The sequence below is a fragment of the Falco biarmicus genome, chromosome 4 (genome assembly GCF_023638135.1).
Source record: "Falco biarmicus isolate bFalBia1 chromosome 4, bFalBia1.pri, whole genome shotgun sequence".
Taxonomy (NCBI): domain Eukaryota; kingdom Metazoa; phylum Chordata; class Aves; order Falconiformes; family Falconidae; genus Falco; species Falco biarmicus.
Window position 1 is genome coordinate 60,645,109 of NC_079291.1, and position 72,089 is coordinate 60,717,197.

At 44.0% G+C, this 72,089-nt stretch overlaps 1 protein-coding gene across 2 annotated transcripts; it reads right to left on the bottom strand.

The window, feature by feature from the left end:
* Positions 1-11,898: 11,898 nt before the first annotated feature.
* MYL3 (myosin light chain 3) lies at positions 11,899-51,148 on the bottom strand. Of its 2 annotated transcripts, XM_056338409.1 has the most exons (8): positions 51,069-51,148; positions 50,534-50,676; positions 29,139-29,166; positions 24,742-24,891; positions 23,436-23,609; positions 21,375-21,452; positions 20,034-20,069; positions 11,899-16,471 (listed from the first exon to the last, which is right to left on the bottom strand). In XM_056338409.1, the coding sequence occupies exons 2-7, from the start codon at positions 50,654-50,656 to the stop codon at positions 20,041-20,043; spliced, it is 582 nt and encodes a 193-aa protein (XP_056194384.1). In that variant the 5' UTR covers positions 50,657-50,676; positions 51,069-51,148; the 3' UTR covers positions 11,899-16,471; positions 20,034-20,040. The 2 variants fall into 2 exon arrangements, with proteins under 2 accessions (XP_056194384.1, XP_056194383.1); XM_056338408.1 differs by lacking the exon at positions 51,069-51,148 and having other exon boundaries at positions 50,534-50,752.
* Between the last annotated feature and the right edge of the window lie 20,941 nt (positions 51,149-72,089).

Sequence of the window (72,089 nt, forward strand, 5' to 3'; positions counted from 1 at the left end):
TCAGTGAAACTGCCCAGGAGGCTCAGGATCATGCTGCTCCATTGTCTTCCCAGGTAAATTGTGTCTGGGATCACCAACAGACATACAAACAAGTTCTCCTCCTTCTCACTCTTAGAGCAACAGATGATATTCTGGGGAGACTGGGACCTTGACAGGCCCAGGGGCTAGAGGGGAGTATCGACATTCCCCAGCCCTTGGGGTGGCATTCGCCTTGCAGATTCAGACATCTGCACTCAGGTATCTCTATGCAATGTGTCCGTATCCATGGGATATCTTATTGTCACAGTTTATGTACATCTGGGACTAATAATTTGCCAAAACATAGACCCCTCGTGCTATTTCAGGCACTCTGAGTTACATGACATTTTCACTTGGCCCTTGCCAATGGTCCTGTGGGAGACAGGACACTTGGTTTAGGGGATCTCAAACAGCAACACGTATCTACGGTGAGGAAGTCAAGCAGGGTCTTGGCTATCTCCTGACTGTGCTGGGAGGTAGGACGCCCAGTGCACAGACGCCCACAGGTAGACACCCAAATGTGGGTCCCTAGATGTGGATCTGGCTCCGAGAGAAGTACCTGCGTTAGGAAGCCAATCCTTCTGAGCCCCCTCTACAATTAATAAAGATACCCTTGAAAGGGCAATTGAGAACAGTGATTTGGATCCTTCCTCTAAATCACTCTTTGAAAGAACCTGTCTCTCTCCATTGATGACAGGGTAACATTGTGGTACCTAGGCTCTGATTTAGAGGTCTGACTTTTTGGGATCACTGCTACAGCAGCGTACATCCCAAGTGATGCACACATGCTTAGGAAAATTTCTACCAGCTTCTTTCCCTGGGGAATGGAAAGTTCTGATGTTATTTTAGTTTCATTCCTACCCACTGCAAGGATGAGGTATAAAACTAAGTACATGTTTGGCTGTAACCTTTGTGCTGTCCAAGACTGATCCAAACCTCATCAATCTTCAAGGCAGATTTGCCCTGACTGGGGTGGCCCTTGAATCAGGCCTACAAGATCAAAGATAAAAGGGAAAAGAGCCAAAGACCGATTTAAAAACATAATCAGCTAGCCATAGCTACATTCTTAATTAAATTGCTACAGGCCAACAGCTGCTCTTTAGGGAGTCTCTAAACTCTAACACATGCCCTTATATTACAGTAGTAAAACCAAGGAATAATTTTGCTCAACAATAGCTTTCCTGTATGCATTGAAATAGCCTAATATACTTTCATGCCTGAATTTAGTGGTTGGAGGGTAAATATATAACGGAGGGTTTGGGGTTTTTTTCCTTTTCTTTTTTTTCCTGGTCCTCCAACCACGATGTCAAAGTAAGGGAAAATATTTTGTAAAAGCCCAAACTAACAAACCACAAGAAATCCACGTGGCATTTCCCCTCATCCTCCCCACTGTCTAACTCCTGCAGCTGTGAAGTCCAAAGTATACCTTTTCTCCACAAATACACCCCTCTGTGGATGTCAGTACTGCTGGCCTTAAACCAAAGCTGATGGCAGAGGCGAAGGCAGCAATGACTTAGTTTAGCAGGAGCTACCTACAAAGAGACTTGGGTGTCCCCCCCATTCAAAGGGTAAGGGACCACAGCAAGGGGAGGTGGAGTGAGGGAAGGCCAAGGGAATGGGTTCAGCATAACCCAGAAGATATCATTCAAGCCTTCTGAAGTGAGGTCCTGCTTCCTAGAAAGCAGCTGGACATTGCCTGCTGATGGCAAGTAAAGAATAAATATTTTTGTTTTCCTTTGCTTTTGCACACAGCCTTTGCTTTTCTTTCTTAAACTGCCTTTATCTTGACCCATGAGTTTTCTGTTGTATTTTCTCCCCTCTGTTTTATTGAGAAGGGGGAGTGAAAGAGCAGCCTGGTGGGCACCTGGCAAAAAGCCATGGTCAATCCAGCACAGCTGCTCAGGGCCTGGCTGCTGTCCAGTCCCCGCAAAGCCCTGTCTTCTCCTTTCATTTGATAGATACATGTCCCACACACTACACTTTTCCCCAGAAAATGCAAGAAAAACTAGGCTTGAGATTTACTTGACCTGACTTTAGATGCCTGAGATATAGATGTCTAGTTTAAAAGTCTTCCTTCACTTACCTTTCTTTGCTACAGGTCCCTACGCTCCAGCCTCCTGAACTGTGTCTGGGTATCTCTTAGGATAAGATGAATCAGGTTTAGGCAGATCACTTTTATATGTCTAAAGTCGCCAATTACAAACCTCACTCATATTAACCCAACCATCTACAGATACTCAGGAACAAGTATTTCAGTGCATTGCCACAACAAATGTTCTAGCCTCCTTTAGAAGTTATGAAAATATCTACAGACAACGCCATCCACAGTCCCACGGCAAACTGAAAAGTCTGCAAACTTGCACTTAAATATGCTCAAAGCCAACTTTAAATGGACTCTCAAGTAAGCAAATTCATGCCAGCCAGCCTCTTTCCCTTACATACTTTCCCACTCAACACCTTCTGTCAAAAGCAGAAATACTCAATGAAGAAAGGAGGTGAGCTCCACTAAGCAGCACACAGTTCATTTGAATTCGCCTGTATGAAAAAGCTGGTTATTTCACCTAGAGTTAAATAATAGAGGATTTGTACATCTCCCAGTCTCTCACATCTCTGAACGGCTTCCTTCCAACTGACAAATTTGCATTTTTGTAGATTGTGCTGAAAATATGTGTGACATGTATGCGTGTATGTGTAAAATAATTTTAGGCTACAGTTAGTATTTAAAAAAAAAAAAAAAGAAAAGAAAAGCAGAGTAAAATAGGAGAGTTATTTCTGAAGAGAAGCCAAAGTCCTGAGAAAGTACTGGCATGCTCAGATGCAGAGGTTTTTCGGAGGTCGGGTGGGTGAGCTCTGGGTGGCCAAAGGATTTGGGAAGGTCTCAGCAGCTAGGAGAGGTTCAGTGGCCAGTGCAGCCATCCTGCCCAACCTAGCCCTTGTGTCCATGGAGCCGAGAGGAGCAGTGACAACATGGTGCAACGGCGGCGGGATGGAGTCCCCTACCCCTGCTGCCTCCATCACCTCAAGCCGTACCAGGGACGTGCCCAGGTGGGCAGCACCACTGAAAATTGAGAGGAAAGCAATCAAAGAGGTCAGCATGAGCTTGCTGTAAATGGCTTCTGGCTGCTACCTGTGGCTTTCTGCGATCTGCACCAGCTGCCAAACCCACTTGGCTTTTTTTGAAGAAAAAATATGCCCACATTAAGCTCTTAAATAGCTGCAGATGGTGAACAGAGCCCTAGTGCGTGCAGTGTCAACACGTACAGCTGAGTTAGTCTCCCTTCTTCCTCCTTACACTCAGCAGAGGGGAATGGGGATTTTAGGGAGTAATTCATCTGACTTACCTTCAACACAGACTTTTGGATGAGAAAAACAAACTGCAGTTTATTAAATGTATTGAACACATCTCTGATGGCAATAAAAAGATGTCAGAGTATCTAGCTTGGGTGGAAATGTTGACTCTTAATCACATAAATCCCATAACAAATACTTCACGGCAGCTATTATATCCTACTGTCCTACATGAGTCTGCCCAAGGACATTCATTCTGTGCTTTGCCATCCTGCAGCAGATCTGAGAAACGAAACATGCAGAGCATTAGAGAACATTGTTCTCAGAAATCGCCACCTTTGTGTGAGGGAAGGTCCCTTCCCGTGCACGTGGCAAGCAGAGCAGAACCTCAGCGAGCTCATGGCATCCCTGTGGTTCGGCCGGTCGTTTGCAAGGTGCTGCTTACAGTTGCTGTCCATAGCTCTCATTGCATAGAGGAAGATAATCAGGAATCATAGAAAAATTATCAACCCCCCTAAATCTACCCATATCCTACAGCAACTCAGAGATGAGCACACCTGAAATGAACGTGGCAAGGAGGACACGAACACAAACTGGCTTTCAACAACACACAGCTGTGCCAGGTTCCGTCAGACTTTCATCAATATATGCCCTTCAAGAAAGCCAGTAAGAAATCACCAGTTTCAATAGTGCCAATTTACACTCGCAGCTAAGTCAATAATTGTGTATATTTGGATTTTTATTTATATCAGTGAGGTGAAACCTTCAGGAGGCTTCATAGGTAGGAAGGGACTCTTATGGCAACTGATTCCTGACCCCACTCCAGATAACTGCTCAATTCATGTTTAATTCAAACAAATCTGTAATACAAATATTCCCTCTGTTCACATGCAGAAGTAAAAAAATATCCCTCTTGACCAAATTCCTGTGTCACATTCAGGATCCCTACAGCCTCAAGAGACTTAAAAAGAAAATGTACCATGAAAAGGAAACAGGGGGAAGCCTGGATACTGGCAATATCAGAAGTCCTTGTGTGTGTGGGAAATAAAAGAAAGACAGGAAAACAGTGGGAAATTGTCTCCTGTGCTGAACCACCATCAGCTGAGTCACAGGAATTTCCACTTGCGTCCCTGTATTTGGATGAGACTTAAGCACAAGCAATAGCCTTGCCTCGGACTGCCTTTAATTTAACTGAGGTTAAACCTCCTGCTTTGCATCCTTCCATGATAAGCTACAGCACGGGCAGGCTCAGTGTCCTGCCCAAGGCAAGAAGCTGTCTGTCCTGCACAGACACCTCGGGTACCTTCTCCCTCCATGCACGAGACTGCCTGGAAGGGAGGATGCCCTAGTGTCGAGTACCATACTGGAGCTCAACCTTCACGAAGGGTTCTGGGGAGATGGTGCCCACCAGCATGTAAATGGCTTCTTTGAAGCCCTTGAGCTCCACCAGCCCAGCCAGCTGCACCTACTGCTTGGAAATGATGGGGATGGAGAGAGGAAGAACCACAAGGATATAAAAGTCCAGCTGTGGGAAAGGTGAGACATGAGCCTGCCATGTGTGTTTTGGGTACCGTGGACATGGCTGGCAAGCCTGTACAGTTATTTGGTAAGCCATGAGTAAAGTCCTGCCTGTAGGAGCTAAAACATACATTTGTGTGTGTGTGCATGTGTTTATGCCACTGTGGGGGCTTTCAGAGGTTTTTGTGGCTAGGGAATATTTCCTGGGTAAAAAGAAGGCCAGGGGGAGACCTGGATTGCAAGAAGTCCCTCCAAGTCTGAAAGATTTGCCTATCCTTGGGGAAGTTTTGTGCTTGCCTGTCTGGCCATATCCCCAGATGCTTTTATTTATTTTTTTTTAAATTTTAATCTTGTTTGTTTGTTTCTTTTTCTCCTGGAGGGGTTTGTGAGAGAGGCCACCCCATAAGGAGGGATGGAGTCAGGGAGAAGACGGGTCTGCCTTTTGTTTATGCAGTGTCCAGGGAGGCCAGGGACAGGCTGAATATCCTGCCCTCTTGCAAAAAAACCCAGCCAAAACGGAGCCAACATATCTTTAATGGTGGCACTGGGAGGCGATGGTGAAGCATTTTTGGGTGTCTTCAGGAGCTGTTGTCTTTGACTATGCTGCCCTGCCTCTGGGTCTTCCTGCCTTTCTGAGGTTTTGTTAGTTTATAGAGTGTCTGTGTCGGACTTGAGGTTCACCCAGGAAATTGGTTCTTGCTGTAGTCAGCAAAAGTGAAGAAGATGGGGAAGACGACGGTCTCAGGCTCCTACCCGACAGCCCACCGCCTCGTGAAGTCTCCAGCGCACTGCTTTCCCAGAGCAGCCTCTGGAACAGCTGTGCTTTTACGGATCACAGGCAAGTTATTTCTCCCACTTTCATTTAAATAATTTTCCAACCCTAAACATGCAGACATCCCGGAGACCCAGCTCCCCTCTTTCCACCGCACACCTCCTCTTTGGCAAGAGGGAAGCCTGGAATTTCCCTTTCATGTTGCCGGCAGCATTTCATCCCTCACTACAGCTCAGCCAACGCAGGACCAGGCCTGTGAAACGGGAAGGGAGATCTGAGATGGGTTGTGTTTTGCTGAACACCCTGGCTGGGCTGAATGTTTCCTATAACCAGTCTGCCACATGGTGTTTCAGACATCACGTCTTGCTCAGGATGTATCCTGAGCATCATGTACCTGCGTTGGCTTTACCATCTCTCACCAACCCTACCCTACAAGCAAAGACTATGCACACAGTGACAGGCTGTATAACCACCTGTATAAATGCAAAGGGAGGCACAGACCACTATATAATGACTATCCAGACTCAGGTCCCTACAGAGAAATACACAGAGACAGACATACCTGTCCCATCCCCTCCCCTCCTAAATAGATTTTGACTTATGGATGGGTACCAGGCACAGGCACAGGCACACTTTGACAGACACACATGCAAAACTGGTTGCAAAGCCATATGTAGTCACACACATGTGAGCATCCAACTGAGATAAATACAAGATGTGCGGGTACTGGTATCCATAATAGATGTTTCTACATAATCTCATTGATAATGACAAAAAGGGGTGCTCTAGAAAAGATAAGGATATGTTCATTGAAGAGAAACGTTTGGTGCTAGTGTCTGAGCTGTGATTAGACAGTGATCCCCCCAAACTGCCCACCAAGGTATTCCATTTCCTTTTCAGCTGCCACAGGATGGCCAGCAGTAAATGCAGCCAGCTAGCCACATCCTCAATAAACCAGTATGAGAAAGGTCTGCCGTGGGGTGACAGGCACCTGATATAGTCTTTCCCTCCCCACAGGGCGATGGCAGGAATGTCATCTCCATTTCTTTGTGACAATACTCCTGGGAGTAAAGCACCCTCTGATTTTGATTCCATTCTTTATCCTGCACCTTTTCCCTGTGGGTTTTATGAGCAGGTGCAGCTCATTAGATCTCTGAGGTGATTTTAGTCAAAGCTGCTCTACACGAAACCATGTAGCTCAAATTAATCTGGCATTTTCCCATAAACTGTGACTGTATTTTCATCCTCAGAGAGCTTCATTTAGCTTTCTAGGTGGTTCTGTATTTGAAGCTCTGTCCAGGAGCAGCATGGAATTGCCAAGGTAGCCTAGGGCACACACTTTGCCACCCACAGATCTGTATGCCATGAAGCAGGTCTAACCTTGAAACTTCTTAAAATAGCATTTTTTACTTCTGCTAGAAATATAAGCCAGTCCCCTATGGCACATATTTTCAGTTGTCTTCTAGGGTTTTACATTTCAAATCTTTGCTTTTATGGCAAACTGGCCATTGGAACAGAATTTGACATCTTGATGTTATTTCTGTATTATTTATTAATGTTTATCTGATTGCATTTTTTGCAGTGCTTGTGTACATAAAACCAGCATCTGGACAGTAGTCAGTATTTCTGAAGTATTTACTTTGGCTTTGAAACAGACTCAAGCTTTGACCTTGGAAAGAATCACTTTAATCCATCACCCCTGTTCTAAATAGCAGCAATGGGAAGCTGGCTCTGATGTGTATGTGTCAGTGCCCTATAGCAGATGCTCCTAGGCTCCCAAACCCATTTCTCACCAGCCCTATATCACTAGCTATAGATTAAGTCTCTTTTAATGGAAACAGTCTGTTTCTTCTGGATGAGGAGAACTTTGTAGTCTCAGGTGTCCTATGATTCCCTGCACAGCCACAGCATCCTTCTGAACTCTGCAACTGTGAGCCCAATTATTCTCCTCCCAGAAAAAAAACCCTCAGCTGATGAAACAGCACCAGGATGTGAGTTCATAACACGTGTGTCGCACTAGTGTCAGTATTTATTAACACTGCTCCTAGCTGATATTACATGCACTTAAGACTGCAGCGCTGCAGAGGTATCATTACATACACATCGCTGCTTGACCTATGGACTCACTGGTCTGTTGACCTCACTTCGCTGACACTGCTTTGAATAAAGTCCTGTTATTTGCATTTATAAGGGGAGCTAAAAGCATCTGGACATGTTGCCAGATGCATCATCCCCTCTGTGCCCACGGCCAAAGATCTTACCGTTTCCTAAATTCAAGCTTGACTCCAGACTCCGTTCCTGTCTGAAACACCGTGTCTCTGCCTCTCTCAGTTAAAGGAGACTTACAGTAGGGGAGCTTGGATCAGGCAGCTTCACTGCTGTGCACAGGCTACACCAAGAAAAAATCAGCAGTCTTGTCTGTGTAATTATCCTCACAGCTTCTGCTGGCAGAGCTGCACCAGACAACACTAGCATATTTTCATGCCACCAAACAACATAGATAAAGGGAGAAACAAGCATAAACACAGTTCACTGCATCAGGTCATAGTCTGAATCAGTTCCCTTTAGCCCAGCGGTCATGCTCCTTCTGCAGGGTAAAATTCTCGATTGTAACACCTGCAACAAGCGTGGAAACCGATCCCACTGCGGGGTATAAGAAGCTCTGGTCCCTAAGGGGCAGCATCCCCTCAGGGATGGCATCAGAGAGCTTTGGAGCAGGGCAGGTGTCCCCTGGGAATGCCTCTGACCTGGGGCATGGGGCATAGGGTTGGAGATGATGCGGTTTCCAGCCTTTTGTGGCAACATTTCTTTGGGTGATGAAACGCTCGCACAGCCAACGTGCCCACGCTTCACTGTGAGCAGGACGCGACAATGTCAGCTGTAATGTGAATGCAGGAAAGGTGCAAAGAAAAGTGTCAGAAAGCAAAACTGCAGCTGGTAACTTTTCCCATTCCCAGAATTCATCCTCATTCTCCAAAACAGAAATGTGAAATTACTCTGCCACTTTTCATTTACAAGTTGGCCCCAGAAAGTCATGGCAATTTAGGCTCTACTTTGAAAAATTTTCCTCAGTCATTTTTCATCCAGTTTCAGTGACACCTTAATATTGCTTAAAATGGTATTTTTTGGTCAGTTCCTCACTTTTCTGTTTCATGGTACCATGAATCACTGAGCAAACATCATAAATATGCATTTTGATGAAAACAATGGTTTTGAAACTAGACTGCAAATGGCCCAGTGAAGCAATTGCCTTTTTGTTCTGTTTTAGTCTAGCATCAAGCACAGCATGATCCCAGTCAATGGCTGTAATCCTTGGCAAGAACAATGATTATTAGGGATTTATAAATTAATAGCAATTATTGATGAGTAGGAGTTACTAATAGTGCCTCTGTTCATTCTGGGCTTTGCGCATCACAATTGTTAATACTGGAATGCATTAATTAAATATTTTGCATCTGCCAGCTGTGTCCCAATGCACACATCAGCCTTCTCTCTCCACTTTCTTTTCCAAAATGTATGAGACTCCATTTGTTGGACAGTAGCAGTAGGTCCCTCCTGGGCTTTTGGGGAATTTTGCATTGCTGAATGAGAGAAAAAAAATCTTCTAAGAGGACTTGGCAGAGGCAGAGATCTCTGCAGTCCACTGCCACGGTGTTTCTGCTACCTCATGGCCTTCCCACTCCAGTCTGCTGCCTTTGGTGTCTGTCAGCGTGTGTGGCCCAAATGACACAACCTAAAGGACATTTTTGGGACCTCCATAGTCCAGCACTCTGATTGCTTCAGCAAGCCAGGGACTTGAAGATACGTTTGCCTGCAGATATTTTATTAATATGGTATCGCTACTGCTGGATGCTTCAGAAATACCCACAGGTGGCAGGTAGAATTCAATCCTTCTGAGTTGCCCCAAGGCTATTCAGTTTATCCCAAGGTCCACTTTTATGAAAATATTTACATCTCTGTTATAAAATTTGCCTCTCAAAACTGGGGACATGTGCAACCCCACAAGGTCCCATCTGTGGCAACCACCTCACCTGGCCTGACCCCACCAGTATCAAACAAGCAGGAACTCTAGCCACAAGACCAAAAAATCAGCAGAGCAACTTGGGAACCTCCAGGAGGTGGCTGGTTTGTTTGTTTGTTTGTTTCCTGTGGGAATATAAGAGATACTATATAACCGGGACCTTGGAGAGATCTTCATAAAATTTACTGAATTTGGGCAGAAGTTTGCTTTGGATTGCTCTGCTATGGAGATGATAAATGAGCTGTACAGGCTAAACCTGGATTTTGGCTTCTAAATGTAGTACTTGGAAGGACCAAACATTTTCCCTTGCCAACTATGGTGGGTGCTCCAACCTACCTGTCTATACTGTAGACTGTATATGTGTCTTGAGTTAGGTGATATCATTTCTGTCTCATTTGCACACTGGTGCTGTAACTGCCTTCATGGGATTTAGCACCCAAAGCTATCAATGTGCTTTGGAAACATACCTGTACGTACTTCCCTGGGACAGGAGAGTGAGCTGACCCACTACTGTTAAAATCAGCAGTGACATTTCAAGCTTGGGTACCCTGTGAGAAGAAATAAATCCCACTAATTAACAGCACAGAATTATGAGATGGGCTGGGGCAATCGAACTGGTAACGATACTATTCTTTGCACACCATAAGCACTTAAAAAACATTTCCCTTCAAGGAATACTTGATTCTCAAAGATAGGCTTTGCATGGACTTACTCTGTGACTCTTTATGGTTTGTTGAAACATCTGGCACGTTTGAATTATCTTTGTTCCCATTATTTACCAATCCTCAGCATGTACAAATAGCAGTGGAATGTGTTATGTTTTCCTGCAGTTGCTTTGCTGCGATAAAGGGCGCTTTTTATTATTTTCCCTTCTTTTTTTAAAGGTTTCTTTGGTGGGTGATACACTAAAATTCAGGCAGTCTGGCAGGAGTAAGACATGACTAAGCATCATCAGACAATGAGCTCCTCGAAATGAAAATGTTCAGCAGAAGCATCACTCTAGGCTTTCAGGTTGCTCAGCTCAGATGAGGTGAAAGCTCCTCACGTAGCACAGCTGTGATGTTTCACCCTCTGGTGGGAGCAGGGTTGGATTGATGATACATCTGCCTAGATCAGGACAGGAGACCCCAAGGCTCTTGTGTTTTCTTCACTCAGAAAAGCACTGCATGACAGACTTACGCCCTTTCTTCTGGCCCTAAAGCACATCTTTTCTACTTTTTCTACAATGGGTATCTTATTTTGCTCCTGCCTGGTGCTCCAGCAATGTCTGATCTGCCACCGTCAAGACCAAATTTGGTCTGTTCTGTGGACAAGTGCATCTTCATGCAGTCAGAAGGTTTGAAATACAGGACAAATGTGGAGACATACATCCCATAAGCAAAAGGTGCCTTCTGGAAAGGCACTTGCCAGACCATTTTCAAGTAGTGTCCCTGTTTTGAAGTAGCTGTGCATGTAAGTGCACCTGGAAGGGGCTCACAAACTTACACACACAAATTCTCATCCAGACCAACTGTGAGCATGCGGCTGCGATCCTGTCATGCTGGCTGGTGCACACGATGCCGTGTGTGCTGAGTTTCTACTCTCATACGTGCTTTACAGAAGCTACAGAAAGATACTACCGATGCTTTACTTCTGGCAAGCCAGCAGGAAAGCAGTGGTAGAGAAGAGTGATGCTCTGTAAGGCCATCTGTAAAGAAGTGAAGTTCTTTAGAAGCTGGTTTGAAGACACACAGTGAGTTTGCACTGGAGAAGGACTTTGTGTTGCACAACCATGGGTTTTGGAGTCGGTTGGGTATTTAAAAAAATAATGTTACTACGCTCCCCAAAGGCTAGGATCATCAACCTAGAAACCTCATTCTAGAAATGTCAAGCCACATCTTTGAGACATTTTGGTTGAGCCTGTGTTATCTGTATGTTTGTGTGCTTACTCCTCTGCACCCATTGATTCTTGCTGGTGGGAACAGAAGCACAGCTCCAAATGCTAGTGCTGTCCTAAATGACACACAGTTGCTTTAATTCATTTTAGGTCTACCTACACACATATGTAGTTTTCTTTCTTCATTTCTCCTTTTATCTTTGGCATACATCATAACTCTCCTGTGGCACTTTTACTACAGGAAAGTGAAAGAATTCACAGACAGCTAGTTCAGAAACACAGGCACTTTTGGATTTATAAATGAAAACATTCATTTTGCTGTTCTACTGGGCTTTTGACTTATTTTGACAACTTTACCAGATAAATGGGAGAAGAAGGATAGATGGACACAGGCTACATAAGAAACTCCAGGAAATCCAAAGAATTTTTATTTTAAATAAAACTGGGGAAAAAATAGCTATGCTGAATCACAAAAGCATTTGGTGGATTCATAGTTCACACTGTCTACGTTGTGCAGCACGGTTACATCTCTGCATAAACACTCATCTCTGTATTTAAGATTAATATCAAATAATCAGATATTAATTCTGCCTGTAAACATGATATCACAGATATTTTCACATCATCAGTCCTCCACAACCACTGCTGCTACAATTAGATATAGACAGCTCTTTTGTCTTGGCAGGGCTTTATCTTGGTGGGGAGGGCAAGGGGTGCAATAGTATGCAGGCAAGGTCTGGGAAGCGACAATGCCTGTCTGTGAGCAAATCTGTCAAGCTAACAAGTTCAGCCAGGTGAATTTCATCCACAAAAACTCAAAACAGGACTTTCAGAAGAGATGCATATTTCTGAGCAACAACTAGAGCACGGGGCAGTGGCCCAGAGCATTGCAAATGACAAGGCACACAGCTGAACTGAGTTCCAATAGCCTGATCCCGAAGTGGTTGTTTGGGGTTGGTTTATTCTCAGTGGAGGGAAGAACAGTGTTTCCAGTGGAGGGAAGAACAGTGTTTCTAAGGGGCAATTGATCTCATGAAAAAAGCAAAAGCTATGAAAAATGAGTCAGCTAACAAAAATTAATCCTGAAGCCACTTCTGGGAAAAACTGCAGATTCTCTAGGGAGTGGCATTATGGAGGATATACATGCTTATAATCAGGTGTAATTTTGACAACAGGCTTGGCTGAAATAAAATTTCAAAAATTTCAAAATTATGTGGGCAGATGCATCTTGCTTTTTCCCTACAAAACCAGTAATTAATTAGTTGAGGTTAAAAAGCACCTTTTAGAGTGATGGATAAGTAAAAAAAATAATTAGCTGGAACATATCGCTATGGGGCTAAGAATTTTTAATTGACCTCCAGATTAAATCTTTGATGTATTTACTTGTTTATTTGCCTGTGGACATTACTGAAAAAATATTACAGTATTCGCTTTCCTTTTTTTTCCGTATCAAAATTAAAATCCACGATTCATCCCATGCTCTAGTGCTGGGTGGGTTTAAGGAGAGGGTAGTGAAACGCCAGCCAATATCCTCGCTCCATCTGAACCCCCTTCTGCCTGACAGCGTGTTGCAATGCAAGTTACTACTGGAATGTACTATGTAATTCTGGCAAGAAGTCAATAGGCTCGAACTCCTCAAATAACCAGAGCATGGTACTAAGGAGTCAGTGGAGCAGGCAGCAGCCCAGACAGCCAGTCCATTAGCAGCTTAACCACAGCAGATGTAAAGTCACCAGCAAAACTCCCTACGGAGTCTCCCAAAGAGCCAGATGCTACTGCTATAAAAAGATCTCCTAGAAACTTGGCTTGCCTCCTGCCCACATCTTTTTTTAACGAAACATTCTCTAGATAGGAGGTTGGTTTTGTGTTGTTTTTTTTTAAAAAATTTAGGGTTAGGGGTAAGGGAGAAGAGGAGGGGAAGGGAAGGGGGAGATGCTGCTTATTTGTTCCGGTTTGCTTTCAAGTGAATCTTGTGCTTAGGAAAACAACATCCACAATAGCACGCCCCGAGACCCGGGAGGCAATAGGCACAATGCCAGCCTGCTCCCACACACGGCTTCTCTTATGCACCTTGGGTTGACCTGTGGATCCTTCCTCAAAGAGCCCTGCCAATGCACTTGGGGTGACACACCGGCTGTTATCTCACTCCGTTCTGCTTCACCGGTGAGCTCAGCTTGCCCCATGCGCTGCACTTCGGCAGTGCTCTTGCCTTGCACTCTCGGCTGCTGCACACCAACTCAGGCGCTTGTTGGTCTTTGCCTCTCCTGTTGCTCCATCAAAGGACTTGCTTGCTTGCTCCCAGCGTTACCAGCCCTTCCAGTTTTCCTGAAATAGCTCAGAGCCTCACATCAGTCCCAGCTGCTGGACTCATGTGGTTGAGGGTGTTTCAAACTGTGATTTTAGTAACAGCAACAACAAAACCAGTAACAAAACCAGTAATGATGTGTAATCCTCACGGTACAGAATGCTGTGTGTGCCAAGGAGATAAGCACTGAAGCCCAGGACGGATGGCGACACCAGCTCTGCTGCACTTAGACAGGTGAACGCCACCCGTATGCCCAGACGAAAGCCTTGCTTGCATCTGTGGATGAGGACAGATGTTGTTTGGGGGATACATGGTGAAATACTCTGCAAGATTTAGATATCATAGCTCCAGGTGACCCCTTACTGGGGGTCTGAGTAGCGGCAGGGTGGTGGCTTTGTGTGCAGCAGCTGAGGAAGTGAGCAGCTGACAGCCCGCTGGAGACAGTAGGATTTCTCCTCTAAAGCTGCACCTGATGTGGTAAATAAAGGTCAGGACAAAAAACCACACTTTGATTTTGATGAAAATTTTGACAGGTTTGGCTCCAGACTAGGACGTGTAGGACTCTGTGTGTCATGGCAATAGCCCAATTTAGAGATGAGCTTTGGTGACAGAGCAACAGGGGATGGAGGACAAAGAGGAGGTGGTCAGATGGTACCTGCTGGCAGAATGTTTCTGTGCTGAGCCCTCATAGTGCTCCTCAGCTGTGTGAGACCTAGAGCTCAAGGGGTCTTTAAACTAGAGATACCCCTGGAAGGGTAAGGTAGAAGAGAGGAGGCATTCCCAATGATTCATTGCATCAGTGGGAAAGGGAGAAAGAGCTGCATTTTCCAACTGCTGTACACCTTAGATTCAAAACAGTATTAAACCCTCATTAGGGTATATCTAATCAATATCTAAATATACAGTGACAAGACAGTGAAGGCAAGATGCTTATGAAATGGTGTTAGCTCCATTTCCTAGGAAATCACAGGAGCCAATGCTGAGGGTGGAAGGGGATGTCCCCAAAAGGAGCCCCGAGGAGGAGATGGACCACAGGTGGTGACTGCCTCTGGAGTCCACCCCCGGCACACTGGAGCAGACCTAGATGGTGATCTCATGGCCTTATCAGTGGCTGTTCAGTGCATGGCTGTGTGCAGGAATGATGCTTCACAGGTGGTTTCTTCAAAACTAGTGACGCATAGTGACAACTTTTTTTGTCACTTACTTCCACCTTTGTGTACAGTTAATCCAGGCTGGGTATAAGACATTCCTGTCATCATGAGCATCTTTCTACTCCTCCCTCTGCACTATCTTGTTGAATTTCCTTTAGGATTTTATTGTTATTGCCATCAGCTTGATAGTGCATTTAGCTCTCTAACTGCTGATTTTCTATTATGGCTATTCAATGGTACATTTTGTTACAGCTCATATATTCATGTAATTTGATAGTTTGTGTTCTCTCGTTCATAGCAATTCTTCTCTGCAGGGATGACCTATTCAGTCATTGCTATGCAGTTTGCATCCTGGTATTCCAATGTTCCACTGATTATCTTTCCTCCACCAAGTTTCCAAGTTGTCTGTTTTAACAATTCCTCTTGCTTAAATGGAGTGTTGCATATTCAGATTTTTTTTGTATTTCCCAACAAAGTGTACCAGCTTGTAGCTTCTCCTTTTTCCAGCCCCAAAGGATATATTGTTGTTTTGGGGGTTTTTTACTTTTAAAATTATTATTCCCCAGAAAATCAGCCAGATTAATCCATCTGCTTTTTCATGCTTCTCAACTTGCATTTGCCTCTACTGAGGTTTTTCCCAACAGCATTTATTTCCCATTTCCCCTTCCCTCACACAGACATAGAAACAATGATGAAACCAGCTGACAAAGAATCCCATGTTTTACTGTGAAAAGCTACAGGACCAAGATTTGTATATTAGAACAATTTCCAGTTTGCATTGGGAAAGACTTTTTACTTGTTTCATAGGTCAGACCGTTGCAATGGGAAGTAATCCTTGTGGAGAAGAGATGCCTTTTAGCAAACATTGTGTATACTTCTGGTTTTGCTTTGTTTTTTCCTTTTACATCTTATGTGTTAACGGTGGTATCTTCCAAAGCTGAGAAACATGTGAACAATGTGTGTTTGTTGCTGATTGCTGGGCATTCTACTTTAACTCTTTTTCTCTAAATACTGAGAGTATTTCTTGTACACATGAGATTTATATGATTGGTTTAGTTTCTTTTCTCCCTTACTCTCCTACAGCTGTTTTTTAACAAATGCAATAAACACAAGAGAAAGGTCCAGTTGTTTTGGAAGGAAGAGGGGAGGGAAACATATGGCTAAATGACAAATAAGTCTTTTGGTTGATTTAGTAATGAAAAAAATTACTCCCCTTTAATCCCCTCTCACCTAACAATTTTGTATTGCTGTTTATATTCTTTATCAGCAAAAAATTACAATGCCCAGGTATTCAAAGTTCTGATTCCAGTTCCTTCAGTTTCCTTGAATCTCCACGGAGGCTACCTTCTTCCCATGAAGAAAAAACACAAAGCAAACAACAAAAAAACCCGTTTATCCAAGTAACTTCAGGGACAGCACATTTTGTAGCTCTGTAATGGGAATCGGGGCTGAAAAATGAGAAGACATTCCATTACATCGAAATCCAAGGCCAGCATCTGGGGTTCTCGGCACCAATCTTGTTCTAAAAATAAAGTTATTTATAAGCATTAGAGGAAGAAAGAAGAAACAAACAATGCTACTGGGAATCGGCTTCAGTCATCCTCACGCATCTGTACTCTGCTCATCTGCAGTGAGCCTGCAGCTGATGTCTCTGCACATCTGTGTAGATGTGGACACCAAAGAGCAATGGCATAACATGACAGAATATGCTCGGTCACTCCCAACCCCACAATCTTACACTCAATGTGTAAATGATGGGCAAAACATGGGAAGCAGTGATATGGAGAGGCAATATAGCCATGTCAGACATTAAGCCAGGGTAAAGACTCAGCTTTCCGGAAAAACAGTCCAGCTCCTAAGCCACTAGACAGTTTCTCCTACTTCTGTTATCCCTCAGTCTTCCATCAGTAATGTCTGAGCACAGGTATTTCTCTTTGCTAACATCTAGATTTCAGGCAGGATCCAGCTCCCAAACCATAAGCATCTGAGGCAATCTGAGAGCGCCAAGGTGCTCAGAACATCCCCATACAGATAGTAAATATGATGCAGTGCTGGCGGGACAATTGTCCTCAGCATTGGCAGCTGGAATCACTGCATCTGTGTCCCTTCTCCAGATGAGGTGAATCACTCTGCATGCTCCATCTGACTGGATGTCCTTTAGGTCTGGAAACAGAGACACCCCAGTTGCATGCAGCCACCTACTTGTAGGCATGTTAATCTGAGGGGGAGCTGAGGAAGACTATGTCAGCTGGTCGAATACTGATGGCATATTCGAGGATTTCACCTACAGTCACAAATTCAAGCCACAGGGCTCAATTCACTTCCCCACACCTCAGCACCTAAAGCCACTTGAGATGTCCTAGCGTACCCTGCCTGGCTGCCAGCTGCCAGCAAGTACCAGCCTGCCATGGGCTGCGTCCCGTCTGTGAGGCCATGGACATAAGAGACCCCTGGAGCACCTCAAACACCACCATGGACCTGCATGTGGGGCACTGAATTGAGCCTCTGTGTAGACAAAATACAGGCTGCCCCTCCAGCTGTATTGCTCCACTACCTCAGCTTGTAAGTTTGAAGTTAAATAAGGTGGGTTTGTAACACAGGATTTGTGTTAAAGTGGGTATCCAAACAACTCTGACAACATCCAGCCTGCTCCCAATGTTCTTCCCCAATATTTTGGGCTGTTTGACCAGCTGCCATGAATGGGTATGCACCCAAGAGATGGACCATGAGATAAGGTTGACCGTGCTCATCACGTATGCCATCACACGGCAGGGGGAGGATTCTGTGCATTGCCTTCACAGGGGTACGGGGGTCCATGTAGTTTGATGCATGTACCCCACAGCCCTGCTCCACACTGCAGCGGTCACTGGACCACGAGTGGGGTACGGTGCTTTCTCACACAGCTAGAAAGCACAGCTGTGTTTTTCACATCACTGTGTGAGAAAGCTTGATGTGTCCTGCTGCCTGTGTCCTGCCCTCACACTCCCTACACCGAACAGTGTAAGCAGCAGATGTGTAGCCAGTCTGCGAGTGTTTCCTACAGCAGTGCCTGCTGTGAAGGAAGACCAATTGTCTATAATCCTGCAGAGTGTTGACCCTGGGGGGGCTGAAAAAAACAGTGGAAGAGGCACTAATTGAGGATGTAATTGATTATTCTGTGTTATAATTAGTATGTAGCACTGGGGGGCAAGCCAGTGGAGAGGCTGTATACAAGAAAAGTCAATATAGACTAGTCACAACAACTACACTCAGAAAATAAACAAAAAAGCAAAGACATAGTTCAGTTCTTCTACTGGGATACATCTTTAGCTTTTGTCCAGCATGTGGGAATGGCCAAGAAACACAAGCCCCTACTTTATTTTTGCATGCAGATCCAGATTCCCACTGAATTCAAATCCAGAGTTTGGGGATGTGTTATATGCTCTATGGCAAAGGGCCATCGCCCTTTCCAGGGTAAAGACTGCATTCATCTTTCCCTAACCACGCCACCAGCAGCACGGCAAGGAGTGGAAGGTGCCACCACTGAATGATGCCCATCATGGTTCATCAGTGCATCAGTGGCACATCGCTTCTCTGTGAGCCAGGAGCCCTCAGCTCCCTTTCCAAAAACCCCATAGGCAAAGACCCTCTTGCTGCCCCCTGTGCTGCAGCTCCAGCCCTGTGCCAGCTTTACCACTCACCATTTGTCTTCTTCAGGGGCTGACACTGCTTTAGGTGACTAGAATGACTTCTGGCATTGGAATGGGAATTTCCCATGACCGTGGGTTAGGATAGGATTAAGGATTGAAAACGCCTAAACAACAAATAAGGATCATGCTAGCTGTGGGATTACCCACTAGGGCTGTGGGCCAGTCCAGATCTTTGAAATCAAAAACTGGGAGCCATTACTGGAAAACTGAGTGTATGCTCAGAGAGGATTAACGCCTTTAAGAAAAAAACCTGGACCATAATAAGGAAACCACTCATCTTTTTTAGCCAGTTTACATTTTGTTCAAATATGTCTTGGAACAAAAGTCCCCAAAATCTGGATCTGACTCCTGCTTCACTTCCTCCCTGGGGTGCCAGTGAACATGATCAAAAGTCACCACACAACTGACGGGCCTCAGTGGGCTGGGATAATGTCAGCACCAAAAGCAAAACAAAGCCAGTCCTGGTCAGGACAGAGTAGAAAAATAAACCAAAGTAGAAGAACAAAAACCAACAACAAACCAACAAAATAAAACCAAAATCCAAAAATACCAGTACAGATCTGAAAGAAGCCATTGCTTTTCCCAGTTTATCAGATGCTTTGCAGAATAGATGGAGTTGGTTAGTTCTCAGGTCAGACCTTCCCCAAGAGCTGAACAGAGATAAATAATGGTGATTGCCAGTTGAAAACAGCGGGCATCTTTTCCAGGAACACAAAAATAAATGATGACCAGGAAATACTGGAAATGAAGTTCAGCTCATTTGCAATGGCGAGACAGAGATACCCTTAATGGTACTGTGGTTTGGAGAACACTACTGAATAAAGCCAGAAGATGTGCTGGACAAAGCTTGTGTCTTTTCCTGGAAAACCAAGCCATTTGCCAGGAGATGGTGGGAGCCAGATTTATGGAAGGACAATAATTATCCCCCTAGTATAGCTTCAGCACTATAAGCATGCATTACTCCTTCTTACCTACTTTTCCTTGTATCCTTTGCCCACTCTTTCCCTGTTCAGCTCAGTTCTATCTCCTTGCCTTTTTAGGAGAAGTCTAGGAGCAGGGACTTGTAAGGGGACATGAAAAACATGCATCCTTTGAAGCTTCCAGTCAATCATAAAAGAATGAGCACTTGTTCTTTGGAAATCAAATCCTTTTAGGATGTATTATGTTTGACTTTTAAAATAAAGGCATCCAGATTTACTAGACAATTGCAGAAAGGTCACTGCTTTTCTGTCCGCTTAATAGGATGAAGAGAACATTTTACTCATCTTTGTCCTACTTCCTTGTACAACATGCTGAAAATATTCACTCTCATTAGTCACTTACATATTCTGCAAGCCCCTCTCAGATGTCCAAACCAAAATAACAGGATATGCAAGCAGGACAGAAGAGACTCACCTGACGTTCAGTTAGCCATGATGTGTTTCACAAAAGCTGCAAACAAGAGAAAGAGAAGGGTCATTATCAATTCCCTTTCATTGAATTCATTAATGTCCTGGATATCTCAGCTTGGTTGGTATTTAAATTCACTCTTCTTGCTTCCTCTGATGCAATGAAGACCACACCACTTTGTAACTGAGATTCCAGACACCAGGTGCTAAATGCTTTGTAAGTCCTTAAGTTAATATCTATACAGTGCAGAGTAGCCAGTAGTCTAGGTAGCCAGTGGAAATGAACACGCACACCAGTCCATCCATAGCTTGCTCAATCCCTTATCCCTGGCGGCCATATGGAACTGGCTTTCCAAAACATACAGCCATGAGAAGCTCTGGGTCCTCATCTCGCAAGGCTTTCAAGACTTCAGCACATTTGTACTAAGTCGGGGTGCATTCCACAGAAGGTCACCAAGTCAGGTACCGTGACTAAATCTCTCCAGTGAACTCAGGTTTACAAACAAACAAGGTATTTCAAAGTCAAATTAAGCTTTTGTTTCAAAAGGGTTTGGGTTCTGTTCTTCTCCATTTTAAAAAGCATTCATTACATATAATTTTGAAATTCAAAAGGAAAGGAAAAAATAAATTTTGTAGGAAGGAATTTTTTTTTCCTTCCCAATAATCCCCCGTGCTATGAATTCCTCTGAATTCAGCATTAGTTCATGAGTCATTTGATTGGGTAAATCCACAGTTTTCTACCAATAAACTACTTGTAAGAAACGTTTCCCTGAGCTCAGATCACTAGTATTTGTAAACAGGAGACCACCAACCCAAATGTTCATGAAAGCAAATATAACAGACTGGCTAAATCACCAGGATGATACAAATAGTCACCAGTTAACCTTACAAAGGACTCAGCTGTATAGGAAAGCACGGGTTCATGATTCCTACCACAACCTTGTGGTTTTATTGAACAGCCTGAACCACATAGGCTTGTAAGATGTAGGAGAGAACCGTGGTTCACATACTCATTATTTTCTTTTTTTCCCTGAGTTTTTCGAGGAAAATCTAATTATTTTCTGTAAGGAAGTCTCAAGATGGATGTGTATCTGTTTCTGAGAGGACCAGGAACTGTGGGAGCAGGTAGAAAAAATAATGTAAAAAATTTTAAAAACAGGCAAACAAAATAAGAATATACAGTCCCACCTCCTGAAAGGGCCATGGCCATCAGCTATTAAAAATACAAGTAACCTTCAACAAATAGGATATATCAGAAGCATTATAGATTCTGAATTGATCTAGAATTTGGAAAAGCACACATCCTACTCCACATGAGCACTGCTGGGACCAGGGTGATCATACCTACCTTCATAGTTGATACAGCCATTGGCATCTTCCTGGCCAGCCATCAGCTTGTCAACTTCCTCTTCAGTCAGCCTCTCACCTGGGTGGAAAGCAAAAGGCCTGTTTGGGACCTGGGCCCTTTTAAAAGAATTTATGAATCACAGTTCAAAGAAACAAAGAATACCAAAAAAGAGTGAGAGAGGAGAAGGGGTGATTTTTCTTTTCAGCTTAATTTGAGGCGCTGACAGCTGGGAAAGATACTTTTGTACTTGCAAACTGAGAAAATTTGATCTAAAAACCAGAAAGACAGAATAAATATGGAAACCCACATGATAGCATGTTCATATATGCATTTTTCTAAGAATAAGCTTGCTCAAAGTGCCAACTCTTGAACGCTTTAGTCACTTTTCAACCAAGTCCTCACTAAGAAAACTCTTAGTAGAGTCACCAACTAGTTTGCCTCTGAGTTTGAGGTTTAGGAAGATTCTAAGGTCAAACTTAGAATGTGTGATTTGGAACAGTGATCTAGTCAATTTAGTTATCCAAATATTAGGTGCCTATTTGCCTATAAAGGCTTCATTTTGCTTAAGCAGAGATCAGCCCAATCCATCCACTTATTCTGATATTAGGCACTGATTTTAGGATGAGATCAAATGAGTTCCAGAAAGGTAAACAAGAGATCTGAGGGTGATTTCAGCTGAAATCATAGAAATAGAAATAAAATAAAGTGTTGTGTGTGCCCTGCTACTCATGTTCCACTTTTCCATCACTGAGTTCTAGCCTACAGGAACAAGTCCTCAGGTGATGTGAACCTCTGAAAATTTAGCTGATTTTTTTAAAAACTGAGCAAAAAGCATGCTAATTTACAGAATATTTGACTGTGGCTGTGAAGAGATGCCACTCTAAATAGAACTGTTAATTCTTAAAACTGAAATACTGAACAGAACTGTTACTTCTTAAGATTGAAATACTTCCTATCAGTGCTTGAAAATCAGAATTGCCACATTGCTCTGGGTTACTGGAAATAGAAGGGTAAGTATCAACGTATTTCTTGAAGTACTTGAAACTCCCAAAACTGCCCAGAGTGGTTTCTTTGTCCCCAGTAAGGTTAGACAGGGCATCAGTCCTGACCCTGTGGGATTTGTTTTGTCATTGTTGAATTTGGTCCCCAAACCGATCCAATAGCGCCATTGATGAAAATAGCATTGCTGGCTTTTCTTAATCCCTGTGTCATTAATGGGCACGGATGTGTCACTGAACGAAACCCTCTGGGCATAAAAGGTTTGGCTTCTTGAATTGACATCGCAGGTCAAAACCTGTCACTGGAATCCCTCAGTCTAAATCATATCTCTTTTGTAAAGGCTCATCCTTTTTTAAAAATAGGGCATAAACGCTAGTGGTGGAGGCCGATCTTGAGAAATGTTTACTGGATTCAGATGACAACATGTCACTGCCTTCTAATCCAAATTGGAAACCTGTCATTTAGTTACAGCCAGATTTTCTGACTCGCACTTACTCTGTTGTCATCACTTTCTGTGAAAAACTGAGCTTCTGAAATAAAAATTTGAAAGGACAGACAAATATTAATCCCTCCTTTAAAACCAGGAGCTTTCCATTTCAGAGACGCTTCTGTTAAACAGATGCCTGATAAAGTAGTGCTGCATCTTCGAACTCTGCTTGAAGGTGCAGAAAAATGGAGACAAACACTAAAAGAATAGATGGGGTTTCCAATGGCTGGGTCATTTTGTGGTGATAGAAATATGTTTGTTGGAGAAATAAAACGCTAGAACGGAGAAGGAAGAAAGGAGGGAAGGAAGGAAGGAAGGAAGGAAGGAAGGAAGGAAGGAAGGAAGGAAGGAAGGAAGGAAGGAAGGAAGGAAGGAGGAGAGACAAATATTTGAGCTATAAATCAGTGATTTTTAGCTTCATTATTAAAGAACTTTCTTTAAGCTTTATAACTGAGGACTGTGTAACAACTGAAGTCTTGCCCAGTCATTTCCTCCATAAAGGTCACCCATAGTGATACAAGCTGTATGGGAAAGACCTCAGCGATGAAACTGCATGAGGAAAAGGTTTACCTTACCCAAGGTAGCCAAAACGTGGCGAAGTTCAGCACCCATCACCGTTCCATTTCCCTCCTTGTCAAACACGCGCAGACCCTCCACAAAGTCCTCATAGGTGCCGGTGTCTTTCGTCTTGGCAATATGCTGGAGCATCGGCAGGAAGGTCTCAAAGTCGATCATCTTGGAGTTCATGTCTACAAATACACAGATGGAAATGAAATTTTTGGTGGATTCTGGGAGAGCTGAGGACTAACTATGGGGCACCCACCATGGGTAAGTGATGAGGGTAGCAGAACTGTGGCAATAAATTCTGGCTAAAGGGCAGAGAAAAGCGTAGAAATATCATAAGTACAAATGGAAGAATGGGTAGAGCAGGAAAGGGATCTGGAAAAGAGAGAAACAGGAGTTTTTAATAGATAGATAGCTATCTCCTACTACCTGACATACATAAACACCAAGGGGGGAAAATGCTGTTAGGCTCCCAGGGCTGTTCCATGCAACATAAAAGCATGAAACTAAGCAGAAGACAGTAAAAGAAGCTCATTCCCAATACAAAATCAGCTTTGCTTTGCAGCCTTGTAACGCAGAGATGTTTAAAACTGTACTGGGAGAGGAGCTTCAGAGGGAATAGGCAGGAGCAGGGCTGCATATCCCACTGTTTCCTGGTTCTTTGCCTTTCAAGAGGATCAGAGGACACTTTGTTCCCATATAACTCCTTGTCCTACCTGTCACAGTGTCACTGCCATATCCCGACATATCGTGGCTGTTGAACGAGGGCCTGAGAGTCAGTTACACCCCAGTGGAAGGAAAAGATGGGTGGAATGTAAAAAATGCCTGAATTTAGATAGGGTCTGAGAGAGATTTCCTTTGTTCTGAAGAGATATCCAGTGTATGGTGAAGGTGAAGGGAGATATTACTGCAATCATGACAGACCTTCTAACACATACTTTTGTAGAACAGACTGTGTCCTCACAATCAATGTATCCCTTTGTTTCTTTGGATGTCTTCAAAATGACTGTGTTTTTAGTAAACACCTGTGAATGCCTGTCAGCAAAGCAATTTTAAAAGGCAAAAGCTTCTCATTGTAAAACACATTGACACACAGGGCCATTCAATTAATTCATTCCCCTAAATTTGAGACAATTATATTGACTGCAAGACCATTTTTTTCCTCATTTACTTTTCTGCTAGCAATTTGCAGAGGCTGTTCCATATCCTTTCCTATTTCACGATTAATCTTTCCATCAGAAAATGGAGACATCATCTGCTTCATGAATAATTCTTAGAGTGATCTTTTGCAAAACAAACACAGAGGAGGGCACCAACCTTCTGGTTTGGGTCTGCCAAGCACTTTCATGACCTCAGCCTGGGTTGGATTCTGCCCCAAAGCTCTCAAGACGTCTCCACATTGCGCGTATGTGATTTTCATCTCAGATTTAGGAGTCCGGTCAAAGAGTGAGAACGCTTCCTTAAATTCTGGAAGACAAAAAAGATGAAGTCAAAGCAAGCCTAGACCTTCCCCCTAACTAACTCTGCCTGACCCTTTTATTTTGCAGCTTGGGAACAAGTTTGATGAGCTTTGCTGTTGCTGTTATCTGCGATGTTTGTGTTCCTCCTCCCCTGCATTTTCTGGTTCAATCAGGGAATGGAATTGCAGAGGTCAGATGCTCTTCTCATGGTATTTCCGTCTCAGCTAACATCGGGGAGTAGAGAAAACCTTATCGAAACGGTTGGCCTTGAGAGCTTTCCAGCTCATCTGGAGCACTCAGGATCGCACAGAATTCAATAGCAGTTCTGCTCATTAGCTAACTGGATATTATATTCAGCGTTATACACTTAGCACTGACAAAGCCCACTGAGATAAAGGAGCACCTCTATTAGCAGGTAACGAGATACGCCATGGTAACCTACTGGAATTATCACACAGCAAAGAGTCTGCTGGTGGAGGAGGGTGAAGGTATATGGAAAACCTTGTAACGGAGCAACTGTTGTATGTAGCAGTGTCAAGGAGCAGATCTAGAAGAATCCTCAGATCTTCCTTTTTTCTAGCACTCAGACCAATTGCACCTGGAGAAGTAAGGTTTGGTATGCCATCAGCTATGGATAGCAGCAACATTTCATGTGTGGAGATGCAATCATTCCCTCCAGCTGCCTGCTTTCCCTCTGTGCACCCACACAGCATGCTTCCCCTTGCAAGATGGTCAGCTCCCCTCCACTACGTCCTTGTGAACATATCCTTGTGTCTTCTCTTCACTTCTGTCTGAAGAGGGAGTGCCTTTCCACTGCGAGCAAAAATATCTTGACAAGAGCTATCTCCCAGGGACCATGGGAGAGGGTCCCTGTTCTGCCACTAAGGACATGTAGATGTGGTGGTGGGTACGCTGTAGTGTTGGGCTTGGCAGTGCTGGGTTAACAGCTGAACTTGATGACTTTAAAGGTCTTCTCCAAACTAAATAATTCTGTGATTCTATGATTCTGATTAATGAGGTCAGTGCAGGATCCCAGGGGAAACCTCCCCAGACACACCAGTTACTCAGGTTCACCTCTCCCTATTTATCCTTTACTGAACACATTGCGTAGTGCACGGTCTAAGAGTGATCACAATTATTCCTTTGGCTTTAAAGCTGTGAATCCCTGAACCTGCCCCTTGTCCTGCTGTTACTCTTCTGTATATTTCCCCTCCACTCTCCAAACACAGGAAGGCTATCTCTTTTTCCCTAGATCCTGCCTAATTCAACCATGCACTCTGCATGTCAGATTTTCCCTGTCTTTCCCCTCTCAGTTCCTTCTCCTCCTCATTATTCCACCTCCCTCTTTTTTCTTTCTTCTTCTTTGCTTATTTCCCTCTCTCCCTCCTTTTTCCAGTGTTGCTGGGATTTCCTCTCCCTTTTTCTCCATCCCTTTTCATTTTTATCATTCCGCTCATATTTTACTCATTTCCTTCTTCATCCAACACTTTCAAACAATGATGCATTTTCTCATTTTGGACTAACTAACACTCCCCTTGTTTTCTTCGTTGCATTCTCCTCTTTGCTCCCCCTTTCTTTCTTTCCCTGCCTCTCTCTCCTGGATCTTTGCCTCCATCACTGGCCGGAGCCCAGGTCCCACTGGCAGCCCTCACTCCAGCAGAGGGCAATAGTGGATTTTCATGGGTTCCTTGCTGACAGTGGAAGGGGGCCAGAAACCCACTCCGGGCTCTCTCCTTTCCTGAGGGTCTCAGCAGCTGAGGTGGATGACAAATACACCTAGCTCCCCAAGCTACTCATCTGCCTGCACTTACCTACCCCCTGAGACCAATTGCCTGAGCACCCTGCACACCACCTCCTAAAGGTTTACAATTCACCAGTCACAGACAGTTCACATTTCTCTTTTCTTCTCTTTTCTTAAAAAATAATTTTAAATCAGATGTAGCCGCTTCATTGGCCTGTGCATTTGGAAACCCCATTTAGTCAATATACAGAAGCAGCCCACTTTTTTTTTTTTTCATTTGCATTTGCTGGCATAATGCAAGTTTCCATCAAAGCAATGAAACCAGCATGGCTACAGTCTCCTTTGTCCTCCTGCTAGCCATTAAACCACTGGCAGGTGCAGTATATATTTTCAAATGCCTAATTACTACCTATCTTCTCATCTTGAATAGCTCATATGCTTTTCTTTTAGCAATTCAGGGGGCTGAAGAGGCCAGAAATCCAGTTAAGTAAATACACATGCCACAACCAATGAATTCCACTCTCAGCTGAGGCAGGAGGACATGTAAAGACAGTCGTGTTACACATGGCTTCACCCACAGACCACTCTTCTCCTTCTGAGAGTGCTATTTTGGGGGCTAACATAATAATGAATCCTTGCAGGGAAGTAAGTCTGGTTGACAAAGTCTCTTCCTTAGCAAGAAGAAGAGGTTTAGAGTATCCTAGAAGATAGGTCTGGAAAAGACCATGAGATGCTGTGTTGTCTGTTTCTCCTCGATCACTTCAGTTCAGAATCAGTTGCCAGAAAAGCAGTTGGGTCCATGGTGATAGAAAGGAACTGTGGAATTGACTGATGAGCAGTGCTTTTCTGCTCCGTTTTCAGCTGATGTTCAGGCCATTAGGCACTCCTTCCAACAGCTCCTGGCAGAACCTATGAACCAACTGGGGGATTAACCTTGATGGGGTTTAATGTTTCTCCCCAGTGCTAGCAGACAGTACAACTCTGTTATGCTGTTGTAGCAGGCCTGGAGGTCTCATAGCCTTTCCCACACAGATGATGTTATCTGCTTCCTGCCCCGTGGCTCTCCTTTTGACATTTCAAGGACATCCTATCGCACAAGCCCTGGATTCCCAGCTTTTCTCTGTGTATGCAGTCAGTACAGCTAGACCAGAAGGCAGCTGTAAGAAGAACAGAAGAAAAGAAAGATGCAACTTTCTGTTTCTAGAGATGGTCCACATCTGCTCTAGACTGGCTACCTTCTATGGCAGCCCTGGGTTTGCTCCAAATTTGTCATTTTCTCTCCATTCCAATGGGTTGATGGCCAGCAAGCATCCCATTTCTTTCTGAACAAGTATTTCCCCATTCTCTAGTACAGCCTCTAGAGCTAGTTCTCCTCAGAGAAAGACACAACAAGGAATAGACACTAGGTAGGTCCTATCCAGTCCCCAAAACATTAGGTGGTGAGAGATCCAGATGTTGTGTGCTGCTGGAATAGTTCAAAGGTTTGTGGCTCAGAATTGTCCTTTTCCTACAGTTCTCTGGTGACTTTGGGACCAGAAGAGGGGTGGTTCCCCAAAATTAATTGTTTCCTCCAATCATTATTTATTTTTGACTTGTTGGAAAATAGAAACTGAAGACATTAAGGGGGGCTTGAATATCCCAAGGTAATGTTGGAAATCTGTGGCAAAACCTCAGTCTCTAAGATATTATGACATTTGATTCCAGTTCAGAAAACCCTTCTTTATCTCTCCTCTCTGAATCAGCCTTTTTTTTTTTTCATCTGTTCTAATTAAGCCATTTTCTGATACCACCTTCCACAGGCTCTACCAAGTTCTGCCAAGTGTTTAAAGACCAAAGCAAAATTCTGCCAGATGTTTGACTCTATCTATCAATTATCCCTTAAGTAAAAAGCAGACTGGTAGTTGAGGAAAAAGGGGGCAGCTGCAGTGGTAGTGTTCCCAGCATGAGGTTTTAGTATCAGTTTCTTGGGCTGGGACAAAGGTTTCAGAAACAAATGCTGATGTTTTGCTTTGAAAGAAAAAAACCTGCCATCACTGTCATTATTTGCTGGTTTCTGGAGAGCTGTTACAATATGGTAACACATTAAAATCTGACTGAATATAGGGAAAAGTTCTCAGAAGCTGAGTTGGGAGACTTTGTCTTGAAAGGCTTGATATTTTGTTAGTGGTTTGTTTTGTTTGGTTTCTTTTTTTTAAAGAAGGAGCATATATTGGGACTGAGGTTTTGGGGGTGTGGTTTTTTTTTCTTTGTTGGTTTTGCCTCATCAGCAGTGGAGCTGATGTTTACTTCAACGATACAAGTACGTACTCTGCATGATGCATGCCTTTCCCCCTTTTCTCTTGACCAACTCAACAGAGTATTTTGAGGAGGGACAGAGCAGGAGCAAAGCCATCAGTTAAAGCACAGCCTTCTCAAGATAGCTCCAATACCGCACCCGTGTTTACCCCAGCACTGGCCAGCGCTTCCCAGTGATGGTATTTACTGTGCACAGAAGAGAAACACATCTTCCTCACCTTCAATTTGATCAGGGGTGAATTCAACCTGAAAGAGACAAAGAATAACAGCCAGATAAAAATCAGAAAACTGAAGCAAATAAGAAGAGCGCTGGTTTAGTCTCTGTCTTACGGTTCAGGGTGTTTGTTCATGAGGTTCATGTGTAAGGTTCATGAAAGAGAATGGCTCATAACTCCATGAAAAGAATTTTATAGAGCCTGTAGGTTCTTGTTCCTTCCTCTTTCACCTTCCCCAATCCCCAGCCCCACCTTTAGGACCTCTGCCCCCACCACAAGGCTTCAGATGCCCTTTGTCCATTCTTCTGCTGCTCCTGTGCTCCTGCAGCAGTCTCTTTCCCCTGTCCCAAGTGACTCCTCACCACTGATGTCCTCTCCAGAGATGATTAGGGTAGCACCATGGCAAATGCCACCGAAAGGGTTTTATCTGTAAACAGATGGGGATCCACTATCCATAGCCTTTTCGAGTGGAAGAACTAGGAGGTATCATGTGAAGCTGGCATGAATCCAGCTCAAAGGAAAGCAAAGGAAGTGGTTCTTTGCTCTTACAGCTGAATTGCAGAGAGCTGGTCATGGGATACTGCAAATGTTCACAGCCTACATGTGTGTAAAGGGTCACAGGACAATTTCCTGGATATCTATTTCTGTAGAGTACAAATGTACAGAAATACTTAGCTTAGGAAGTCTCTGCCTGAGGTTTAGAAGAGCATTTCAGGGAAGTTTTCCCCAGTTCTTGTACCTTTTCCTAAAGCATCCTCTAATAACCACTGCTGTATTATATTGGACAACTCTCTGGACCTTGCTCTGACTCTGCCGTCTGCCTCTTGTTTTCTCATCACTTCATAATTCCTCCTTTTTCCTAAGTTTTAGTGTTGTCCCACTCCCTATTTTTACACGGCACAGCCTTCTAGCAGCTCTGGATTCCAAAAATGCTACAAGATGCCAACAGACTGCTGCTGAGCTCAAATGCAAACCAAGGAAACACAATGTCAGAACGTGAGGTCCAAGCTTCTGAATGAACAGGCATCGGTCAGCAATGTGAATTTACATGAGTTTACACCGGCCTTCAAGGAAAGCCAACAAGGTGGGTGTCTCTGCTGATGGGGACATTCCTCCAGTGCAGGAAGACTGGCAGATTGCCCTTATAGTGAACAAATAAATAAGGAGAAACCATATTTTGGTGTGCATAAACATGCAAATGCATACATGCAAAGCATATGCTTGGGACAGATCTAATAGCACATAAATACACACCCTTGGAAGCATTCCTCTGTGGACATATGTGACACTTCCCCCCTCCCCAACATATGTACGACCCCACACATTTTGGGTCAGACTTTCCCTATGAAGCTGACCACCTCTCAGTGTTTAGTATCGTATTTTGTTCCTTGGTAGCAAAACAGCCAAGTGGGACATAGGCACAGTGAGAAACTCAAACACAAACTGTTTTCTTGTTTCAAGATGAAACGCAACATGACACATCCCTTTATCATCTACTTGGTATTTTTGTAATATTAAAGGGCAGAGCTGTTGTAACTCCCCAGCTCTCCAGCCAGGACAGCTGTGACATGGCAGAGCATCACAATACTAAACTCTTGATTCCACTCAGGGCTCAGTGGACAGGTCCCGGACACTTTTCTGTCGCCAGGTTCCCTGAGCAGCACAAGGAGCTCTAGCATTCAGAGGACACAATGAGGGTCTACAACAGGACAGATACAGACATCCCCAAACTCTTCTTTCCTCCCAGCGTCTTGCCTGTCTCTCCCTACCATAGTGTTTGTGGGCGTCTTGTGGCTTAGAAGGAAGAACCAGAAAACTGGTGGACTTGGAAGGCAGAACTCCACACTAATCCTGCAGCTGTTAAAAATCAGGCCACTATTTTTGTGTCTGCCCTGTTCAGTCCTTACCTGAACTAGCTCGTTCAGGGGATTACCACTTTGTAATTCTCACTCATGATTTACCTTGAGTGAAACCTAATTAATAAAATAGTTACCTAAGTGGCAGCCAGGAGGCTGTCTGGAACAAAGCATTTAAAGAATGCAATAAAGAAGCCCCCAGAACAACAGCAATGCTCTTCCTTTTCCTAACACAAGGAGGGGTCCAAACACATCTTTGTCGTGAAAATTATAATCATCTAGTTTGAGTCCTATCCCAAATCTACATACCTTAGTTTAATTATAAATAAATACCCATCAGAGAACAGATTTATACAGGTGTATTGTCAGCAGAAGCCTAATGCCCAGTGTGTCTAATTATATCGAGCCTTGAGAATCTGAAGCTAATTGCATATTGAGTTTATCCAGGCATCGATAGCCCGCGTGGGTGAAATAAGGCCAGAGCGGCTGGCAATTCGTATTTAAGTCACTATGACAGATTGCTCTTGGGGAATAATTCGTCTCAGCTTTAGACGTAGACATTCAGATGTCAGTGACGCCACATTTGCTTTATACCAGTAGAAGGGAACGGGCACTTCTAGAATGTGATTTGACTTGTTTGAGGTCTGTACTCTGGGAGAAGATGAGTTATGCTTTCCTTTTCACTGAGTGGATCAATCAGTTTTATAGTGACGATGTAAAGACTGTGGGCAACTAGCAAGATATAGATGTTGTAGATGTCCTTTTCCTGATCTGACAAGTCCCACTCAGAAAGCATGAGCTGGCCCCTTGGCAGTCTGCAGCTCAGGACAAACTGTGCCAGAGCAAAAAAGGATGACTGCAAATTCCCACAGCTGGATCAAAAGGAAGGTTTGAGCTGAAGGGCTGAGTGTGGCTCACCTCTAATCATGGTCCCTATAAAACCACCACCCAGAGCTGGAGGACCATGCATGACAGCTGGCAAGGCGGTGGGCAGATGGTTCAACCATGGCTTCCTCTCAGGAGAGCTGCAGAGACGTGGGTGGCTGCTGCTGCTATTTTCTCCCCTCTCAGCACATACCACCGTGGAGTTGCAGGGAAAGGTGAGTCATCATTGACCCCGCTACAAGCTATCATTGCAGATGGATGGAACGAGCTCTGGGCTATGTTTAGACTGAAGATGGCTAGGGTTTTCTTCCCCCTCCCCATCCCTCGGAACGGTGTGGAGCACACCAAACCAAAGCCATCTCCATGTACCAAGAGCAAGTGCAGAGCTGTCCATGAGGGCTGCTCCAGAGACCCTGGGCAGGAGGGCTCCAGGGGACAGGCTGTAAAAATGGGGTTCAGCTAAGCCAAGCAGCAGGCAAATGAGCCCCAATGCATTGCAGACAAAAACAGTGGTCCACAACCATGCTTGGAGGCAGCTCTGCATCTGCTGCTCTGATGCAACAGGCGTCCAAGGGAGTGAAAGTGCCCAGTGTCATCCCTGATGGCCAGACCCACTCCTGGCCGCACACCAGCACCACCCCACACTTCACCGAGCTTGGCCAGCAAGGCAGCCCTCATCACCTGCAGCTGGAGGCTGCAAAAACCTAGTCATGGGCTTAAGGTAAATTTGCTCTCCCAGGTATGGCTTTACATTCTCTGGCTCCTTGGAAGTAGATTAGGATGATTTCCCTTGGGGTTTTGTTTTTTCATTTGTTTGTTTTAAATATACTGGCACTTCAGAAGAATTGAGTTTCCCCTAGCATTTTTTCTGTTGGCAACTGAAATTTTAAAGCAAGGACCTTCCTACGAGTGCCAAGCACCCACAGCCCTGAGGCTCACAGTGGTGGTATTTGGTACAAATCCAGGAGAGACAGAGCTCCTGACTGTTCATTTCTTCCCGCTTGTCTCCTGCCCTGATGCATGGACCGTGCTGTGTGTTCCTTGAAGACACCAGATATCTGAACTAAAATCTTTCCATAACAAAGGGGAAGCGTTATGCCAGCTTTCCTGCTGGTTTAGCAAACTTGGTTTCAAGGGATCATCACCTGGTCACTGGTGACATCAGCTGTAGCCCTAATGCTACTGTCCTCTTTGCCTAAACAATGGCATTAAGCCGGTTTTGTCGCAGAGACACCGGGAGGGATGCACCCACCCCTTGGCACTGTTAACAGCATTCACGGTTTCATCTCTCGGAAATTTTTTTTTTATACACCCACAGGATCTCAATGAAGCACATAACCCCCTGCAGGATAAGTCAGACATAACCAAGTTTGAAATAAGTCCTATTAACAAAACTGTCGCTAACCACCAGTCAGGTTATTTGTGGGAAGCATTTAGACAACGCAAGCAAGGAGCCCCTCCAGAAAAGAAAAAGTATTCTTCTTTTTTTGTAGTACACTGAGGAATCCTAATACAAACAGCAAAGTTTTAACTTAGCCATGGCAGGGCTAGTTTTGGAGAAGGGAAAGGGTTTGGTGTTTGTTGTTTTGTTGTTTTTGTTTTTTTATTGTGCTCTTAGGAGACCAATTTAGGAGGCAGAAATGAAGCAGATGGAAAGAGGCCCAGAAGGCCATCAAGATCAGTATCATTGTCTTGATGTTACATCTGTATTTCACAAGCATGTGTTTTTTTCCACTAAGATGTTTTTAAACCTATTAATACGCATCATCCCCTCTCCCACCACTTTCTGTGCAGAGCAATTGTGATGTACATATTCTCTGTTGCCCACGGGCAAACCTTGACACATGGTCAAGTCTCATACAGCTCCATCCCTTACTGTTGTTTGATAGTCACTCCTGAGCTTTCCTCCCCTCTGCTTTCTGAAACTCTTTTGGTATGTCTGCATTTAGCTCCCAGGGTTACCCTAAGGACTATCATTATTTCTACTCAGCTCGTGATCTAATGGGAGAAGGCATGGTACAACGTAAAGATACTTGGCTGGTATATAAGCTGCGACACGTGACAGTACGAGATGCTCCACCTGGCCTTCATGGGGAACAGCTAAAATATAATGAACATTTTGCAGAATAGAAACGCAACCATAAAAGTCTACTGATACTCTGTTTTTGGGTTTATGTTTGGTCCCCAATGTTTTCAGAAGAAAAGTTATTTTAAGTTGGACTGAAATGATAGGTCATTTGGGAATGGCACAAATTATGTTGCTTGGGAATCAAATAGAGTACTGAATTATTGACCTTTTACAATGCCTAACTATACTGATAATGGAAGAGAAGTGAAAGTAGAAATCCATCCTTATTTTCAGCTGAATTATTGAAATCTTTCGTTAAAAAGATACGTAGTTCATGATCAGGAAAATGCAGCAAAGTCTTTGTCAAGATCATGCAGAGGATGCTGCTACATAAGGAAATATACAACCACCTTTTTTTCCAGCCTGCACTCTTTTTCACCAGAAGATGATCACCTGGAATCTTTCTTTTACCTAGGTTTCTTGAGAGCTGAAAAATTACAGCAGTGTATCACCACTGCTCTCACTATAGTCTCAGCAGACTTTATGACTTCCAGGATACTACTTTATTTTGGAATAAATCTGGATGAGGTCTGCCGTGTTGTGGCTTTTGATTCTCCTGATCCCTCAAGATGTGGATGCAAAAGCCTTGTGTGAAGGAGCAGTGTCTGGTTTGGGGTTAGGAAGCACCATTTTGGGTCTCAGAGTAACTCCACAGAATGCTCCCAGGTGGTAACAGAGCTGGAGAGTGGGAGAGCTGTGGTAGGTGCACAGCACTAAAGGTCATGGGGTGGTGAAGAACTGTGGGGAGACATGAGATCAGTGGTGCAGACAGCCTGAGAAACAGAACTGAGGAACCCGTGAGGTCCTACAGCCAGGAAAGAAATGCAACACAATCCTGAACCTCAGTACCTCAGACTACATGTGCTCAGCCATACTGTTGTGTTCTGAATCCCCAGAGTGAGGAACCGCAGCCTGATGCATCTACAGGGCACAGGTTCAGCTTTACACTTTGCAGAAAGCTTGTCCAAGCACTTGGCAACTCAGAGCAGCCTCACCTTTGGTGCTGATGCTCTGCATCCTCAGCCTGAGCTAGAACACTGGGTGGCAGTCCCCTGGCAGGGTTTCACACCCCCTTGCCCCTTGTTTTCTTGTAAACACCTTCTGGGGTTGAAGGAGCAGCATGCTTTTCGGTCACTGTGCTTTTCCTGCTCTGGTAGTAGGCTATAAACTGATAGCTCCCTTTCTTGGATGGGGAATGCATTACCACAACTTTCCAGAGTGCAAAGGGAAATTCCAGAGCCAGAGCCTCAACAGGAGAATGACACAGCTGCTTTGGAGATCTGAGACAGCTTCTGCCAACAGCCAGCACCAGAAATATAAAACACTGTAGACTGACTGTTCTCCCTGTAGCAACATGGGTTTGGATTGTCCAGCCGTTTATCAACAGCTGGCTTCTCACCTTCTCTGCAGCTCCCCCTTCACCAGCCTCACCAGCAGATGTTTGTTCAGATGTTCACAACCAGGGAAGCAATTATAAAACCCAAGAAATACCCTCTGTTAAATGCCGGGGGGAGCCTGGGGTGTAGGAGAGGTCAGATGGTGCCTGTGCTGGAGTGGACAATAGCTCGTGGGTTGGGTCTGTAACGGGAAGAGCTGAGCCCCAAGGATCCAGCCTGTGAACCACACTGCAATGTTTTCCAGGGGCTTCAGGCCCTCACACCTCTGGTAAGTGGGTGCTAGGAAGTAAAAAGGCCCCTCTCTCAAGCCACATGCACCGGGACAGGTGGACTCTGCCATTCCACAAGTAATTATGGGATAGCACTGCCCCTTGCAACATGCTCATCTTATGGTGGAAGGTCTCAAACAGCACAGGGAACTTAGTCACCAGATACTGCATCTGGTGGATATGATATGCTGGAAAGCACCCAGGAAAAGGGAAACACTTCTCTATTTAATTTTTTAAACAGCTTAAGTAAGGAAAAAAAAGAGGCATTACTATAATTATTATTATTATTACAATTATTATTTCGACATAAAAGCCTTTGTCTTTCATTTTCAAAATCAAATGTTTTGTCTTGTAAATACTGGAAGTTTTTCTTTATTTTTCTTTTTTCTTCTTTTAAATTCAGAAGTTTTTATATTGAAATGACATATTTCATGTAAAATTGACATAAAGAATCCCATTGCCCCGCATTAGATTACCCCAAACCCTACCAAACCAATTCTTTTGGGGCTGAACAAACCCATTTTGAGTTGCCAAAAAGGAATTTCTGTGGGTTTTTTGTGTGTTGCTGAAATCTCTTCCTGAAAATTCAAGCTGGTTTCTTCAAACATTTTAATTTCCCACCAAGCCTAAAAACAACCATCCTTTGCTGAACTAATTCTGCTCTCAGATGACAGCGTTGTGTAACTCCTGTAGGTTACTGATTGACGTGTCAGTCATGCTAGTGGTGAATGAGACCATGTGAGGCATTAAGTTGGCCGAAGTGAAATGAGCCTGATGGGTCTCAGGCAAGGCATAGAAAAAGGCATCTGTAAAGCAAAAATCTCCTGGAAGCAAAGGAATCAGTTCTGCATGTGGAAGCTGAAGCTCTTGCTCATACACAGTGAGGTCCCCCAAGAAACAAAATACCTTGGCAAGTACCTCCACCAGCAGCATCGGCCACCACAACCACCTACCACACTTCTCCTCCTCCAAGGTCTAGGCTGACAGTGTTTTGAAGCCCAGTGCACACAAAAGAGCTTCAGTGTCCTGGGTAGGAAATACTCATGTTTTCCCTGCCATCCCCTGACACAACCCCACACCGTGCGGTTCACACAGCAGCACGGTGCAGCCATCCCAACTCTGTCCCAAAGGTGGTGTTTTTCTCCATCACCGGCACTGCAGCTGTCGCCACCCCAAGCCCTCCCAGGGATGGGATGGAGTAATGCCAACCTCCAGCCCCCACCTAATCCAGTCCCATACTTGTGCACTTGCCGTTCCTGCAAAATCAAACAGTAGCTGGACCCCTTTAAAACATCACACTCTTTGCCCTGCAACTGTCTTGGAGAAAAACACCCCAAAACTACACCAAGGTTAAGCTGCCCAAGAGTCCCCGCGATAACGTGCTGGCAGCTGGGAGAGCTCTGCTTTTGTGTCATGGAGCGGGCAGGTGCGGGGCACAGGCTGCTCCCAAAATAATCACACTATAACCCAGCCCCACTTTAAAATGGGCCAAAATTTCCCCATAGAAAATCCACGAGCACAAAGTAATACCTGCCATACATACTCTGGGGGTGGCTTTGGGGGTTTTTTTATTACTATTTTCCGAAGCAGGACGTTAGTCATTGTGAGCTGAAAGCAGCGTGCTCTGATCTCGCTGTGTAACCGCAGCTGTCCTGGATGCTCCTGCCCATCCCCCAGCACCACCAGGGAGCTCCAGAGCCCCAGCTGGGAGGCTGGTTAAGAGGACGGAAATTTTAAATCCTGTCCTTTTATTGAAATTTCAGATTCTGGTAGAAAATAAAAGAAAGAGAAAATAAAAGAAAGAGAAATCCTTTCCCTCTCCCTGCCACCACCTTGAGTTTTTCCTTTCAGTTCAGCCTGCTGGGGTCCTTTGCTTGACTTAGAGGTTTATTTATGTGGAAAGAAGCCAAATCTGAAGTTTCCTACAACTGCAACTGGAGCTGATGTATCAGAGTTTCAGGTTTGTTTTTCAGTCCACTTACAGCAGTGTCAATGTCCAAAACCTGATCACATTAGCAAGTGCTCTGGCTGGGGATGGTTTTCTGCAGGCTTTGCAGTGGAGCCTGCAAGGTGCCACTGGAAAACAAGCTTCTCCCAAGACCCCCTAGGTCTGTGCGTGTCCCTGCCGCAGCCCCCCGCGCCCTTTCACACCCTTTGCACGCTCCTTGCCATCATACACACAGGTGCTGGAGAAAGATTCAGTCGCTGTGTTTATAAAGTGCTGTCACCGAGCAGCATGGCGTTTGATGGCATTTCATTTCAGGTGGGGGTTTCTTTTGCAAACATTAAAACAAAGAGGCAAAACGTTTTTACCTTGTGCCAGGCTGTGGCTGTTACCTACTAGTCAGCACTAACCACAAACACTGAAAAGTTTGAGCTATTTTCCTTAGAAACAGTTTATCTTTTTTATCTTTTTTTAATTATTCTTTTTTCTTTTTTCTCTTTTATCTTTCTTTTTTCCCTTTTTTTTTTTCTTATTTTTACCCTTTTTTCTGTTATCTTTTTTCTTCTTTGTTGTCTTCTTTCTTCTTTCGTCTTTTTCCTTTTTTCTCTTGATTTTTTCTCTTTCTTCTTTATTTTCTCTTTGCCCCTCCCCCCACCCCCCCACCCCCAGCTACTCTCATGCTGCTCTTAACCATAGCTGAGGTTTTTTGAGGTTTTATTTCCTTGTTCCCCACTGCTGTTTTTTTTAAGGCTGGATGGGTTATAAATCAGTTTGTTTTTCTAAAATCATTCACAGGAACACACTTCTCGCAGGAGATTTTTCAGTCACATCTGTCCAATAGCCGTGATGTTCCACTGCTTCCCAGAAAACACAATCGATGAATTGTCCCTGTTTCTGTTCTGATCACTGGGATGCACAAGGCTGCTGAAGCCGAGCAGCTTTTGCAGGCTGGAGGCTGGATACTCTGGCCAAGTGGTGGGCTGAGTGCCACCTTCCATCCCAGTGTGGTCCCAGCATGGCAGGCTGCAGGGCCTGGCTCTCCTGCACCCACTGGAGATCTGGGAAGGGGGCACGGGTCCCCGGGTGGGCCATCCAGGCACCCTGCATGGGTGCGGTGTGCGCTTACACATGCACGAGGCAACCGGATAATGGAAAACTTCCTAGGGGCATGCATGGGTGGAAATGTTTGCACATCTCTATCTATGTCTGTTTACCTGTGTGTGTTGATTCGTATGTACATACGAATATACCTCACTGCACAGCACACACATTTCTTTCTTACATACATCCCTGTGCACACATGCACATACTATATATATACATACACACACACTTACTATATATATATATTTTTTTATATATATATATATATTTTATATATATATCTCCTAGAATCCTAGACTGGTTTGGGTTGGAAAGGCCCTTAAAAACCCCCCAGTCCCACCCCTGCCACGTGCAGGGCCCCCTTCCCCCAGCCCCGGTGGCTCCCAGCCCCGTCCAGCCTGGCCTTGGGCACTGCCAGGGCTGGGGCACCCACAGCTGCTCTGGGCAGCCCGTGCCGGTGCCTCGCCGCCCTCACAGGGAAGGATTTCTCCCTAACAAATATTGTACACACAACTCGCGTTCACAACCGTACACACACATTAACCCCAAAGGCAGCCAGAGAAAGCAGACGTGAGAGATGATGGTTTATAAAGGACCAGAATAAACCTGCATTGATCCTTTCAAATCTCGGCACTAGAATCTTTTGGACCTACAGCACAGATTGTTGGAAAAGTAGGATGCAGGTATTGAGCTGGGATAAATCAGCATGGGTGTATGCATGACTGGAGGGGCTATGCTGACTGACCCCTGCTACCAGTCGGTCCGTGACGTGGATGGCATGCATGAGCAAAAGCCACTAAAGCTCTCCTGATCCCTGTTTTTAAGGCAGTCACCCCCGGTTCCCTGGCTATGGCTGGGATTCTGGTAAGCAGCTATCTCATCAGAGAGGTGGGCTGCACGCTGACCACATACCCTGAGCATAGCATAATGATTTCAGTTTAAATTTAGGTGAGTCCCTCTCTGCTGTCTGCTTTTTTTAGGACTCAGATTGCAGATAGGACAGGGGAGGGGAAAATGCCATGTAAGATGCGTGCATACAATGAGACATGAAATCAAACTCAAGAAGGAAATCTGCTTAGGAGGAAAAAAACCCCCAACATTCTGGAGATTATTTTGGCATTGCCCCTCTACTAATATTATGTCCATTTCCTTTCCCATATTCCTTTCCACTTCTTTACACTGGCTAGCATATGATAATTTTATACATATATATGTATATATATGTTTATATGAAAATTTGTTAGGAAATATGCTTTGATGTTGCTTTGTTGTTGCTATTTTTAGTAACACCTGAGGTTTAACCAATCTTTTTGCCACCTGGAAACCTTACAGCAAAGCCTAAGCAAATAGCTCTGTCCCTGGGCTGGGGGAGGAAAGATGATGGAGGTGGAGGAGCTCGCTCTAGTCCAACATCAAAAGCTCTATACTTGGAGACTATCCAGAGCCACTATAGCTTTAGAAGAGGCTGGGATGATTTCAGACCCAAAATCCCAGAGCCTGTGCAGCAAGGTCGGCAGGTGTCATCATCAGCTGGAGGCAGGTGCATAGAGAGGCAGCAGGAGCTCTGCCCATGCTCCTGGTTTCAGTGCAGAGCTCACTGGTCACCCCGATTTTACCCTAAGCAGGCACCCGCTGCACACCTCAGCCTGAAAATCACTGCAGATTCACCCTGCCCTTTCCTGCTGCCAAGGGGAACTGCTCCATAACATCTTTTAGGTATTTAGATCAGTCCTATTCCTCTAACACTTCAAAACCCTTCATGAAAGCCCATCTCAGAGCTATAATTTATCACTGTCCCCATTTTGCTTCCGGAGCGTGTGAAAGCAGAGATAGGGCTTCACCTAAGGCGGCAGCTCCCAGGGTCACTCCTGGGACTTGCAGAGCGGAGCTGAAGGGCTCTTTCACTTGGCAGTGCTTTTCATATGGAGGTGCATTGCCCTTGGCCAGCACAGCAAGGACTCGGTGACAGGTTGGTAACCAGCCTGCCCCTGGGAAGGGATGGGTGCAGGACTGGGAGGGAAGGCAGCACATCATCACCATCATCATCATCATCATCATCTGGCTCTGAGTCACGTCCCCATCCAGCTCACAACCTGGGTGCCTCTGTTTCCCACGGGGAACGCCCCACTAACATTTTTTCCATCCTCTTAGCACAGACACGGGGGAAAAATGCACCCAGGCACCTCTACCCGAACACTAACGTCTTTGCAAAAGTTTGGGAAACCCAAAGTTTCTCTTTGTATTAAGAGCCACTGTTCCTCTCCAGCCCCATCTCTACTATAACTACTCTCAACATTTTTTCCCCTTCTCCAAGTTAAGATTTAACTGGTTTATGAGAGGAATAAATATTCTGTCTCTACAGTCCAGCTTTCCAGCAACTTGGGAAAAGTTAGCACTTTGGCCAGGGCCTTCTGCATGCTCTGAGCTATGCATTTAATTTAAATTTAATAGTTATTGCACGTTACACAAATGCCGATTAAAACCATATTGATTGAGGTTTAGCAGCTATGTGAGAAATGCAGATCTTATTACAGAGCTGCTCCATACCCAGAGTGTGCTTTTAATAACTCCCTGCTCATCAAGGGGCAGATGGGAGGGAGGCAAAGGAAAAGGCAAGGCTGGGAGGCATGGCTGGAGGGACAATGGCAAAGCTACGGGTAGGCAGCTCGCTTCCCACCTCGGGTTCGCACACCCATAGCATGACATATCCCCACCGATATGCTGCTTACTTCCCCATCTATAAATCAAAGAAAACCTACCTTAGGCACAACTACAGACACGCAAGCAAGCCTACCAGGCCACATCCACACCACGTGCTGGACAAGCAGACAAACATGTTGGCTGAGATCTCAGGAGATAAATGGCTGTGGCAGGATGTATTGCCCTAAGGGCTTCCTAGGTCAAGACCTGGTGCAGAGCCACTTGAAAACCCCAGAAACTGTCAAAACAGGACTTGTTATTTGCTCATCGCTCTCCCACCCCCCCCGCCCCCCACTTTTCCAAAGGCTGCAAAGTTCATTTGGTGGCAAAGCAGAAATAAACAATGTCTCGTGTCCTAGTTTGTCTGAGATAATGACTGAAAAGAGAAAATCAACTGGGAAGATAACAGCACTGAAAACACCCTGCTGAGAGCAGTGCAAACCCTTTCAAACCAACTCTAGTGCTTTTGCACAATTCTTTGCTTTGCACAATTTCCATGCTTCTGAAAAGCAGGCTGGGAAATACTGCAGGGACAAGGTGTGTATAAATATTAGAGGAGACAGATAAAGATGTGGAACGTGCAGGGTTACAAGGGGAAATGGAGATTAAAAATCCTCCCAGGCACACCTGCAGAAAATCTTACTTTCCATGATTCCAAATGACTCACTAAAGCTGGGCTACCCTTGGGCAGGGTCTACCCAGCACCACAGCTTTTCCTTATGTATTAGGGAAATAAAGTTAATGGTGTTTCAGATCCTCCACAGAAATCATCTCCTTTCCATGAGAGACTAAAGAAAGCCATGTTCAGAAAATCCCACTGCACTTCTGCTTCTCAGCAATCCAGATACAGGCTCAGAAAGCTGCTTATTTTGCTTTAAATATTCCAAGGCCTGAGGATTCAGTAACACTGCAACTCCGAGTTATTACAAATAAAAAAGAACATATGAAACTTGACAGGTTTTCGTCTCTACATCCCTCAGACCGAGCTGAGCTGTTTACAGGTTTGGTTTTGTATGTCTCTGTGCCACAGACACCAGACACTGCAAAGAAGTTATTTTTTGGCAGCTGCATAACAAAGGCTTGGAAGAGGAAACTACCCAGAAAATTATTATTTTTTTTTTAAAAAAATCATACTGTGGTGTATTTTAGGGTGCCACTGAGCAATTTCCAGATTTTCAGGGAAAAAGTAATTTTGATTAAAACTGAAAACAGGTTTGGGTTTTGTGTTCTACTTGATGACAGTTTTAGTTGGAAATGAGGGAGAAAAAATGTTCCAGATTGGTCAAAATTTTCTCTTCTGCCCAAACTGAAGTAATTCCACCATTAAAAATTTCTGGGTGGTTTTTTTTTTTGGTTTTTTGGTTGTTTTTTTTATATAAGAAGGAAAGAACCATTCAAAATGAATAGCTGCTTCAGATCAAAAAAGTCTAAAGAGGGAATTAACTAAAAAAAGCTGAAACTGGTAATTTTCTTTATCCTTTTCAGATTTTTTTGGAAAACTTTGCAAAATCTGTGTCTATTTGCAAAGCATTCTGGTACCACCTAACTGCACTTTCAAGTCTCCCCAAAAAATATTTTTAAGAGAAACATCACCCAGCTCTGCAAACAAGAAAGATACACAAAGATAGCCAGGCTTTTGTTGGCCCAGTAAATTAATCTGGAAAGCTCCTTCAATTTCCAGTGCTATTCAGTTTTGGCCCTTAGAATGAGTGGAATATACTACAAAGGAACCCTTTTGCTGTGTTTTAATGCATGCTTGCTCAGCATCTTACTATTTCTTCGCTGCTCTGCATCCTGGCCTGCATCTCTTGGGCATCATCTCTTTTTGGGATGCTACAGCCCCGGGGACTTCAGTCATCCCACATCCCTTCTTCTGATGAAACATTTTGCTGGGTCAAGGCCACAGGTGGTTTCCTAACGCTGAAAAATACCCTTTATACTTTCAGGCACTGATTCATATCTGTCAAGCAAGCTGCCAAATTCATGTCAGCCTGGGGCCAGCTGCTGCAAAGAGAGGGACAGGAGGGAGAAAGGTGCTCACTCCACTATTATAAGCTGCTCTACAATGGCCAGCGTGGCTGGGAACGTCCTGTGCTTCCAGAATGACACGGAGTGTGATAAATAAAGGGGAGAATAAAAGAGCAGAGCTGCATTTAGAAGCATGCTATGGCTGCATGGCATTTTAATTATGCTAATCTCTGAGGTCCATCCAGAAGCACTGAAAGAAATTGTTAGTTGGGCATTATAAGCTTGACCATCAGCTGATTTTTATGTGCAAGGCAGTGTGTCTCAGCCACCAGCTCCTGAGAAGATACCTGTGGTAGCTGGGTAGCCTCTCACAGGCAGGGGGGGCTTTGGAAAGGGAACAGAGACTGTGGTGACAGCCCTGACAGCATCCTCCAGCTGAGCTTCTCCTCCCCATGCAGACTCATGAGTGTGCAACACCAGACCTCTGCACCCCCTGCTATGCAGAGGGTGTGAGACAGGGTGCGAGAAAGCACCATTTACAAAGGGAAAGCGCTATACCATATTATACCTGCAGGAGGATTAATTCATCCCATCCTAAAAAAGTTATCTGGTATTTAAAATAAGTGGCATCTGAAGTCTTCCTGCAGAGTTACAGGAGTTTGTACTGTTATGATGCTAAAAAGGGAGCTGCCTCTATGCACCTGAAGATATTCTGCCGGATCTATGCAATTTTTCAGCACATACCTAAGAGGCATTTGCCTCTCACTAAATTAAAAATAAATCAGAATAAGCTTACAAAAGTTCTCACACCTTGCCAGAGCACTGGTCCATGGCAAGAATGGTGAGTCAGAGGCAAATCCCATAACACTCAAAAGGAAACATTTCCTACTGACTCCCGCGAGCTCGGGCTCGCAATGGTGTCTCTTGTCTTTGCTAAACTTTCACTCATTTTCGCCTGGGGCCTCCTAAAGACTCACTACTCAAATTTCTCTGGGCTTGAAAGGCTCAGGAAGAAACCACTGAGAGAGAAAGAGGCCCAGCGTGGGCTTGGTTTAGCCTGGCAGGTGTCTTCCCACTTCAGAAACTTTCACATATGTGAGCACAGGAGGGAAATTGCTCTCTAAAAGTATTTCTACCGACACGCACTGTAGGCCAATAATAATAGCGGTGATGACAATGGAAATGTGTAGCACCTGGAAGGAATGAAAGCAAGGCAAAAAACAGATTAGAGAGAGAAAGATGAGAGGGTGTTCGAGGTGGAACTCATATGGTGACCACCTTCAGCTGTCCTGACTTTGGAGGCTCAGGCATACATGCATAAAGATGTCTTGATCTTGGAGGCTCAGGCATACATGCATATAAAGAGGCATCCCACGTCGCTCTCAAGGAAGGCTTGGCCAAACTCCATGAGATCTAACATCAGGACAGGTTTCAAAGTGAGCAAAGACCTGCATTGCCCCCCAGCATCTTACTAAAAGAGAACATAACTACTTTGTGCAAGCTGGGTATGATATGTGCACTGCATGGAATATCCAGCCAGGCTTTCTTTGGATCAGACAAGCCCTTACTAGCTGGATGCCTTTAGCATCCCACAGGACACCATCTGCTCAGAGACTCAAGGAAACTGTTCTCGGTGCTGCCCTGTGTTGGGGGCTCAGGGACAGCCCTGTACCACCATCTTACCTGGGGCACTCTTGATGGAGCTGTGCTTTGCTGGTGTACAGCAGGGGTTACACAGCTTGCTGATGGCTTTGAAGACACATGCTCCTGCTGTCTCTGTACCAGAGGGAAGGGGTTCTTCAACATGCCGAGATTAAAATCACACTTGCACTGGAATGTCCTAATCTTGGCCCAGCAAATGGCGCTTTTTTTTTCTGGCAAGAAAAGGCCCCTTCTTTCTTATACAACCTGTTGTATCATGTTTTCCATGGGTTGTAAAGGACCTTAGACTCCTGCCACCAACCAGCTACAAGGTTATCCGCTGCTGAGCCTCTCATCCCAGAAGAGACGCATGCCCATGAGCTCATGGTTCCCTCACACATCCAGATAAAACAACTCTTTTGCACACTCAGAAACAGTCTCCAGTGGGCCAACACCTCAGCTTTCTTACTTACAAAGAAGCCTTTTTGCCTACAAAACCCTTCGCCTCTACCCACTCACACCCCCGCTTCTTACGGAAGGCAGGGACGTAGGTAACTTCCTCTGTCACGTGCAAAATACCCTTCCCTCTCCAGCAGTAAGCTCGAAACCCGCAGCACATTCATCCCACAAACAAACCCCTTTCTATCCACAAAGTAACTCCTGCTTTCCACTCCCCTAAGCCCTTCTCACACGAATGTCCGCTATTAACTCACATTTCTCCCACATCCAAGCTCACTCCGAAATAATCATTTCAGTCACTTCAGCCCAGAATAATTTCTTCAGCAAGGCAGCAAAATCTCCTCTGCCAATCCCACCTAGCAAGGCATTTAGAAGCTAAAATGGGATTTTCCCCCATGACAATCAATCCATCTCCCCCAGGAGATGTTTGCATCCCTTCTCCTGGGAGTGCAGCCACCCCAGCCTGCCCAGTCCTGCCTCACGCTGCAGCAACAGCTCGCACGTGCAGCCCTGCACATCTGCTGGCTGTGACCTGGCCGTCACACTGTGGCACGCTCTGTGCTTCCCAGCTGAACAGACAAGTCCGGCAGGATCCCATCTTTACCGGTGCTGTGCCATGCCTGTACATTTTCCCCACGGCTGCTCCCATCCCAGATGCTTTTACATCTGTCCTTGCAGAAAAAGGGAAGACACTTTTATTTTTTAGTATCCCTGCAGATGTTCAGAAGCCTGCAGGGCATTTCAGGGAGAACAAGTTTCACGTGGCTTCATGATCACAGCGCTCCACAGAAATAAGCGATGAGTGTTTTTTCCCCAGGCACCTGTATTACTGTATGCTGCTACAATGAGCATATCAAGTGATGACATGGGAAAACGTGGCTATCAAGGATAACTCTATATGGTAAGCTGTGTTCCTTCGGGTCCTCACATATGCCAGTTGTCTCTGCATGGCCTTTTGGGACCCAGGACTCACTGGACTTTGAGCACACGTCATCTCAGCTATCTTTAGCAGCTGAAACATCGGCACCCAAATACCTGTCTCATCTCCCCTTATCAAGAGATCAGCGTCTTCCAAGGGTGATCCAATCCATCCTGATATATGTGTTCAGCACACCCGCAAGGGATAAACCTCAGGAGAGTTTCTCTCTGCTGATTACAGATGATTCATTTAAGATCAATGATCAGCTTTCCAATGGTTAATGGTATGGACACAACTTTGGTGTCCATAACAATAAAAGATTAATCCTGTTTTGCATCAGCCTTACTATTTTTCAGGAGAGCAGAATATATATCTAGCAAATGTTCCCCCCTACTAAAAGACAGCATTTGGGTGGGAATGAATGAGGTATATGCAACAGACAATCTTCTTGCAACAATATCTCTTCAGGACAATCTGTTCCCCAAAGTAAAGAGGTTCAGGAGCCCTAGAAACAATTTCTTAAAAACATAATTCTTTGGGGACTCAGCCAAACTCTTACAGAAAAACAAAGAAACAACAACAACAAAAAAACCACAACCTCTTTTCTATGAGTTGCAAACAACATTCAGTCACATACAATCTACTTTGATTCAAAGTACTGGATCAAATCCTATGGGAATGTATATGTGAGTAACATTAACACTTTAGAATAACTGCATGTACTTAATGGGACTTATCTCACATTTAGGCTACTGCAGCTGATAACCCAGTAGAGACTCGGTACAGACTGAGACAATGAAACGGCAAGAGAAAGACAATGGGAAAATCAAACATGGCTCATAGAAAATTAAGAAAAAAAGAAAAATAAGAAAATAAGGCTTTTAGACCATTCTCATGACAGCAGACTAACACACAGGAAAATTGAAACAAGAAGTACATTTCCCTACCACAGAAGTATGTTAGTTTGGAGGCTTTTTAGTGCCTAAAAAAAAAGGTCAAAAATTCCAAATACAAAATTGTGCAATAAGGTCTAAGAATGAATATAGATAATTTGAGACATTCCTATCAAAGGATGCATTTCATTAATTTTTAACATTTTGTTTTGACACAAGGTTGTTTTCCTCGCCTTTTTTTAACTACAGATTATCTTCTGCATGAAAACAAGAATGAGTTTCATCCTGGAATGCAGTAAAGGGATGTTTGGAGAATTTAAAAACTCATTAAGGCATTTTTTTCAAATGTTGTACAATGATCTAGGGAGGTGTTCTGATCTACACCAGATGGCCTGAGCTCCACCAGAGCTAGGTTTATGGAGCAGGAAGCAGTATATTTGCCAGCCCTGTGCACAAATAGCTTCAATTTTGACAAAAGCATTTTTGATTAAAAACATTTAATTGAAAAACTCCCAGGAAAACTTCTCTAGAGAATACTGTCTCCCCTTATAGCATATGAGTTTTGGGGAAAAAAAATACCGTGGACCCAACCCATGCATCTACCTATGCTTTCCCTGGTCCTAATTGCTATATCGTAGATAATGGAATATTCTCTGCAAAGATGAAGCAATGCTATCACAGGAGTACTGGATTTACTTACTCAATATGCACTTATTAGCACTTTAAAAAATATGATAGGAGTCCATAATTGCAAATTGTGCTGGAAGGCAAAATAAGAAATTGCATGAAGAAGTGTGCAGAGCGAGTACGTTTTAAAAAATAATGCAAAAATGAATTGGTTTCAAATCCTATTTGGATGAAAATGTATTTGATGATCCTGAAATGGTGGTGTTAAATGTTTTTTAAGCGGTACCAGCTTGAGGGTTGGGTTTTGGTGGTTTTTTTTTTCATTACAGCTCATCTCTCTACTGGACTTAGCTGCCCTTCATACCACAGTGTCAGAGTATCCCAGCTGAACATTATCACAATGTCATGGTATTCTGGCTGAAGCTATGTGTGCCCTGGAAAAGAAGCTATTGCGATTGCCCTCTCCTCCTTTTACAGTGCAGGAATGTTAAGTACAGAGACGTTACCAGAAAGCTGGATCCCACCACGTACCACTTGCTCAAGGTCATGGTGGAAGTTATCGGAGCACAGCACTACTCGAGTGTCAGTACTTTAAAAACTAGCCCAAAACTGAATTCCATGTAATTAGACTTCTTGATAAAGTTACAAATTATTGGGTTTTTTTCACTGGTATTAAAACTGAAAGATTTGCAAGGTCTTTATGATTCAAGGCAGGACAAACCCACTGTCAGTGCTTCCTTTATTATAAATCCCTAGCTGCAGGAGTCAGTCCCATGTGGAAGAAGCAAACAGTTTCAGCAGTCCATGATTTACAAGCCACGCAAGAGCCATGTTGCCACGTGCTCAGGAGGCACATCGAAGAGACAGAGTAACTTATGCCCTTCCTCACATAGTTTCTGTGTTTTCCTGAGAGGGAAACTACTTTCTGAGCTAACAAGAGAGGATCCCAGAGACATTCATCCCTCATCTCAGCTCTGAGGAGTTGGTGCCATGGATGGCAGTGGAGCTGTGTCCTTTTTCCTCTTCAGCAATATCTAGTCTTGCCTCATGTCCTATGGCTCACCTTAAACACAGGTGATCACCAGGACTCCCCTGTTGGTTGCTCAGTATCTTGTAAGAAACAGGAAAGAATCTGGCTGCTCTAAACTAATCAACCAAATAATGCTGATTTGCACCCAGTCATTGTCTGGGCCAAATCCCTATGAGAAAGAAACCCGTGAGATGCTGCAAAGCTCCTCTTCTTTTTCCCAAGGGCAACAATGCCTTTTCCCAAAGGACAGTTCCCAAAGGACAATGCCTTGCAAAGAAATCCTGCTATGCCTTGCAGTATCGGTCCATCTTGGGGTATTTACTGTGCAAACAATACGGGAGAGGTGTTTCTAAAGATGCCTGCAGGGGCCTCTGACATTGCCTTTGAACATGTGTGGTGCAGAAGGAGCAAAGGGGAACTACTCACCTTTAGATCTTCATTTGCTTATTGCATTTTTATAAGTCAGGAGGTCATTTCATGGTCATTTCCATAGGAACATATAATTTCTTTCTCCTTATCATTCTCTGATACAAATTTCTTTTGAAATATGAGTCACTCTCAGTTATCTGCTGAAGGGTCAATTCCCATGAAAAAAAACAAGTGGAAGGAAAACAGACCTCCAGCATCATTTCACTGGAATTACTACTTCACAGCTTTAAAACCTTGAGTGTTTCCTAAACATTGGCAGTTCCCTGTCAATGGGGTGGTTTACTGAAAGGGCAACATGATGCCAGTTAGGCAGCTCAGGATAACAGTAGTGACCCCAAATTTTCTCAAAACCTATATAGGAAATATAATCTTATCCTTGCATATTTTAACAAGACTTCAGCAAACCCTGATGGGAGCAGCACTGACTCTTTCCAGTAGAAATTTCTCTAAAGGAGGAGGAGAAGGCTCATGCCCTTTGGAGGAACCTTGGGGCAGAACCTGAAAGTAGCAGGTCATACAGGAAACCTGGATTTTTGCCCAAGTTTCTCTCTGCCTTCCAAAGTACGCACATAAGCACATAGTTCCCTTGCCATCCAGTTGGGCTTTTCTGGAAAACTGCAGGAGGTGTCAATGGCTCACTTTAAAGAAGTCCCAGACTGGTAATGTCTACAAAAGTGATGCATTCCAGGCAGACAGAAATTAATTCAACACATGATCCAAGCCCGCTCCAGTCTGGCCTTGGCCATTGGTTAGTCAGTGGTCAGCCCCGGGTACAGTCAAGGCTTCCTGACATGTACCTGCAGTATTGCCTGCAGAGGAGCAGTCATGTTCCCACTGAGGTCAGTGAAACTTGCATGCAATAAAATCTGATACTTTGGGGATAAGATGGGACAAACACATCTGAACATCTTCAGGTAAAATAAAATTCAGCTTTTAGCTTCTCTGTTTAGCAGACACCCGCTCAGCAACTTTGGTCCCACTCTTACTCTGCCTGCGGCAATTGCCTTTGCTGCACACTCTCTGCTCAAAACCATGAGCTGCTTTTGGAGAAGGTCATCTCACAGTACTGAATACACCACCACCAGAACCACCACCAACCCAAGCCCCACCAGCCCACTTCCTCCTATGCCAGCTCAAAAGATACATACTTTGATAGAAGCTGGGTTAAATTCAACTTCTTTTTTGGGTTCTGGTTCTGCTGGTTTAGGTGCCGGTTTGGGTTCTTCCTTCTTAGGTTCAGCTTTCTTAGGTTCGGGCTTCTTTGGAGGCATGCTGGTTTGCTGGTGGGCTGCTTTAGGAAGGGAGAGAAGGAGACAAGACAGTCAGGGAAGAGGTGGCTGCTGCAAGATAAATCGCCAGCACACACAGGTCTTTATGCCTGTCCAGTCTCCTGAAGTCACACTTGTGTCACTCTCCAACCTGTCACATGCCAGAGCTTACAATAGGGCTGCTGCTATAAAAGGACAAGACATTTACCGGGCTATTTTAGAGCCATCAGATACGGCATTGTTATGAATTAACACTTAAATGGAATGAGAGGTTGGGGGTTTTAGGGCTGAGGCTGGCGCTGGGTCAAACATTTCTGGTGCGCATGTGCATGCATGTGCGGTACACGGGGTGGCTGGGTTATGACCCAGGTCCATCAATGGGTTTTATCATCCCCAGGGCCATGCTGACACCTACCTTCCCAGCTCACTTGCTGCACAGTGTCTCTTTTTCAGGCTGGACTGCACCCCGGCCTTTGTTGTGCTGCTGTTCATTAAAAGATGACCACAGATTTATAATTAGACGTGAGGATGGAGCTATATGGGAGGCTGACCATCAACACGTTAGCTGGCACAGGGGAGAATTGTTACCTCAGATCACACACTGGTCTCCTAGGAAGGTGCAAAGAACCAGTATTGCTTATAGCAGAAAGTATTTAACAAGCATGGAAACACGCACACACAGCGTCTGGGATAACACTGGGTCTCTGTAAGTACATCCTTACGTCTGAGATTTTCCAGACCATTTTAGGGACTTGAATGCCAAATTCCTATTAGAATAACTAAGATAAGGGTATCCACTTGAAGCTTTTCTAATCCCAGCCTTACTTTGATTTAGATAACTCCTCTTCAAAGCAAAATGGAGTTAACAGTTTTCAGATCCGCATTTGCTTATGTTATTTTTCTAAATCAGGTCACTGTCTGAGACATGGTCACTTCCACATTGCCTGATCTATTTTTTTTCCAAAAAAACAACACCCCCCATAACAAGACAACCACCCCCCAAATCACAATGTATTTGAAAAAGGGATCTGTGCTGGCATTTCAAATAAGTATCAGTTGAATCATAAATCTCTTTGTTTTTCTTACTACGTCATCCTGATAACAGAGCATTCAGACCCCTTTGAGACCTGCTTTTGCCCACCCCGCCACCAGCCTACCCCTCAGTAGCTGCTCTAGGCACTCCTGGTTCCCTGGCTGGCTTTGCTGGAAGAGTGCTCGTGCTTTATCCCGCCCAGCTGCTCCCAAATCGTAGCCCATCCACTACTGGCAGTACACAAGCAGCTTGGAAGTGCCACATGATTCCTACACAGAAAGCTGGCCACCCCCTTTGAACTGCTGTCTCCACCATGGCTTCAGCAAGTGAAAGCAGTTGGGGAACCTGGAGAGACTGGAGGGGGAATGGAGCAGGGCTGAGCTTTGTGTCTATACAATATGGTGTAGTTCCAGGTCCTACCTGAATGAGAGCCTGCTTTCTGATTCCAGGTTTGAGGCAATGCCACAGCATTTATTACAGTAATAAATACATCGCTACAATAGCGTAACTGTCACAGTAATGGTTGTTTATGCTTTTTGGATAATGGGAAGCAAATCTCATTCCTCTAATTAAAGAGGACACTTCAAGAACACTGCCTATGACAGGAGCCCTGAGCTGCTCCTGACCAACCTAGTGAGGTATTTTGGTGTTTTGGCATTTCACTGTTTCAGGGACCACCTGGAGAACTGCATTTTTCCCTCCAGTGTGTTGCCTTCCAGGTAACTCAATTCTGGTCAAAGCTGGTAGCAGCAAAAGGATGTGTCTCCATGAACAGCTATGCAGAAATCTGTCTACTGTCTCTCCCAGACCAGACTCTAGTTCTGTCACTTCTATTCAGTTCACAAATGCCACAAGACCTGCTCTGATGGAGCCCACCAGTCCCAACCCACGTTTGTGTGGCCACGCAGGAAAAAGTTTCTGAGACCAGCTTACCAGCCTATTGATCTACACACTATAAGCTGTGCAGCCAGGGGAGCAGTTCAGCTTCCCTAGGGTATAAACCTACACTTGGTCCCTGGGTTATAGAGCAAGATTGGTTTGCACTGGAGATGCAACAGAGATGCACTAGATGATCCCACCTGGCCTTCAGTTGCCGTTGCAGAAGGGCCCCAGTCTCCCATAGGGTCTGTGCCATAACTGTATACTGGCCAGTCCTACATATGCTTCCGATACCATAAGGTATCAGAAATGGCTCTAGAAACACTTATGTAATCAAACGAACCCCATCCACGGTGAATTATTAAACCGTAGGTATAGGGCACCCCCATAGCTCTGAAGAGGCCACTGTAGGCAGAGGCATCTCCTATGACACCAGACACTGGCATTTAAGTGACTGAGTGAAGCCTGAGATATCTGCTGCTGAAAGAGATGCATCACCCCCACAATGAGTATGTGGACAAGGTCTCTGGTGACTGTGATGAGAGCAGAGACACATAGTTCATATAAAGTGAGATGAACCCTACCCAGGCTAGATTCCACCTTCTGAGATTTCCTTCTTATTGCAAAGCCCCAGAGTAAAGGCTTTCTGAAAGTTTCTGTTTCTCATTTGCCCATTTTCTGTCCAGGGCAAACAAGAATTAAGTGTGGAAACTGTCTGATGCACCCTGCTGATCAGAAGAAGTGATCCTTGTAAACTTTGCAAGCTGTAGATATTTCTGTGAAGAAATAACAGAAATTGTGCATTGTTTTCATGCCCCGTAAAAAGTTTTGCTGCATTGATTTCTGCATTGAAACAAGTCATGGCTGGAGAACTGTAAGAGCTTTCTACAGACCCAAAGAAATACCAGGGAGTAACTTCACCATGATCCTCCACTACAGACTTCTCGATTGACATCGCAGAAGTCAGCACAGACCCAGGAAATCCTGAGTTTTGCTAATTCAAAGCAGCAAAGCTGCAATGCAAATTAGCGTGTGCTCTGAGAGCAACCATCACAAGGACAGCGTCTGAGCAGGCACCAGCCTAAGCACAGAAGTGTGTTTCACACAACATTTGAAAAAGCCACCAGGTCTTATTCCTGAACTGGAAATGGCACTGGAAAGTATCAGGCAATTAAGATGCCCGCAGCAGCTTGGGATTTTGTCACCTCCACCTCTTCAAGATAAGAAGAGACCATAATAACAAGAAGAGTCGTATTTCACTTTCTCTTCCAAATGCCACAGATCAGCCGTGGTTGTGGGGTTTGTTGGTGGGTTTTTTCCCCCCTCTCAGCTGTTCTCTAATGAAAAGATATTAGAGAAATAATGGCAAAGACAATCCAGAAAGCTCACCTCATTCTGACTCTCAGACAAACTCATACAAAAGTTATGTCAATATGCTTTTCATTATGTTAATGATAAAGTATATTCACAGTACAGTTGGCTTGACAAAGTTCACCAAAAAGATCCTTTGCACTTGTGCAAAATTAAAGTGGTTGCAGTCTCCCACCACTTTTATTAAATTGTCAGTCTGGCTCAGAGAGGAGGCCTCTGGCAATGCCAGAAAAATCCCAGTTAAATACTTTGGGATTTTAGTCAGTCTCCTACATCTCCCTTCCTCTTCTACACACATAACACATTCCCTCCTGGCTTCTGTTTAATTTCTGTGTGTAGACCTACCAATGACCAAAATACCCCAACAGACGAGCCCTTATCCACAGCCTGAGGCGGTTCTTCACTTGACTTTTTCATCACAATGTAGCGTAGCTGGCAGGTAACAGCCCCATTTATGCGATTACTTTATGCTTTATTGAAATATATTTAAATTTAAATAACATCTTTATTTAAATATGCAATGTCAAGGCAAAACAGGGAGGTACCTTATGAGTTTTAAGTACCTGCAGGGCTGGCTAACCACTGCTGGGTGGATGTCTTGGACTGATTCCATGGATTAAAGATATTCCATTGCCCTGCAAATCCTTCTGCAAACAGCCCAATCAATGCAGCTAATCTTGCCCTAAAACCCCCATTCACCTCTTCCATGAGGATCCCTAGAGTCCCAGCAGCTGCAAAAAAAACCCTGACCAAAATTCCCTCTTTCTATTAATAGGTTTTGAAGGGTGGGGAGTGAGGGGAGTCCTCTTCAATTTTTCAGTCATGCTCACAACAGATGTTAGCAGTAGATTTTAGTGCCAAAAAGCTATTCTGGAGTCCTACATGAGAGGCTGGGCTAGCTGTGAATTTACTAAAACTCCCTTGATCATCAGGGTATGCTAAGTTTCTCCTGAGAGGTGGACTGGGATCATCTTCAAAAAGAACGGAGCTCATCAAGACATTTCCCACAGAAAAAAAAATTGGATTTTAAACCCAGAAAAAATAGAATATAAGTGAAAACAAAATATTCTGGCCAAAACCTGAATCATTTAAATTTGGGAGTGCTGCCACAGTGCCTTATGATTCTCTGGTCCTTGATAAGCCTGTCTGTCATATGGAATGGAATGCTGGAATGTCTGCTGGAATCGTAGAACAGCCCAGGTTGGAAAGGACCTCAGAAGATCATCTGGTCCAGCCTCTCAAAGGAAAGGGTCCCTAGATTAGATTTTCTATCAAACTTACTCCATTTACTGTAATTTGCCACACTCCCCCTCAGACCAAGTAGAGGAGAATGTGAATTGCCTCTTCCCAAGGAAAATAAAGATGTGAGAAAAGTTAACAATTTTCATGAAATAATGTTGTGGGATATTTGAATTGAACCGTTTAGGGCCAAAACATATAAATTTTCAGATATTTGACTTAACAAAATACCCTCCCCACCCCCAGTAGGTTGGGGTTTTTTTCTGTTAAAAATAAAAATAAAATTAATCTTTGAGTTTAAACTTCAATTCTCTCTTCAAAAACAACCATTGATGGAAACTCTCCAGACATCTTTAAATGAGAGGTTGAGAGCACGTCAAAGATGTTCTCTCTCCAACCAAAAGCGGTTGTGTAACTTTTCCCAATAAGGAATGCTGTCCTTGGAGTTGTAAGATGGCCACAGCTTGAATGTCTTCCCCAGAGAACAGAGAAAAAGTGTTTTTAGAAGATTTGCAACCAGAAGACAATTTATTTTTCTGCTTCTTCAGCCCCCAGCACAGCAGATGTCTTGTCAGCTGTTGGATGAAGAAGCAAGCTCCAAACCACATCTGCTCATATGCTACTCAACCTCTGTACTTTAATATAACCAAGTTATAAACAGAAATTCAGATATTTTCAAATGGCACTGGCATTTCAAAGATAGTTAATGGGGTGGGGGGTGGGGAAAAGAAAAAAAAAAACAGATGGGGAACTTCCAAGAGATCTCCATTTCTCTCCCTACTTTTTGTCAGCTGTAGGTCTCGCCAGCTTTTCCATCAATGCCTTAACACCTCAGTGGTTACAACAAGCCAAGATATCAGAAGGAAGAACAGAAGGGGTTCTATCCACATGGAGAGAGGGATGTGGCGGGTCAGCTGAGCGGATGTTTATCAGATGGGAATCTGCTGTGAGCAAAGGTGGAGCAGGACAGAAATATAGGTAAACCTGAGAATTTTCTTTGAGATTACTGTTGCTGCTCCCAATTTTCATAGGGTGAATTGTCTGCCCAATATTACCACTGCTTCCTATAGGAACATCAGCTCAAAAGAGCAGCAAAAGCTTGCCTTTGGACCAGCTCTTCAGCTGCTATAAATCAGTGAGTTCCACTAACTTCAAGGGAACTATGCTGATTTATACCAGCTGTGGATATGGACCAGAATAGTAGATTGTCTGGCAGTAACCATCTTTCTGACTATTGGGATCAGGAGAACACATGTTTGCTGTTCATCAGGGTGGAGGAGCGTGAGGGAAGGGAGAAAAGAAAAAAAAAAAAAAAAAGCTGTATCTTTTATATGGAAAATATAACACTAAAGATACCAAGCACCAAAGAAGCACTGGTGACATAAAACTTTGTAGAAATATGGTCTTGCCCATGAAGACATGTGGGATTCAGTAGGAAATTAGTATATAATGGATTCTCAGACCATGCAGGTACCATGGGACAAAGAGCAGAAGTGAAAGGGTTTCTGCATTACAGCTTCAGCAAACTTTTGAAGTCCTACTGCAAATAAGTAAAAGCCTGAAAAACTCAACAGGATTCTTCAGTGGTTTGTTGAAAGGAAAAAGTATTAGATGTCAATTAAAGGGACTAATTAACAGCTGTTTTACAGACTTCATAATAGCCTGCTTCAGAAAATCATCTAGTTCCTATTAGAAACGTTAGGGGACACTGATGTCATTAAACTTTACCACCGATGAAATGCCTAGCTTTTAGATGAGCAATTATCCATGTCTTTTCTTTGTCAAAATGAAGAAATACTCCCAGATAGTGATTCTTTCCAACTTTTGCTCTTTATAACAGGTAGGATGAATACCCTTCTAGACTTCTCTTTCGCTATATACATTGGCAGTGGAAATCCCAGCTGCTCACATTGGAGGCTTCACTTTCAGATGCTTAAAGTGAGCAAATTCCACATTTCCATACTCATACAGCCCATTTTCATCCCCACTAGGATATTTCCATTTTCTTTTCAGGAATGGAATAAAATAATACATTCCTTTATTTCCAAAAGGAGCATACCTCCCCTCAGCCTCCATCCATCACAGGTTTTCATGCTTTTGTCTCTGGGACTCAACAGAGTCTGAGAACTCTTCTCCTTTGAACACTTAAGGGCTATGAGCAAGTCAACTCATGATCTTCTTAGGGACAAAGTAAAAGGATCAGCCCAGTGACTGACAGGTTGGCAACACAGTACTACCCATACCCTGATCACTCGGTTTCTCAGCAGGCAAGTAAATACTTCTTTTCAGGGTGACCTTGCAGACCCTAGAGCAGATGCTGAAGGCAAAAGTGGTAGATGCATGTTAATTTGTCCAGCAGTCCCCCACCACCATAACCATTTCATCATTACTTTGTGTTTTTAACTTTAAAAGGCCATTATAAGGAAAATGAAAAGCATTAACTGATTTCAATGGGGCTGTGGCATTTTACTCTCCTCCTTCTCACTCTCGTTTTTGGTACTGTACGAGATCAGCAGCTCATATGGCACTGCAACTATTTTTACAGCTTTTGACTGTCCCTACTTGTACTGCAATGTGGCTGCTAATTTCAAAGCTGAGCATTTCATGTTCTTACTAAACCACTACCAGAGACAGCTGCACTGCAAGGACTGGGCAAAGGTGGATTTCTTCCTTTCTTCCAAGCCGTGTTTTCAGTGGCATTAACTGCAAAGCAATCCCAGGGACTGTAAGGAACAGCTGCCCTCTTCTAGCAACCTGAATTCACAGAGAACTAGCTCTGTTCTAGGAAAATGACCCAAAAGGGGCCAGTGATGGACACAGGAAAAATAAAAACCAAAAAGCGATTTATCTGGAGTAACAGCAAATTCTGAGAAGAGGACATCTCAGGAGACCTTTCTGACCTGGCACCGGACACAGAAGATAATTAATCTTACAGCCGCCTTAATGGGATCATCTATAAGAAGTTGAACATCCCACTCCTCTCTGCACATTCACATGCAAGCAAATCTGCAGCACAAAATCTTGCCACTTAAGTTAAACCGATACATCACACACTGGAAGGAATGTGGTAGGTATTTCAGGAAGCATCTTCACCCAGACCTCTCATCAAAAGTCGCAGCACTCTCAAAAACTAGCCGGCTGCAACACAGCTTTTACCATCCCATCCCACGTTAACTTCAATAGGTAGTGCTCACACCTTGCCCCAGCACAGCCACCAATGCCCCACAAGATTTTGACAGTTCATCTACTGCCTGTGCTGTTCCTTCAGCCCCTTCGGGCCAGTCCATCCTTGCCTCCGCTGCATCCTTCTCCTTGTCTCTCTCCCTCTCCCTCTCTCCTCCTCCCTCTCTCCCTCTCCTCCCTCCCCCTCCCTCCCTCTCTCTCTCTCCCTCCCTCTCCCTCCCTCCCTCTCCCTCCCTCTCCCTCCCTCTCCCTCCCTCACTCTCTCTCTCTCCCTCCCTCTCCCTCCCTCCCTCTCCCTCCCTCACCCTCCCTCCCTCCCTCTCTCTCTCCCTCCCTCTCCCTCCCTCCCTCCCTCTCCCTCCCTCACCCTCCCTCCCTCCCTCTCTCCCTCCCTCTCCCTCCCTCCCTCCCTCTCCCTCCCTCACCCTCCCTCACCCTCCCTCTCCCTCCCTCCCTCTCTCTCTCCCTCCCTCTCCCTCCCTCACCCTCCCTCACCCTCCCTCTCCCTCCCTCTCCCTCTCTCCCTCTCTCCCTCTCTCTCCCTGCTTCTTCCAGGCCTCCCTTCACCCAGTGCTCCCCTTCCATCCCCCTTAGAGCTATGTAACTACCTAGCAGGAACCTTATCCACGTCAGCCAGCTCACCGCCCCTGAAGGCAGCCTACAGCTGTATATTGTTAATTAACCCAGCTTCATTCCTCTACAACCAAACACTGATTTTTTTTTTTTTTGTGCTGAGGTAGATAAATCATGGTGGCAGGTCAGCCCTCCAAAAGCAAAGTTTATTCTCAAGCACTCCAGAAACTGAAGTTTTCCAGTCACCTCCAGAGTCTGAACACCAGCCACTGTTAAATACCTCATATAATTAAGGCTTTTGCTTTCAACATCAAAAAAAATCTCGTCAGGGTCTGCAATCAATTCTTTCCTTATTTGAAGACACCAAAAGGCAGCACATTAATGTAAAAGCCAAGTTTGCTCCCACACTGGATCTACAAGTCACCCTTCCCTCTTTCCTCCCTTCCCCTAAATACACTTTTTTTCTTTTTTCTTTTTCTTTTTCTTTTTTTTTTTTTTTTTTTTTGACTACTGTCCATTCAGGCTCGCTTTTAGGAATTAAAAGAAAAACCTTCATGGAAAAAGGCAGTTTATCACATTTTCTTGGAAAACTGTCTTCCTTGTTTTTTAAAGGCATCTATATCACTCTACTTACCAGACAAGAAGCCTGGAAGACTAATCAGGCTGGCTAGTTGTATGAAATGAGCTCCAGCCAAATAAAACTGTATTTCAAGCTGTGAAGTTGTGGTAACTGCTGCAGTATTGCAACTTTGGGGTTAGCAAAAGTCCCAGACTGAGTCTGAGATTCCCCCTTTTCTATTCGATGCTCTCAGAGTGATGTGCAGGAGATACTCATGACTGTTCTGGGGATCAGTCTCTACCCCAGCCATTACCAAAGCCCAAGCCCAGAGTCCACCAGAGGAAGTTCCCAGGACATACATGACTACAGCATTAAGCAAAGCTTTGGGAAGCTCCGAGCTTATGTTATCTCCCGATGTGATGGGAGATGAAGGCGGAAATCCCACATCACAAGAAACAGCCTCCAACAAGTCAGGCCTCTGTTGGAACTTTCTGTTCAACAGCAAAAATAGATGTACCCAGCTTATCTCATTTCTGCTTCCTGTAAGCCAAATCCTACTTGGAGAAGAGCACGAACAAATTAAAATGAACCATAAAGACCCGTGATCTGTCCCTGCTACTCATCGTTCTATTCCTTTTTTATTACCAAAAGTATTTAAAATTCTGGGCCGTAATCATAAGGCAACTTTTGCAGTGATGATCAAATTTACACCTTGCTATCATTTCGTGTTATCATCTCAGTCACAGGACTATCTTGAAGTCCAGCAGAAAACACAATTCCAGCTTGCTAGTTAGACATGGAGAATTATTTTTTTTTTTGTAAAATTATGTAAAATACAGAAATAAAAAAATAAAAATTTAGAATGTACATACAAGCGAGAGCAGGAGAAAAGAGAGAGCGGCAGTGTTATCCTATACATTTTTTATTTTTAGTGGAAGGATAGATGATTTGACCAAGGTCAAACAGAGAGTCTGTGACAGAATTAGGAAATAAATGTCTCATGATGTTTCCACACTGTACTGTACATCCTGGGAGCTGAATAACAATTCCTGCAGAGAGCACATGGAGTATGTGATGGGAACATATTCAAGAAAACTTACACAGCAATGTTTTAACAGTAATTTACTTGGTATTGATGCTCTTTTGTTTGTTTGTTTGTTTGTTACATTTTTAATAAAATAGACAGGATATAAAAAGGGAACATAAAGTCTTTTTTCTTGTGATGTCACAGGTATAACATTAATGTCACTTCCCAAAATACTCATCTTGCTTTTTCATGCAGTGGAATTTCTGGCCTGGTTGTGAAACTCAACCCCCCCTGTGAAGGGCTGTAAACCCAATCTGGATCAGCAGCTTGGGAACAATAGTCACATCCAGTCGGCTGGCAGAGGAACGCCAGGAATGTCCTGGGCTCAAGGACTCAAGGGCTAGCTCCACTCTGTGTTCTTGAAACCCTGGGGACCTTCCACCAGGCACTGCTGGCCTGAAGAAGCCACAGAGGTGTGAAGAGAGAGCTGAGCTCCAGCAGCCAAGTTAGTGTTCAAGTATGTGCAAAGCACAGGGAGATTCAGATCTGCCCACGGATCAGCTCATGACATACAGACACAACTCAGTCCGCAAACTGGGAACATGATCCTGTGCTAACCCCCCAGCATTCACACCCAGGACTTGCTCCAGGGTCTATTTCTAGTTACATTTCTTGGTCTGTCTCAGTTACATCTTATCCTCTTACTTCTTATTTCTTTCTTGATCAGCTGGCACATTTTTGAAAGAGCTTGAGATCTTTTTAAAACGGTATCCATCAAACACGTGTGTTCAGTCTTGACATCTGATTGAACTTTCACTGTTCTTTCTTAAATTACCCTCTTCCCCTTTGTTGTTGTACTCTTCCCACTCCTTCCCCTAGCTTTTTAGTTGTGCCAATAGAGATTTCCCACACACATACTCAAGAAGCTGGAATAACATTTGGATGGATACCTGATGACTAAAGACTGCAGGAGCTCTATGGTTGGTCAGCTGATCCACTAACATTCACTGCATCTCATCTGAGGTAAGACAGACTTGGGGATCTGGAAAGCTTTGTCACAAGTCAGTTCTATTTAATACACATTTTTCACTGGGGAGGCCAGTACATATCACTCAAGTGTTCCTTTAGGCTGATTTTTTTTTCTTTTGATATTTTGCTGTGCTGAGGACAGAAAGGGCTAACAATGGATACCCTTCCACATGGAGAACACATCTACAAGACTCTCTTCCCCTTTCACTATAATCCTTATATGCTCATCCAGAAAGGCTTGAGTATGTTGACCTACCAGGCACCTGCCAATCCTGCCCATCTGACTTCACCAAAGAGCCCAAAATGACGCTACTTTGCAGTGGGAATACAAGTGCAGGTGGATTGTATGTTGCAATGGTCCTGTGACTGGGTTATTAGAAGACACGTGGGAGAGAGGGTAAGAGGACTGATGTTCTCATCTTAGGTTTTCTTACTGTTTCAGCTTTCTGTTTAAATAGATGCCAAGGTTGTCTGGTCCATATGGGATTAAGTTTTTTGTGTAGGATACATTAAACAGCCAAAGTCTCCCACTAAAACACAGCCTACTCCAAGCACATCTAGTGAACAAATGCCATAATTAGAACAAACAAGCCCACTCCCACAACAAACATCCCAGATCTCTGTAGCAAACCTTGATATAAATAAACAAAAAGACATAAAATAGATAATAGCCTGGTCCTGCCCAGTTTCAGTTACAAGAGTTTCTCCAGGGATGAGAAGGTACGGAAGAAGGACAAAAGATATTTTGGGGTAAGGACATGGGAAATACAACATTGAACCTGCATGCCCCCCAGTATCCTCTGTGCTGTGATACCCACCGGGAATATCAGTCTACTGCAGAAGCAACTAATGAGTCATGTCCCGTGAGTGCTGTCTGCAGGATATCCTGCACTCAGCAGAGAAAGGCAATCCCTTCTGCCCCCAGAAATAGCAATTTATTACCAGTGGTTAGCACTTGACAACAGTTGAAGAAGTGCTGGGTATTCCTTTCAAGATCCCAAAGCGGTGCCTGAGAGCACATCAAAACCTAACATATGCTGGGACTGAGCTCACAAACAGACCTTGGACTCCAGCTCATGGGTTAAGAGACATGTGATCCCTGGTAGCTCAGGCCAGTCACATCTTGGTTTTACAGCACATGGCAAGGACGTAATAGAAGAGGACAATTCCTGGAAAGAATGACTCCAATTCATACTTGTTGACGTCAACAAACCAGAGATATGCTTGACCATTTACAAGTCTTTCCCAAAACCCAACAGTGGTTCTGTAAGAATGTTCTGACGTTCTGATATCAAAGCATATTTGCTTGCTGTCTGGCTTGTTACACTGGCTTATCTGGAACAGAAGAAAATACATATTTGTGTGCTTGCACTGCCACATGCATGCCTATGAATATGTGTAGGTTACTGTGTAAATACATAAACATATAGCAGGAAGTGAAAAATACAATGTATTCCAATGAATCCATCAAGGAAATTTTGCATTTATGAAGATACATAAATATGAATTTGTGTGTATCACACATACAATGGCATTATGTGTATGGTTAGTATAAAAGCATTAAAAAAAAATAACAAACATTTAAAATCTGCCTGATAATTTTGCTTTTGAATGACCAAAAGGGTTTTTTGCTCCTTCCATATATTCTGACAGGAGCACTGGATAGACACAAAATTTCTGAAATCCCTGGCACAGACAGCTTGGTAGAGGAAGGTCTACAGTCCTTCTGGCATTATAAAGGGGATCTGGGACTTGATAAGGGAGATTCACAATAACACAGAGAGATTTCTCTGTTAGCTGAGGGATATGATGATATTTTTTTAGTGTTCAGCTCAGCCCTGAGGAGCTGCGCAGTCCCAGGCTGGCAGCCTTGCAGCAGATCCCACACTGGGCACGGAGAGACCTCTTTGGTCTCAGTCCCACAGGCAAGAGTGAAAAGATGGATGCTGTGATTTGTTCAGATCTCCTCCAGTGTAAGTGCAGTCATGAAAAATTGTTCAGAGTATGTTCAAAAGATGATTATTTTCTGGGATTCATCTCCCTGTGCAAAGTAAACCTAATGAAATGAACACAGAGTATGACATAGAAGTGGACATTTCTACATCCCATTTCCCATCCTCAGCTGGTAAAAACATCTCTAGAGAAAGAGAACCACCTACAATTGCTTATGGATATTAACCTTGTGAACATTTCTTCAGTCATTGTCAGCCTGCTGGGCATCTTTCCCTGTACACAACCACCTAGTGCAGGAAAAATACAGAAAAAGAGTTTTAAGAATAAATAGGTCAGAGGACCTACCAGGTGGGTTTTCCAAGTCTCATAGAGTTTGATTTTTTCCTATTTGTGTCATGTTGAATGACAGCTGCAGGGAGTATAGTCATATTCACAACAGCACTGCACAGTCTGAAACAAAGCAGCGTGTCAGCCTCGCCTGCATCTGGACTGCCAAGAGGGAAAGATTAAGTGCAATCTGATGACAGCATTGTTCTCCCCATTCTCATAAAACACGGACTCTACCCGATTTTCCCTTCTGGTTCATCAGCTGTGAAACGCATGGGTTCACAAACCATCAGATCCCCAGCCACCACTCACAAGGTGTTAGATGAAGTGATGGGCCTTGCTCGGATCTCAGAGTAATAGGAGCCATATGACCATCTGACTTGTTACAACACTAGCTCAGAAGTTGATTTAAAGGGAGGGAAGAAGGAACGGGGCTTCCAGTTATGTAAATCCTCGTCTGATGAGTACTGATGGGTAAGGGGTGAACGCCTACTCTTGTGAAGTGGGGATGGCCACGTGCTATGCAGCCCACTCATCTCACCCAAATGGCAACCCATCAAGCCCTGTAGACAGACAGAAACACAGAAGTAGGTTTGTTGTTTTTATGGGGAGGGGAAGGCAGGCTTCCCCCCAGGTGCTGCCAAACAACACAGATCCAAATAATATGAACTGTGGGGGCAGGCTGGATGAACTGTAGCTGTTGAGGATGAAATAAATGAGGTGGCAGAGAGGGGAAGAGAAAGCAAGAACTTGATAACCTTCAAGAATATGAAAAAATGTTTCAGAGAATACAAAACTGCTCTGGTCTCAACATCTGTGATAATCAAGAGATTAAACTGCAAGGCAGTTAATCTTTCTGCTTAACTATTAGGAGAAACTGTGTTAGGATGAATGCTGTGTGCTGGAATCTGTCTTGTGGAAAACTTTTGCCTCCTGGAAAGCTTTAAGGTGAGCTTAAATAAACTGCTGTCAGGAAGAGCATAGATGTAAATTTTTCCTGCCTTGGGACTGGATGGTCTTTCAGGGTCTACCAGGATGTCGGGATTCCCACTAGGAATCAGAACTAATCCCACCCTCTCAATCTCACAGGCATGACAATTATCTGCTTTAGTTTCCAGTCACAACCCTACAACAAATAAAGCTCAATAGCTTTATTGCCTACGGCTAGTTCATCAGTATATCTTGCCCTTCAATTGGGTTTGCCATTCCCTTTTATCCAGCCCTTGTTCTCATTAGCTGATCAACATGCTTGTTCTTGGTTGTTTAGAAATTCTTTATAGCCATGTGGATTAAACAGAAGAAAAAAAGAAGCGTCAAAACCCAAATAAATATCACTAAATATAGTTAGGACCAGCTGGTTTTAATTAGAGTTGTCTCAAGGCAGCCATGCCAAAAGCAATCTGAGCAGAGTCTTATGGCATGATCTGTTGATCTGCCAACATCTTTTAGGGGTTTACTGTATCCCCTGCAGTGAAATCGCGCCCCTGTGTAACACAATGACGGTGCATTCCAGACATATTTTTCTGCTGAGAGGCAGTGTTTTGGATGCAGTGGGAGCAATTGCTGTCATCTGATCCTAGGGCTCTGTTTTTCGTTGAAGGCATCACATTGAAACCTAGATGGGCTCAATAACCAAGGTGACCTCATGGGAAGGAGCCACTGCCATGGAGAGTCCCTCAACATGTTGGTGAGGATTGTGTGTGTGTGTGGGGTGAACCAATCTTGGGACATGCCTTGAGGCTCTTCCATTTTCTGACTGCCCTGGTCATCGTATAGACCACAGGGCCCAGCGTGTCACTGAATGGTACCAATTATGGGGTCAGGTGGACTGACAGTGGTCCAGGTTCCCTAAGAAGTTTTCATGCAGATGGGATCCAGCTCTTCTTGTTCAACAGCGCTCCTGACCGGGGTAACTATTAATTGCACAGTCTGTAAAAACATGACAAGACCTGTGAGGCAGAAAGACTCTGCTATCTGCACGTCTTCTCTGTCCCAGCAGGGATGAAGGTGACTGGAAGGCATCAGATAAATCTAGAGTAGGTTTTTTTCACTAATCACCTGGAAAAGCGGAGGGGGAAGGAAAGCAGACCAAATCATCACAGGGCCAGCCAGGCAGATAATAGGGCCTTAGACTTTTTGTTACTGGGCTTAGGAATATTCAGTCTCAGCCTCTTTCACCAACAGATAAAGATGATAGATGGTCAAATGGTCTGCCATACCCTCTGCTGGTCCATCACCTCAGAAGATGGTCTTAGAAACAACCCTATTCTGCCTCAAAGTACACACATCCTTTGATGATGTGTGTACTTTGAATCCGATTTGATTCATCCTCAAGATTTCTCCCAGCTCTAACTTGATGTGGGTTTACTGGTGGCTTCTCAGATGGGCCAGTCCAAGACCCGCTGAAGTCAAAGCAGTTTTTCTCTGCAAAGCCAAGCAGAGAAAGGGGATAGCTGTTATATTTAAGTCACATAGCTCTTTCTCTGGAAGGGATTTGAGATATCTCCATAATCAAATGGCTTCAGTCTCATGTCAAATCACATTTCCTCACAGCCCTTCCTATACTGAACAATTGTTCATGCACACATCTCACTTCTTGTCTTTCATCACACAACCAACCATTGAACAGTCACCATTAAGAGACAAGGAGCACTGGATAGCCATCATGTCCTGGGGCAGACCAGAGGTTCAGCTGTCAGTGACAGAGGACCTTTTCCAGCCCTAGTTCTTCTGGGTAAAAATGTTAGTGTGTTCAGCTGTCTGTCTCTATTCACCAGCTTAAAGTTTGATATTCCTGAAGCCTGCTAGTGCACAGGACAATGCTGACATTCATTATGTACTCCAGGTGAAGTCATTAAGGTTTGCTGATGAAGGCTTGGTTTTATATATAGCTGGTGTGGTGTCAGCTTCCCCCCCAATGTCTGTTCTTCCCTGTCCCCAGAAGGAACCTCCAACCCTTGCAACAAGCAGAATTGGGGTAGGTGTGACACTCTTTAATCCACTTCAGCACAAAGACAGGTATCCTTGTAGTGAAAGGTAGCACCCACATGAATGGCTCTACAAGCAAACTGGTGAGGACAGTTAACCTCAAAGATGGATCTGTAGCAACAGCCAGCAGGGGATAGAAGGTAGAAGGTGGTAAAGACCAAGAAATTTTTCAGTCTTCACAGTGGATGGTCAGAGAAATGAATCAGACTCTGACTCCTCTCCTTGCTTCTACAGAAGTTCCTTGGGCACTGTCCAATTTGCCATAGGAATTACCCACCTACACAGCTGCAAAAGCAGCTTCACTTTTTAGTAGTATCATTTTGGCTCGTGTTACCCCAGGTAAAAGGCAGATCATTGCACATACATGATCACAGAAGGCAAAGCGATCATGTGTAATTAAAATGTGTTCATAAGACTTCATCTTTCCCCCAAAGAATGACAAAATCAATTTATTCTGTTTAGGTTTATTTCAAGCAGTATTTCCTGAGAGTGTTCTTCCAAAAGGAAACTCTTTGTTACCATTACTTGACATATGGGAGAAAACTGGATGGAATCTGTCAAATAGCAAAACTACTAGAGTCCCCTTTTGCTCCATTAGGCCTGATTCTAATCTTATTTATAAATCTTCATCCTAACACGACTTCATTTTCCTGCCTAGCCAAAAAAATCAAATGCAGAATTAAGAAAGCATTTGCAAAACTAACCCTTTCTCTTCAGTTGGCTGAAATCTCAGAAAATCATCTCGCTTATGTCTTCTCTGCCAAGACAGGAGTAAGCCTACCTGTCATTCCCGGCAGGGATGTGCCTAAAATCCGCAGGGGTGGGAAATTCTCTGTCTTCCCAAGTAATGCATAGAAAGTTTCCTTCCCCAAACTATTACACAAATTCTGGTGGATTATTTTGTTTGTTTGTTTTTGTACAGATGCCTAAACTGATTCATCCTTGTTGCAGTTTAACCCTCTGACTATTTGGCCTATCTGGACTGGAAACCAAGAACTTGAAAATAACTTTTTAGATCTTTCTTTGCTATGTTATTTTTACACTGCAGATTCTCTTCATTTTTCTTGGGAACTTTCAACCACTTCACATTTATACAGCACTGAGCTATATGGAGATTTGCTTCCATTTGGGTAGCACTGTAAAACTACAAAATACTGATATTAATAATAACTTTTTTTTCATCTACAGATTTTATTAGTACTAATTTGAAGTTTAAAGGAAAATGCAAGTGAGGAAATTACTGTATTTGCACGTGCTCCAACTTTTGCTATGTAAAGTAGAATTCCTTTGCTCAACGCATCATGCTTCACATTTGAAATAAATTGATGAGGTCTGTCCCAGGTAACTCATTAAGCTGAAATAATCACACCATTTATAACCGTCCAATCTGATTTCAGAATCAGACCTATCAATTTCATAGTAAACGTCCCCAAAGTAGAGGGAGAAAGAATTAAAGTAAACCATAAGGAATTAGTGCTAGCAACATAGTGTTCCTTTCTGCTTCCTCCTGCAACTCTGCCCCATGCAGTGCAAATCTCAGTTGTGTGTTGAATGCTAATTTTCCAAATGCAGCGGTAACAGGAAAACTCTTCATCTGGTGCATATGAGCAGAGTCAGAAATGGATGTTTGCCATGCAGCCAGAGAGGCAAATTTTGCCCATCAGTTTATACATATGTTTCATTAAAAAAAGGAAGTCTATGTTAGGGTGCTGGGGGAGATGCTATAAAGTTTTTATTGCAACTTGTTTTTGTAAGTCTTGTCTAGCAAATCCGTGTGGTTTGCCTCAAATTTTCAGTAATAAACATTTAACAGCATGTTCCATAACCCCACTTATATAGGAAATTTTGTTGGGTGAATGAAATTGCTCAGAAGGAACAAGGATTGCTGTGTTGCAGTGTGACAACTATATGCTGCAGACAGCCTGAGAGTCTCAGGCTTGTTGCCTCTGTGAGATGACCTGTGGATGTGGCATCTGTGTCTTGAGATCTGGAGAGATCCTGTATTTTTATATAAAGCAATAGGTACTTCTGATCAAAAAGTGCCAGATGGTTCCACCTTCTGCCAAATCATGGGCAGAATGGATTTCCTATGAATATAAACCGATGGATCTGAGGTTTGGTGGTCAAAAAGAAGAAAATAGAGCATTTTGGCCTCCTTGGGTCAAGAAAAGTCTAGAATGAAGCAGGAAGATCCTTCAGAGGTCATCACTGTCTCCTGAAAGACCTACACAATAAAATTTCACCTTGCTGTTCAACCCTGAGTACTGCCCTGTAGAATAGTTTTTTCTCTGTTGCATGCCCACTCTTGATCCAAGAGGTAAAAGACACATCACAGATTAATCAGACTCCATGGAAACCATCTTATGTCAACATGGCAAAACCCTTCCTGTCCATCATGATGGGAGTTGTGTGGAAAATGCTGAACTAAGGCAGTGGACTGGACAGTTCAAAGAACAACAGAGCCCTTCTGTATATCCCTGGTGGACAGCCTCAAAGAACATCACACAGGACCACTGCACTGGACATGAGGACCAAATCACCAGTCAATGGCAGACCATGTGTAGTCTAGGAAACACAATCAGCTCTTTCTACAAGAAAATGAAGTGTGAAATAGGCTAGTTATGTCTGGTACAAGGACATGAAAGATGAGATCTACAGCAATTATCTCCGGCTACCTAAATATATGGAGTAGGAATTAATCTTATATACTGTTGGTTGTGTACCACAGATGTCTGAGAAAGAAACAGAAGAGACATAGGAACCTTGAGGTCACAATGCACCTGGTCTGTAGAAGAGACAGAAGTCAGGATGAGATGTATTTTCTCCAAAAACTATGCAGGAGAGAAAGAGAAACTATGTTGGTAAGATGTTTCTGGTCTATAGAAGAGACAGATTTCAGGATGAGATGGATTCCTCTTTAAAAATGCCGTTGTATCTACAATGATTGGAGGGGACTCAGAGGGACTAAGTCCAGTGGTGTTGACATCTACATTGTAGTTGTCTAACACAAGGTAAGGACCCCATCCCTCGTGTCCAGTTAACTGATCTAGACTCTCTCTCGCCATCTAGACTCTACCTCCAGAGACTGATTCATCCCACTTGAAGAAAATAAGAATGTAAAAGGAACTGCAGTGGGCCAGACCTCTGGTACAGCTAGCAGTCTTCCTTGGAAACTGGACAACAGCAAAAGCCTAGGAAGAATATAAGAACAAAAGAAACATACATCCTCAAAATACATTCCAGAAATTTCTGTCTCAGGGAATTTCTGAACACGGAGTGGGTATCTTTATACAGTAAACTTCAGTATTTTATCTGCCATTAACTTGTTCGTATTTTGAATCCAAGCAAACATTTAGCATCAGTAAACATGTGTTGACTCAAGTGTCTGATCTGGGTGATTTGCTCCCTGAGAGTGCTCTGCCTCTCTAAGCAGCCTAGACAACTTGCACAGACTAAAATGTTTAATTTTCAAGTGAGATGAATCCTACACCCAGCAATCGGCAAAATTGCAGATATAATATGTCTTGCAGCTGGCTGCAATCATTTACCCACATTGTAGCAGTTTCCAGAGATTCCCAGTGCCTTGAATACTAGACATGCTGTGACAGAGTCCCTCAGGTCGGTAACTCCAAAATATCACATTCCCAGAAAAGAAATCCCAGGTCCTTGTCACTGATAACCTTGCACCAAAGTCTACAAAGAAAAGGAAGAATATTAGAAGGCAGCACAGTCCATAGGCAGAGTCAGTTGAAAGCTGGAGAGAAGTAGCTTCCTCTAACATAGAAATTAGTACAGAAAAATTCATTGTGAAAGTCAGTCTGTTGATGTGGACAAGCAGAACGTTTTAAGTAGCAATTGCCCCAGATCAGCTGGATGGCTTTGCTTACTGTGACCATCCTTACACTTTGGTTTTAAGATGGGGTGAATCATCTTTTAGAGGTACCTGTTTTTCTTAATGAATTAAGAAGGGAGCTTAGCAATTACAAATACTTTCTACATGCTCCAACGCAAAGAGAATGCTTTTGCAGACCAGAAAATCTGGGGTATATTGAAAGCCTGATCCCTCACCACTGCAAACCTTAGTGTTCAGGGGTATTGCATTCATTTGTTCTGCTTTCTACTGTTAACAGCTGCATGTGAAATGTCCCTGGGCTATTATTACATAGTATGTTCTACTTAAAGAAAATCATCCTTTCAGCTTGTCCTTGTCATCTCAAATAGTCCGCAGCTTTGAGAAACACACATCTTTGCACACAGAAGAATTTCAGATGTGCTAGGCGCATTACACACCCAAGAGAAAATCACCAAGCCTGCATACTCACTCTAACTTTGTTCCAGTACTCAAGGCATGTGTACAAAACACGCCTCCACCAGGATTCCTCTTTTCCATACCAAGAAAGCACTTAGCATAGTATAAATTCCCCAGAATCCAATGGAAGGAAATCCTAGAAGATGAAAAATGGTGAAGTAAGATGCAAACCCAGTTAGCCAATGCAGTTTCATCTCTGTAATATCCCCAACTATTACCTCATTAAAACAGAATAGAAAAATAAACTTTAACAGTATTCATCTCAAGGTACTTTTCCCAGCATGTTTTCTGCTCTCTTGTTCTTTAATGTTTTCTTTAGCAGTTTTTGGAAAAGTGCCTCTGATGGGAGTTACTGTAATTTAGCAAGTGTTTATTTAAAAGGCAGTTAGCTTTTATAAAGCACATTGCTTCCATTGTAGGCAGCATCAGTTGTGCTCAGGGAAGCTCATAAGCCCACGTCAACAAAGTAGGGACATTCTGCACCATAAAAGTGAATGCTGGAAAACCCCAGGCAGCTCTGGCAGGACTGGCACTGCCGCAAAGGACAAACCTCTCAGCCCTGATGTAACACCAGACAGATGCAGCAGTGACCGAGAACCACTCTGTTGGATTATCCATCTCCCAGAGGAGAACAGCGACAGATGTTTGTTCATACACACACAAAGTTGGCAGTGGCATCATCAATGGTTCTGCTTATGGATGCCCTCTTTTATCTTGCAAGAGTATTTGGACACTATGGACTTTTATTCCGATGTGTGGCAAGGTTTTGGTAGTGGGCAGCTGAAGGGGTGGCTTCTGTGAGAAGCTCCAGAAGCTTCCCCCAGGCTGATGGAGCTGATGCCAGCCAGCCCCCAGATGGACCCACTGCTGGCCAAGGCCCAGCCCAGCAGCTATGGTGGTCGCACCTCTGGGGTAACACATTTAAGAAGGGGGGGAAAATCTGCCCAACAGCAATTGCAGCCTAAA

Coding starts and splice junctions, on each gene's coding strand:
- MYL3 (XM_056338409.1), bottom strand. CDS start 50,656: ATGCCTCCAAAGAAGCCCGAACCTAAGAAAGCTGAACCTAAGAAGGAA. Junction 21,453..23,435: donor CCACGTTTTGGCTACCTTGG/GTAAGGTAAACC, acceptor CTTTCCACCCAG/GTGAGAGGCTGACTGAAGAG. Junction 20,070..21,374: donor TGGCTGTATCAACTATGAAG/GTAGGTATGATC, acceptor TCTTGTTTGCAG/CTTTTGTGAAACACATCATG.